Here is a 67,635-nt window from a genome sequence, read left to right on the forward strand (position 1 = left end):
GGGAGACCGTGCAGCACTACGTCACCGACTGCCCGACGGCGCAGCGGCTCTGGCGGACGGTGGCGGCAGTCCTCCGGTGGCCAGCCCTGAAGGAGCAGCACTGGGAGACCATTGTCTCGGGGCTGGAGCCGAGGCAGCAGCAGCGGCAGCAGCAGCAGAAAAGCAGACCAACGCGGCAGAGGCAGCGGAGACGGCGGAGACGGTGGCAGAGATGGCGACCAGGACAGCAGCAGCGACGACGGCGGGGCTGGCGGAACCAGCATGCAGCGGCCCGGCAGGCGTGCCCATGCCGTGGGCAGTGGTGAGGCTCACCAACCTATATGTGCTGCTCGCCCGAGGGCTGCACAGGGAGCGGGAGGCGCGGGACGTCCGCCGGAGAGCGCCCACCGCCCCGTGGGGGGACTTTGTCCTGCAGAGACTCCGGAACTGTGCTCTCTGGGAAAAGGACAATTGGAGGGATGCGGAGTGGTGGCGGTGGCGCTGGAGGTGGCTGAGTCGCTTCCCGAACCCCATTACCTGAGAGACTTGGTTGCTGGGCCCCAAACTGAGCAAATAGCCCAGCAACAGCAGCAGAGACTGGACTAGTGACTGAATGGAGAATGCATCAAGTCTCAACACCAGAGAAAGAAGAAGAAATGAAGATGGGGTTCTGGATTGTTTTGTAGGGGAGAGGGCAAAAAGGACTGGGGACGGTTTAGTTTCAAGTTTAGTATCAAGTTTAAAAGTGTATTTTAAAAGTGTAAAAATGTAAAAAGTTAAAAAGTTTTAAAAGTTGAAAAGTTTTAAAAGTTTTAAAAGTTGAAAGTATTAAGTTGAAAGTTGAAAGTATAAAGAGTTAAAGTTTTGAAATGTGGGGGGCTCTGTGTCTGTTCTGTGGGGGGGACGGGTTTTGTGTTCTCCGTAATTGAGTGCTGCATTTCAGTTTCTGTATTTGAAGTGTTATATTTTCGGCCATGCCGTGTCTGTACTTTGTTTTGTAGAAGGGTTTTCAAATAAACTGCCTAAACTGCCTAAAAAAAAAAAATTATATTTTCCTAACCCTAACCCTAAGGTGCTTCGCGTCCGGGGACAAGTAGCGGAGGAGGAGGTGGCTGTGAGGAGGCATGGCAGGTGGTGGGCAGCGGCCGGAAGGGTCGCCTGGGTCCCTGTGCCGGAGGAGGAGGAGCGGGTCCTAGCGTGTCAGGGCCTCCGGTCCTGACAGGCATGTCAGCGGCGGTGCAGTCCGGCTCCCGCTATGCCATGCTCCAGGAGACAGAGGGCAAGGGTTCCGCAGAGGAGGAGGGGTCCTCCTCTTCCTTGGACAAGGGGAGCAAGGGGAAGAGCGGCGGTGCAGGGGGTGCAGAGAATGAGCTGTCGCCGCGACCACAGCCGCAACGACGGGCACGGAAACGGCCGGCGGGGAAGCACTGGGGAGGCCCGGCATCTCCCGACTCTCCGGATGCTCCTCAGAGTCCGATGGGTGGCTCTGGCGGGAAGGGGAGTCCCAAGGGGAAGCGGCAGCGGAAGCGGCGCAAGGGGCCGCTGGAGGTCCACAGCGCCCAGCTACATACGGAGGAGCCGAGGGTGGTGACAGCGCGGCCAGAGGAGGGGGTAGACAGGTGGAGGAGGCGGATTCCACTGCAGAGGTGGAGATGCATTTGGAGGAGCAGGGGAGCGGCAGTATCCCACCCGGTCCGGAGGCGGCGAGGGAGGAGGACATCAGGGTGCCGGAGACGGAGGCTCGTGAGCCGCTCCGGTAGTGGATGGCCCCGTCCCCGGAGGGGGCAGCAGCAGATGGGGATGGAATGGCCACGCCGCAGGTGGGCGACCCGCTGCCATCACTGCCCCTCGGTGGCAAGGGCGTTCGTAGGGCTACACCTCTGGCATCGGAGGGGGTAGAGAAGATGGGGGCCGCAGGCGATGGGTTCGCATGTCAGGGTCCTCGGATTCCTGACACCCCTGATGGAGTCGGGGATGAGGTGATGGAGGTGCCCCCGCAGTAAGGGTGATCTGTGGGTACAGGGGTTTTCTTGTACATCTCCCTCCTGTGTTTCTATTTCCGTATGCCCTGTTGTAAATAGTTGTACATAGTTGTAAATAGTTGTGCACTTCTGATTCTGTATCTGTTGATGTAACTCTTTGTATACCTGGTTTGCATTCATTACGTATTGCTTATGTACTGCTTTTGTTTCCCAGGTCTGTCCTGGGTTTTGTACAGAGGGATGTACTTCTCCGAGGGGGGTTTGTTTTATTTGCTTCTGTGTTTTATGCTTTGTATGCCATTGCCTTGTACCTTGTCCTCCCTGTTGGCTGTGTTTGTATTCCTTGTAACATGTTTTTATGTGCTGTAGGACGGTGGCTAGTCCAATAAAAATCACTTATACCTAAAAAATAAAAAAAAATCATTTATACCTAACCCTAACCCCTAACCCCTAACCCCTAACCCCTAACCCCTAAACCCTAAACCCTAACCCTAAGGCAGTATCCTGCCCGGTCCGGAGGCGGCGAGGGAGGAGGCCGTCAGGGAGCCGGAGACGGGGGCTCGTGAGCCGCTCCAGTTGTGGATGGCCCCATCCCCGGAGGGGGCAGCAGCAGATGGGGATGGGATGGCCACGCCGCAGGTGGGCAACCTGCCGCCATCACTGCCCCTCGGTGGCGAGGGTGTTCGTAGGGCTACACCTCTGGCATCGGAGGGGGTAGAGAAGATGGGGGCTGCAGGGGATGGGTCTGCATGTCCGGGTCATCGGATTCCTGACCCCCCCTGACGGAGTCAGGGACGAGGTGGTGGAGGTACCCCCGCAGTAAGGGCGTTCTGTGGGTACGGGGGTTTTCTTGTACATCTCCCTCCTGTGTTTCTCTTTCTGTATGCCCTTTTGTAAATAGTTGTACATAGTTTGTAAATAGTTGTGCGCTTCTGATTCTGTATCTGTTGATGTAACTCTTTGTATACCTGTTTTGTATTCATTACGTATTGCTTATGTACTGCTTTTGGTTCCCAGGTCTGTCCTGGTTTTGTACAGAGGGATGTACTTCTCCGAGGGGGGTTTGTTTATTTGCTTCTGTGTTTTATGCTTTGTATGCCATTGCCTTGTACCTTGTCCTCCCTGTTGGCTGTGTTTGTATTCCTTGTAACATGTTTTTATGTGCTGTAGGACGGTGGCTAGTCCAATAAAAATCATTTATACCTAAAAAAAAAAAAAATCATTTATACCTAACCCTAACCCTAACCCTGTGGGCTCTGGGCCCGCTCTTCCTGGCCATCTTCCTGGCGGCCAACTGCAGGGGCGTGGTCCGGTGGCAGCGGCAGCTGCGGGCGGAGGAGGAGGCGGGCGGAGGAGGAGGCGGGCGTGCCCCTAGCAGTCACAAAAGGTGGCTCGGCCTGGGCCCGGCTGCGCGATGTTCTGGAGGGCACAGCCTGGGGGCGCTGCTGGTGGATGGGGGAGGAGACGGGCTTCCTCCTCTTGGCCACACTGCAGCTCGGCCTCCCGGAGTACTGGCAGGAGGCGGCGGGCTGGATCCGGGAGTTCGGTGTGAGCGCAGTGCAGTGCAAGGTGCCTGACGCCGGGGTGGAGGAGGCGGCTCTCTGGCATGCCATTTACAATGCCCTGACCGAGGGGCTGCTGGAGACGGCCCGGGCGCACCGGCACCTCAAGCGGGCCCGCCTCTCGGACTACCTGTTCCAGGCGGAGGCGGTCCGGGGCACCTTCGAGGACCGGCTGATCCCCCACAGCCTGTGGGAGCTGCGCTGGCAGGCCTTCCTCCAGGTGCTGCGGGTGGGGGCCACGAGCCCCTGGCTGGTGGAGTCCAGCAAGCTCTGCCGTCGGCCGGCCTGCGCGGAGCAGCCCCGCCCACGGGAGACGGTGGCGCACTTTGTCAGCGAGTGCGCCCTGGCCCGGCACCTGTGGGAAGGCGTCTCCATGGCCCTGGACTGGCCGGACCTGGCGAAACAGGTCTGGGAGACGGTGGTCTCCGGGGCAGAGCAAGCAGGTGCAGGAGCATGGAGCGGGCCCCGAGCCTTCGCCAGAGCCGTCCCGTGGGCCGTAGTCCAGCTGGTCAACCTGTATGTGCTGCTGGCCCTCTCCATCCAGCAGGGCAAGGAGCTGCAGGCCGGGAAGCCCACCGAGGCCCGGGCATGGACGGACTTCGTGCTGTCCCGGCTCCGTGACCAGGCCAGCTACGAGCGGGGCGTCCTGCCTCGGGACAAGTGGCGGCGGCGGTGGGGCTGGCTGCAGGGGGTGCACTTGTCCATCACTTAGAGGGTACACCTTGCAATGTAAATATGTATATATGTCACTCTTTGTAATTTGTAATTTGTATTTCAATGCCATTTAGTTGACGTACTTGAGCCAGGATGGAACTTTGTGTTGCTGTATTTGTGTTTTTTCTTCCCCTTGCTTGCACCAGGAGGGACTTTGTTGGGGGGGGGAGGGTGCTGTTTGGGGAATGTAACATTTTAACTCTGTTTATGTATTTGCTGTGTACCAGGGAGCTCTGCTCGCAGTTTATGTAGTGGGCACCTCCCCTCTCTGTATTTGTTTTTGTAGAATGGTGGTTTTAACCCAATAAAAATTATATTTTCCTAAAAAAAAAAAAATTATATTTTCCTAACCCTAACCCTAACCCTAACCCTAAGGCTTGGGAGCCCAGGGAGTGAGTCCAGGGAGCCCAGGGAGTGAGTCCCAGGGAGTGAGCCCCTGGCAAAATGAGTTGATCGCAGGCTTCTCTCCCATCCACGCATCCCTGGGAGTGAGCACCGTTGACTCTACTGGGGCTGACTTACCTTTCCCCTGTTTTTGCACTGGTATGTATGGAGATCTGCCCCCCCCCAACTTCCATCTGTTGGTTCTGTGTGCAAGGGGTTTTGCACTGGTCTTGCTGTGATGTCTATATAGAGATCTTCCCTCCCCCACACCTTTCCCCTGTTTTTGCACTGGTCTGTATAGAGATCTGCTCCCCCCCCCCCACACACACACACTTGTATTGGAAAAGAGGAAGATCTGGTGAAGAGGTAGATGTGGTGTCAGCAGTGGCCCCTTTAAGGGTAAGGCCTGGGTATCCAGCAGAGCGTGCTGCACAGCTGCAGCCACTTGAAGGCAATAGGGCCCTCAGGGATATAAGAGCACCTGAGGCAGGAAGGGCTCCACTTATTTATGTGAGTCAGCCTTTTCCTACATGAAGATCATTAAGTCCAAGTAACTTTCCATCATGACTGATGAACATTTGGAAGTGTGCTTGAGGCTGGCTGTCAGCAGCTACTGTCCGACTATGCATCCTTGGCTGATTCACTTCAGTGCAAGTCATCAAAGTAAACTCAAGTAATTACAAAAATGTTTATAGTTAATTATGTTGTGTTGTGCAATATTGGCTCATGCAACCGCATGCAAGGTACACCGACATACATTGTACACATAAATGTTATATGTTATGATGGCGTGAACATTGTAAAAAAACTCTGGTAGATCTCCGGGCCTTGCTGGGTTTCAAAGTAGCTCTCAAGCCAAAAAAAAGTGTGAGCACCCCTGCTCTAGAGACAGTGGGCGTTCTGGAGTAGAAAAAAGTAGGGTTTTTAAATTCTCTAAGGTTGAGAGGCTAGCGCTTGCTAGGAAACCCGAAAGATTCCAAATTGAGGAAAGCAAGTCTTTAAAATTGCTAGCATGTGCTACGAGCCTTGCAAATATGGAAAATTGTAATTTAAGGAGGGAATAATGCCGGAACCCAAAGAAGGGAAATTAAAATTTACTGTGCACGCAGGGGCGTCCCGGCCGCCGAAGGGCGGGTGTGGCTCGCTGGGCTCAGCCCGACAGGGCAGTCCTGGTGACTCCGCCGAAGTTCTTCCCAGCGCGGGCTCGGGGCGGCCCGGCCTCGCGTGAGGATAAGGGGAGCTCCCCAGCACCGCGCACCTTCGCCATCTCAATGCAACCATGGCCAGCGCAGTCCGGGTGTCTTCTGCTGCCCTGGTGGGGCGCCGCAGAGTCTCTGCCCCGAGGGGCCGCTGGAGAGCAGAAGTGGCTGGCTTTGTGCAAGCCCCGCAGCGCCTCCCACACAGTCCCGGAGTCTGCCTCGAGCGGGAGACTCCCGGATCTGAGCCCAGCAGGTGCCTCAAACCTGCACCTCCCCCGGGGGGGGCAGATCAGAGCAGGTCAGGAGGCCGTGATGCGAGTGGACACCGGGCGCGCTGTGCAAACAGGGAGGGGGGAGGGGGGAGTGTGCAGCACATGAGGCATCACATGAGGCATCAGAACAGGCCCGCCGCAGGCCCGCCTGCTCCAGCTTCCTGCATCTCCCAGTGGCCCACCAGTTGCTTCGGGGCACCCAAGACAACAGGCGCACGGCGGGGGAAGCACTACAGGGACTGGACAACTGGGCAGTCACTGATCAGCCACCACGCATGCACACCTCAGTTGCTGGGGACACACAGCTTGCTTGCATATGAGCCAATGAGCACAAGCACCTTGGGCGGTGTGTCCATGTGGCTCTCACAGGCATCTGGAAGACTCCTGGTTCCATGGTGGGCTTCGGTTGGTTTACGGGCTTTGAATGCCCATATCCCACACCCAGGATCATGTCCAGTACAGCATATCATGGACACTGCACTCCTGCAACACTGGTGCAGCAGTTGGAGAGGATTGGGCCGTAACTGGTGCACCAGACCTCAGGCACATGTGACACTTGGCTGCCTCTCAGCTAACGCGCCAAGATGTTACGTGTCATCTGTCAGATGTCTTTCTGTCTTTGACATGCTGCAAGGAAAGCTTTGCCCTGGTGACAGGGGTTCTGTCCTCCTGCCCTTGTGCCCTCAGGATGGGACTGTGTAGGGGAGGGAGGCTGAGTCGGACCTTGGATCTCTTGGGTTCTAGTGTGTGTGGTAGGCCCTTCTAGGTCACCTGTTCACTGCCTTGGTGCCTGAGGCAAGACAGTTGCAGGGGGAGTGGAACTGCAGCATAAGGACAGGCACAGGGTGCTTGTGGGCATGGCTAATTTGGCAGGCTGCTGTGGTGGGGGCACAGAAGGTGCGAGGCAGAAGGCAGGCCACTCCAACAGAGGCACACAAGTGCCTCGGCATTTGCACCCTCCCTCCCCACTCAACTGAGGCATCCAGCTCAGCTCCTTGCAGCTCAGGTGGCCTTCTGGCTGAGCAAAGCCCCTGGCTGGAGGAAGTACTTCCCCAAGGACTGATTTGGCCTCTTGCAGCAGGCCACCCTCTGGGCACATCCCTCATTGGGGCAGGGAAGCAGCAGCCAGGCCCCAGCAGAGCTCTCCAACAGCAAAGCCCAAGAGAGCTGCGCAAGGCTTCTGCGCTGGGAAGCTGCTTGCAAACCAGGTGCTCTCCCCTCTGCAACCAGGCTTCAGTGACCTGACAGACCGGGGAGGGGGGGAAGGCCGGACCTGGAGGGAGCCTGCCCCTCCCAGCACCAGCCTGCAGGTGCCCACAGCCACTCCCCCTTCAGCCAGGGCCCTTCCCTTTCCACTCCCCTCCCACCACGACTGGCAGGCACCATATGACCCCCTCCCATACCTCTATGACAACTGGAGGGGTCCACTCCTCGCTGCTGGCTGGCTGGAGCAAGGAGTGACTTGTGGAGGACAGGTCCCATCCAGGTGGACTGAGAGGCTGGCAGAGTTGATGCAGCCGGCCACAGGCCAAATGATGGGCAATACTGGCTCCCCCCCCCGCCTCCCTCCCTGAGCTGGTACCAAGGTGAATGCTAGTGCTCTGAGTAACCTGTGCCAGGAGCAGGTGCTGATCTTCCTCTTATCTGTGGTAGCTCAGAAAGGAGGCCCCATGTTCAGAGGCAGTCTACCTTGCAAATGCCACCTGCCAAGAGGTGAACTGCCCAGTAGGCCTATAGGCTTCCTGTATTGCTTATGGGGGAGGGGATCTATGTTGGGCAAGGCAGGGATCCCCCTCCTTTGATCTATCCAACAGGACTTTTCTTCTTGCAAGCCCCGTCAGTTAGGAATGAAGAGGTGGAGAGCTTGCAAGGGCCACTGCAAACAGTCACTGGCCAAAGGTTGCCTATTTGCTGAGCTACCCAGATATCCAGGGCAGGCTGCTTACACATCTGTCCAGAAGCGCTGCACTCCCTGTCTCCTCACCATTTCTTCCTGTGCCAGCCAGCACATTTCGCTATACAGGCATTGGCTTTTCAAGTAGAACGGCCCAACAATGCCTAGCTGGACAAGTTAGCAAGGGGCCGGAAGACGACAGGTACAAACCGCAGGGCCTGACACCTGCACAGCTTTGTGACTTTTATTTTAAAATCCCCAAATTGCGGGGGGGGGGGGGGAGTTCTCCCATTCTAGAGAACAGAGGACACCAGAGACAATGCAGTCAACAGGACCTGGCAATTCCTCAAGTGCTTTTCATCAGAAATGCAACTCCCTGGCTTCCATTTTTGGGTGCTGGGCTCAACCGAGCAAGAGTCCAGTGGAGGGAGAGTGTGCCACAAATTCTCAACAAACGAAGAAGCGCTGTCCTAAGGCCCAAGGCACCCAATTGTACAGCCTGCTGCCTGTAGCTCCAGCACTCTTGTTGGCGAAGCAGGAACCTACAGTCCACGCAAGCTCTGCAGACTCCTGACAGTTGGACCAGCAGTGGACTGCCCCACCCGACTATCACCGACTGCAGCAACAACGAATCTAGAACTGGGAGCAGCTGCTCAGGCTGGATGCTGGCCTGCAGAAAGGATGGTCACACCACTGTCTTGCTCTCTCCTTAATGACAGGGACAGGGAATCACAGTGTGGATTGTTTCATTGCCAGGTGGGTGGGTGTCCTCACCGAGAACCATTCCAGACTCCTGGATCTCCATGGAGGTGCCAGTCAGTCTTTGAACCCACACCAAGAGCAGGCTTCTCTGTCACCAGTGCTGGAGTCCTATGCTTGTTGCCATGGTTTCCAGCTAGAAAACAAAGCAGTAGGTTATAGTCAAACTCTTAACACTTTTGGGCCTGTCTGGATCATCTTATCATCATGAGCACCCATAAGGCACTGATGACTCCCTCTTCAAGAAAATACCACTACGTGTTGGTGAAGATTTGACGAGAACCAGCTCCAGAGACTGCACTTGCCCCAAAGCAAGACACATCCTTGGGGAGCACTTCAGTTGCCCTAAACCTCATGGCAAACAAGCAGTCAGTTTGTTGTGGAGAAGGTTGCCCGAAGACTGCAGCAGGTGAGGTCCAGATGCTCTCAGTGACTGCAGGCTGAAAGCGACAAGGGAGCAGTCATGCGCTGCTCCTTAAAAGCAAGCCCTGCAGAGGCTCTCCAGTGAAACAAACCACCAGCTTTACCCTTCAGTCTGAGCAAGACGCTAACCCTTACCCCGAGCAAGGTCCTCGGGAGAAAAGGGCGGCAGGATCCCCATTTCCTACCAGGGTGGGGGCAGCCTTCTCTCCCCCCGTGCCCCAAACTGAGGGGCGAATGCGCTCTCTGAAAGCATGGCTTCTGGCCTTCTCCAAAAGAAGACCCTCACCTAGGAAGAGTACTTCTTTTAGGTCTTCTGTCCCCAGAAAACAATTCCTCTGGGTTCAACAGTCCAACAAGGACGAGAAGAGAACTTACCCAGGACCGCTTCATATGCAATTCCATGCCGAGTTAATAAATCAGTGAGTTTCTGTATATCTTTGGAAAGTTGTTGGTACTCCTAGAAAAGAGGAGCAGAGATTCAGAGGGCTCTCTGGCTACACTTTCAAGCCAAGTTCTGCATCTACAGAGTACGGAGGCGAGGCAGTGACTCTTGCTGGGAGACCCACTCTGATTGCTTAGCTACTGGCCAACTCAGCATCAAAGAAATGACTGACTCTCTGCCCCCTCCTATGAATCTTGGGTTTTAACACATGGGCCCCATCTACAATTATTACAGCTGCTGGACAAGACACACTGAGGCCAGAGGACTGGCGGTCTGGCAGCAGAGAACACCCTCATCTCACCTGCCTGCCTCCATTTGCTCGTAAACTGCCTGTTCACAGCAGGGGAAGCAGCACAGGGCAAAGCCCAGCAGAGCAGCAGCCCAACTCACGGTACCTGGTTGCACTTTTCCACAGACTCGAATTTCAGGCGTGGCGCGTTGGCAGTTTTCTTCTTGCTCTCCCCCTCTCTTGTCAACTTTAAAAGCCCGGCTTCCTCAAATATCTCTCTCAACCTTTTGTTGTATCCCTGGAAAAGAAAAAGCTCAGCCTGATGCTGCCCAAGGTCCTTGCAGGTTGTTACGCACCTCACCTCCTGCTATCTTGCACAGGCAATTTTGATTGACATGGTCTGAATTGGTGTGATTCTAAAATAGCGCGATCTGCAAATTAATTCTGAAGGTCTGTTTTGCATTTGGCAATTTTTAAAAGAGGTGGTCAATTAGTTGCCAACAAGTAACTGTTAGATGGTGGTGGCTTTCCAGGAAAGGGGGAAGAGTCTCCTCTAATCCTGGAGGATAAGAGAGAAAAAGGAAATGCACCCACAGAGGCGCTCTCATCACCTTCTCAGTTTCCTTACCGGCCTCTCTTTGGTTTACTTGTCGCCTTCTCAGTCTCTGACTTCAATAGCTGTTCCTCCCTCCCAATAGCCTCTCAAGCCCCCCCCCCCCGCCCTCTTGGGCAAGTAGAAATCCCCACTCATTAGGGTTAGCATTAAATAACTTTCCTGGTTATTAAATAACTATCTGAGCCATTGACACTGCCAGCTTCACCACCCCATGCCCAGCAGCCTCCTTCTGCAACCATCAGCGCAAGAGCCTGCTGACTCTTCTCCTAACCCAGAGCAATGTCACTGTTCCCAATGGGAAAAACCTTTTTCATTTGTTTCTGATATGCGCAATAGTTTTCAGAAACATAACCCACCCGCCCTCCCATAAATCAAGAGCTGTCCATATTTACTTTCTTTTAAAAAAAGGTGTTTGCAATTGTTATGTCCATCTTCCTGGTGGGTGTGGGGCAGAGCTTGGGCAGCAGGTTCGGTGGATTACTTACCCCGAGTGGATAAATACATCTTCCTGGGCGAAGATGGAGCAGGTGTTGCGCAGGGACCAGTGAGGCTCGAGGCTGCCAGGATGGGGCAGCTGGAGGATCCCAACAGTGCACTAGCATGACTTCCCCCCCCCCCAATTCTGGTGGAACAGGGCCAATTACACCAAAGAGTGGACTAGGGACTGGGGACAGGCCAGTGGAAGGGTTCAGGGTCGCAGTTGCTTCCCCTCACTGCCTCCTCCCAGTTAGAGCCCCAGGAAGTGTGACCTCCTTTGCAGGTCGCGGGGTTCCTTATGAGCCTCCCAGCCAGCCAAGCTGGATCTCATGCCTTCGTCTGGCCCAGTTTTCTGCGGTGCCACCCACACTGTGGGGTGGAGCAGCCGGTTAGCAGCCTGTTGGGCCAGCACTACATCCCATGGGTGTGAATCTGGCGCTGGGGCTCAATGTTGCAGCTTCAGGGCGGCTGGTGCTCTCTGAAGCTCTCGCTCGCTGCTGTTCTGGGAGCTCCCAAGACAGTGAGCAGATGCTCTCTGGTCTGCCGGTCTCCCTGCCTTTTGAGGAGGCCCCTGGCGACATGGCCAGGTCCCCTCGCTGTTCCTCCCTTGCTCCCCATTCTCCAGCAGGGAGCGTCGCCATGGGCCCCATCCCAGCAATAGTGTCAGCAAAAAAAAGGCTTATTTGCAATAATAAAAAAATGAATTGATAGCATGCGATTAGCATGAGTGTCGTATTAACAGATTTTTTAAAATAAATCTTGCAACAAGCAAAATGATTTCCTATAACTGCCTTTCCCCATCTGAACCAACAAACTGCACATTCTTGTTTGTTCCTGTATCTCATGAAAAGGAATCAAACCATTATTGCAACGAACCTACCAAGGAAATAGGCTCACTCTAGCAAGACCCCCCCCCCCAGCTTCAGCAGCCGCTCTTGGCAAATCTTTAGCTTTCCAGTATTTTGCAGCAGTCACTCGCTGCTGCCACCTTGCAGAACAATGCAATTCTTGCGAGGTTTCACTCCTCTCAGGGGCACACTGCATTAAACATACAACAGCATGAAGGCCCAATCCTATTTTTGAGGTACAGCGAAGCAATGACAGCCCTGCTGGTGTAGAAACCAAACCACTGATAGACACACCACAGGTACAGGAGCAACGTTGGAAAAACATGGCACTGACATCGTTCAGATGCCACTTAGGCGCCAGAGGAACTCTGCTGGTACAAAGCCAGGAGGAGGAGATGAGGATGTGACACGTGAAAGATGGAGGAGGGGTGAAGAGTCAACCTATGCCCTATCCTAACACCTTTCAGGCAATAGTTGCACCCCCCCCCAGGCCAGAAAAACACTTTTCCAACAAAAGAACTGGTGTATGTAGGATAACCCCACAGGGAACAATGGGGAAACAGCAGAAAAGTACACCTCCTGCCACCCCACCCCCCAGTCTTAGACATGGTTCTGCTCTGAAAACTGAAAAGAGAAAATGTTCAACGTGGGCTGTGTCTGCATGTGCTTTGCAATGTGGGGGGGGGGCAAAGAGTGGATGGAGTGTGCCTTTGTCACAACAGCATCCTGGCACTTCATGGAGTCTTCGTAACTGCAGTGGGGCCCTTGGGCCAAGTGGCAAACCCATCCCACCTCTGCCTTACAGCAGCAGCACCCAAGTCGCAACCATGGTCCTGCAAAAATGAGGCCTCCGCCCGGACCACAGCTTTTTGTTCTGCCACTGTGTGGCTCGTCCTTCTGGTAGACTTGGGCACCTGGACACTCTGGGAAGTCGCATCTGTTGCCTGGCATCCCAGAAGGCTGTGCAACAGGACGTTCGGGAAGACGCAACTGCCCAGAGTGCTCGGAGCTACTCTGAAGAGGAGCTGCACGGAGGCGGAACAAAACGTTCTGGTCACTGGGTGGACTGATCTGTCTCAAACCGTGGATTCAGTCCCCAGGCCAGGGTTCGAGTGGCCCTGCCCTACAAAGATGGCCCACTGTGCCGGCACTACCGCCACCTTTACAGAAGCACAGCATAGCCAGATCAGGGCCGTGCCTGGATGGGGCGATCCCAGGTGAGCTCCCTGACGCAGAAGAGGCTGAGTAATAACACACTCACCTGTTCAGTGATCAGCTCATCGTAATGCGCCTGCGCTGCTTCGTCCCACTTCCTCCGGAGGGCCTCAGGTAGGGTCGGATACACTGTCAAGGAAAGCACAGCTGCCTTCAGCTCCCTCAAACACTGCCACAGTCGCCTGAAAGCCCAACTCTCTGCTAGAACCTACTCCCAGGATAGCGGTCATAGGACTGCACCCCTGGAGGCCTCTTGCTAACCCTCCCTGCACAGGCAGAATGCTATCTGCGCCTGCACAAGGTCAAAACCTAGGGGCTCCATCTTGTTCTGAAGAACTGAGATCACCCAGCAGCCATGGCAAAGGAACCCTGGGCACCAGTGTGCCCCTCCCAGGGTCACCCACAGAGCCGAAAGCTCTTCTCTTTCCCCTGCAGAGGCCCATGTCCAAAAGTCTGGCAGCCAAATCAAGAACGGCAGCACCCAGGCAGGATCCAGCTCTTCCCTCCCTTTGGCTCTCCCGGGGCTCTTGCACTCCACCCCCCGCCCAACCCTGACACTTTGCTTGGTGAGGGGGACTGTTCACAGGTTGCAGCTCTTTCAGCTGGGAGGGGGGCAGCCGAACTCTTGCTGAGGAGATGTGGCAATTGGGAGTGCAGGCGTCTGTGGCAACCTCTACTCTGCGGCACAGGGTGGCTGGCGGGGTGCAGTGGAACCTCCCTGGCAAAGCTGTGGGGGGAAGCGCAGTCCAACCACTGGTGTGTATTGAGTAACAGGGAGATGTGGCCAGTGCACTGCTGTAACGGGCAGCAGGCTGGTCGTCTGGCAGCACTACTGGATGCCTCCTATCAAGGCGCCTGAAAGCACAGCTCCCTCCGAGGGTTCATGGGGCAGAGGAGGCCGGGGGGCTGCTTGTCATCACTGCAATGCAGACTCGGAAGGAGCCTCCTCAGCAACTTCACAGCCAGCACTGCCTGCTTCCCTGAAGCAGTGTCAGCAGCCAGCACGCGTGGGCACTTTCTCTCCCTGACAAGATGGAACAGGGCATGCCACTGGCACAGTGAGACCCTCGCCTGCACAGCGAGGGCAGCCGAGCTCTGTTCTGGAGATGCCAGGATGTAAGGAACCCCCAGACCGTGCAGGAAGAGGCATTTTACCCCCACCCAATGTTGGCTGCTACAGGGGACATTTCAACGTCCAAGCTCACAACCCCACATGCAAAGGTTATTTACCAGACCTAAGAGAGAATGGGGGTGGCAAACGAGGGGTGTTTCAAACGTCAGCGAATACATGCACGTGCTCGGCTCAGTCACATGTGCCAACTTGTTGCTCCTTCCACAGACAAGAAGTACCTGAAAAGCAGAGGATGAAGAGATGGAGAAAGTAGCTCCACATTCCACTTCTGTGGCCTCCAAGCCCTGTTTCACCCACAAACACCAAGATTGGCCCAGTAAAAAGCAGCACAAGTTGCTCTTGTTTCCTTCCTTCTATCTTCTGCCTCCCTTTGCCCAAAGGCAGGCCCGTGCACACTGCAGGCACTTGCAGGGCTAGAATAAAGCTGGATGAGATCAATACTGTGCTCTTCCAACATGTTCTGAGTGCTGCGTAAGGAAGAATCACCCCCAAAACTACCCCTTGCAGCTTTGTGCAGCTGGCTACTGAAGAAACATGTCTTTTTCTGGGGTGGGGGTGGAGTTAACACTCAGTGCAGTAGCAGGGAACCTCAGAGAACTCCGGGGGGGGGGGGAACTGCCAAACAGATGTGTTCCCAGAGGACCTCAGCAATGAGGGACTCTTCATTGTCTAAGAAGAAGACATGAAGGCTGAGAGCTTGAACTCGGGGGATCTCTAAGGACGGCGGTCGCAGAGGAAACCCCCAGAAATTGCTCTATGCTGGATCACATCGTATACCGGACGCCATCTTCGGAGAAGACAGATTCGGATAGCTGAGCACCCCCCCCCCCCCACGGCCTAGATACAACATGACAGTGAAAAAGCTTTAAACTGTGAGTAACTAGTTCATTAAAAGGCTATAAAAAGAGCTGCAATCAAGAGGTTGGAAGGAGGGAAAGATAACTTTAAGATTATTTACGTTGGCTGATAGCCACCCAGAGGGGAAAAGAGCGAACCCTAAACCCTGGATTTAAAGAAACCCTTGCTGGAGTATCTTTTTCTTTTTTATAATAAGGGTGACTGGAAAAAAAGAAGAGAAATAAGATTAAAGATCACCCTGCTGAAATGGTACGCATGGAAAAGAAATAAATAACTAACCTTTAACGGCTGAAATAACTTTTACTCTCGCTTTCCTAGCAAGAAGGCTAGATTTGGGCCTGGTCATTTAAAGGCATACTAACTTAATTTGACAGTGTTATTGACCTGGATTACTGATCCACCCCTTTTGGATATTAAAAATTAAAGATTACCTTGGACAAGAAGGGATGCAAGATAATAAGACTTGGATGACTCTTTAATTGTTTGACTGATTTGACATTGTTATTGACTGGAAGTGGAATATTGACTTACCCCTTTTGGATATAAAAATTGGAAATTAGCCTTACAAGAAACTGAAAAAAGATAATGAGTTCGTTGATTTTTTTTTAATTGTTGGACCATTTTATCTGTTTTTTACAGTCAGAGGTATATTGGCTTCATTTGATATTGATAAGAATGGCATTCAAAAATTTAAAGGATGTTAGTAAAAGCCAGTCCTTATTAATGGATTTGTTGTGGGATTTCAGAAATGAAATGAAGCAGCAGGTCAGAAAATTATCTAAACAAATGAAGCAAATAAACTCCTCCCTGACAAGCATGCAGGAAGATTGAGATTGGGATTAAGAAATTTAAGAGTTAAGAAGAAAAAGAAGTAGAAGGAGCAGTGGGAGGAGCAAGAAGGAAAACACCAAGACAGAGAACAAAGAAAGTACTAAGACAGAAAATGAAAATGGCTGAACAACAAGTAGAATTTTTTTGTTTTGTAGATATTAATGGACCAAATTCTCTTTAGAAGTGAATAGTATTCCATTAATTATATCAAATCAAAGCAGATGTAAATGAAAACAAACTAGCAAAGAAATATTGGAAAATGATATATAAACTGTTACAAGAAATATTGAAGTGTGTATTATTCATATTGGAAGCATTCCTCTTAAATGCGACATCAGAAATTAAGAATCAGATAAGAAATATTTTATTCTAAGTATTAGGTTAGTGGCAAGAATAGTGTATAATTAAAATTTGAAGCCTTTTTATGATTGGATAATTTTAAATAAAAATATTGATTGTTTAGTTAAATTGTTAATCAGTAGATTAGCAAATATGGTAATCTTTGTATTGATGAATAATTTTGTTTTTAGACATTATAAATTCTTTTTTTTTTTGGACTAATGTATGTTGTAATCCCAGCCCTAAGTCTAACCTACTTTCCTTACCTGTATCTGTGATAAATAAATAAACTTTGTTGCAAAATAAATAAATATATCCAGTCATAGTAAAAAAAGAAAAAAGAAACATGTCATCTGATTTGGGGGGGGGCTTAGCCCCCGCTTTGCAAGAAGGAGGACCCAGCAGGTGCAATCTCTGCCAGCAGCACCACCAAGCAGGGTTGGGAAGAGGTCCTTCCTGGTCCGCAATCCTGAGCTTACTGGGCCAAGGGCTGACTCTTAGCTTCTGCTAAGACACAAACGATGAGGCAAACCCACCCACCAGCCCGCTTGGGGGAACGCATCGCAGTGAGAACCCCACCAAGGCCGACGGCTGTACCTTGGTCTCCCTGTTCCTGGTTTCACAGGAGTCTCCGTCTCTCATCCACATGCCCACAAAAGTGTTGTTCTCAATCTCCCACTCGTGCCAAATTCTGAGGGCAGAAAATGCTCCGGTTTTCTCGTTCCCCAAACGCGCCGTGCGGCATAGCAGGCGTTCAGCAGAAACCCTCAACGTTCTGCGTGCCGCCCAAGGTCAGAGGAGCAAGAACCAAAGGCCGTGTGGGTGACAGTTTCAGCCCACCCTTTTGGCCAAAGGAGGGCCAGGAAGGATCCGTGGCCCACGCGCTGCTTCCTCGGCCAGGCCCTGCTACAACCTTCCAGACAGGCATGCGCTGCAGGGGGTCACGCCCGGCGGGCTGCTCTCGGCCCGTCTCCTGCTGTGGCTGGAGGATTAGCACACAGAGTCGTGGCTGCCACGGGCTCCAGATCTTCTCTGCGCTCTTCGCCCCGCCCCAGGCGTTTCTGGACAGCGGTGCCCAAGGCAGGGGCCGGGCCGGGCCCCAACCCGTCTCCCAGCCTGCGTCTTTGCCCAGCGCAGCACCGCTCTGGCTGGGCACGGCTGAGACCTCCCGCAGGGGCTCCGGCCATCGCAAGCACTTGCCGCACAGGCCCCTCGCCAGGCAGCCCTTCCCTCCGGGTCTGGGCCTGGGCTGCTCCTGCAGAGCAGGGGGGGCGCAGCAAGCGATCGAGAACCCCCTGGCCCACGCCCTCCACCGGAGCCTCACCCCAGGATGCCGCTGTAGGCGTTCCAGCGGAAGGTCTGCTCGTGCTGCGTGGCGTTGCGGAACAGGCACAGCTCGTACTTGTACCTGCGGGGGGGGGGAGGGAGGTCAGGCCCGCTCGCCCCGCCCCGCCCCGCCCCCGCCCGGCCCGCACTCACATGGACTCCACGTAGTCGAAGCACCGGCCCGCCAGGCTGCGCAGCTGCTCGGGGCCTGCGGAGAAGCACAGCGCTGGGCGGGGGGGGTGGCGCCCGGCCCGCCCCTCCCGCGCAGAACCCCACCTCGCCCCGCCCCTCCCCGCCCCGAGACACTCACCCGAGGCCGCGGCCGGGGCCGCCTTGGGCTGCAGCCGGTGGGCGGGCGGCAGGAAGGGGTTGTTGAGCCTGCGGGCAAGAGGGCGGTGAGCGCGGAGCCCGGGACGCCCAGGCCCCGCCCCCTGTCCGAGGCCCCGCCCCTTACCCGAAGCTGTTGGGCTCCTCCACCACCTTCATCTTCCCCGCGGCCGCCGGCCCTGGAGGGGGAGGGGGAGGGGGAGGGGGAGAGGTCAGGAGGGGGCTCGCAGCTCCCCGCAGCCCTCCGCCCGCCCCGCCCGGCCCGGCCTGCCCGGCCCACCTGCCGCCAGCAGCAGCAGCAGCAGCGCCGCCGCCGCCATCCCGCTGGTCCCCGTCCGGAAGCGGAAGCGCCCGCAGGCCCCGCCCTTCCGCCTCCGGTTGCGGCGATGGGCTGGCGTCGCGCTCGGAGGGGCGCGCGGGGGGCGGGCGGGGCCGGCGCGGACGGGGAAGGCGGGGGCGCGGCGGCGGCGCCCCCCCTGCCGGCGCTGGCGCTGTGGGACCTGGGCCAGTGCGACCGGCGGCGCTGCACGGGGCGGCGGCTGGCGCGGCTGGGGCTGGCGCGGGAGCTGCGGCTCGGGCGGCGCTTCCCGGGCCTGGTGCTGAGCGCGGGCGCCGCGCGCCGCCTCTCGCCCGCCGACCGGCCCCTGCTGGCGCGCCGCGGCCTGGCGCTCATCGACGCGTCCTGGGCGCGGCTGGCCGAGGCGCCGCCCGGCCTGACCCCCGGCGCCCACCCGCGCCGCCTGCCGCTGCTGCTGGCCGCCAACCCCGTCAACTACGGCCGTCCCTGGCGGCTCTCCTGCGCCGAGGCCTGCGCAGCCGCGCTCGCCATCGCCGGTGAGGTGGGGCCGGGCGGGGCGGGGCGGGTGGGCTCCCCGCCGCTCGCCCCCGCTGACCGCCGCTCCCCGCAGGCTTCCCCGAGGCGGCCGCGCACGTGCTGGGCAAGTTCAAGTGGGGCGCCGCCTTCCTGGACCTGAACCGCGCGCTGCTGGACCGCTACGCGGCCTGCGCCGGCGAGGAGGACGTTCTGGCCGTCGAGCGGGACTTCCTGGCCGCGGAGCCCGCCGCGGACCAGCAGGACTTCGGTGAGCCTCCGCTGCCCTCCCGCAGGCGCTGCTGGGCTCCTGGGCGGGCTGCTCCCCCCTTCCCTGCGGGGATGGGGCGCGGCAGCACACAGCTTTGCTCTGGCTGGGCGGCTGGCGAGGCCTTGCCCGGGGCTCCCGGCGCTTGGTTGAGTCCCAAGGACGGAGGAGCTGCTGCGTCTGGCGCTCCACTTGCTCCTCTGGCGCAAACCCGCCCCAGCCCCTCAGGGTCAGCGCTTGTGGGCCTCCCTGCAGCCCCCTCCCCACCTTTCCTGGAGGGCAGGGGCCTCAGGGCTGTCTCTCTTCCAGACCCCTTCGACGTGGACGCCGGGAAGGAGTTCTTCAACCCCAACAGGCCTGCTGGAGTCGTGGGGTAAGCGCCTGCCGGTGCCCTCCCCCTCCCGGAACTGTCCCAGTACTCCAGTGACGCTCCTCTCTGTTCGCAGAAAAACTGTCAGTGGAGAAGCTTCTGGTGAGGACACATCTGAAGATGACGAGGACAGCCGCAGCAGCAGTTCCGAGGACCTGGACGAGGCGTGTGCTGCACACAGGGAGGCCGCTGCTTTGGAGGGCCTGTGAGAGGCCGAGGGGCAACCTGAGCATCCTCACAAAGCGGGACTTAGCAGGCCTTGAGCAGGAAAAAATAACTTTGGGCTCAGGCTGCCGGTGTGAGTGGGATCTGAGTGCCAGAGGACTTCCTCTGGTGAGCTGGCTGGGCTGCTCCCCCACTCAAGGCAGGTGTTAGTTCAGGGGGTGATGAAGAGGGAATTTAAAGGGAAACAGAAGCCCAGAATTTTTTTGCTTCATTGCTGTCTCAGTGACTTTATTGGGTATGTGAAGTAATAATAATGATAATAATAATTAGATATTTATATACTGCCTTTCTGGTCATCGGATTACTTCTCTGACTTTATTCAAGGCGGTTTACATAGACAGTAGTGGGATTTCAGGGGAGGGGAGGTGTACAGCTCCTTGAAAGCAAAGTGTTTGCATAGCTAATCCCCTCAGGTTCAGCTGCTTAGTTAAAACATGTGCTGTTTTATGGCTGAGGATTGGAAGGAATGCTGCATGAGAGACTTGAGGCAGGCCCTTTTTCTGTTTCCAGGAGTGAGTGGGAAACAAAAGTGGTAGCAGCACAGAGAACCACAAGGGAAGAAGCTGCTCTTCCTCATGGTTGTAGTACGTGTTTTTCCCTCACTGCATGGTAAAATCCCTGGGGGGGAAAAGGACCAGGAATGGTCTTGACTTTTGAGCATCAGGGAACTCCCTTTACCATCAGAGAAACCAGGGCCCATCATGGTTAAGGAAGGGGTAGATATCAAAAATGATGTTCCTAATGATGACCCCAAGGGTGTTGAGAGAAAGGTGCCTTGTGAAAGGCAGTGTGTAACAAGTGATCCAATAAACCCCCACTGACTGCACACACAAACATTCCCTTCTTTTTAATTGATTGCTGCAGAAGATAGTGAGAGAGAAGGGATTCCTAGAGAGGCTATGTAGAAATTTCCTGGAAGCAATTGGGCAAGAGGTTGAAATGTATTTCACAGCCAAGTTGCATGATAGAGAGGGAAAGAGCCAGGCCAGATTTGGAAATGAGAGAGACTGCATAGAGGTTAGCTCAGCAGTGCTGTAGCCTTACATGATTTCTGCTTAGATGTAGGAAAGCCCTATAGAATCCACTGGGACTTACTATTAAGAACTGGAAACAGAGTGAGGGGGTGGGGGTACAGCACCTCTTCAGGCTTCAATCCAAAGACCCGTCTTTTATATCAACCTGCCTAAGAACAGCCCTGCTAATGCCCTATTTGGTTTAACATAGTCGTGCATCAGCTACCTGTAGGAAGCCTCTGGCAGGAGGGAAAAGCCACTACTCTGTGCAATTGGTTTTTAGAGGCAGACTGACACGCAGCCTTCTCTGCCGCTATGAATTTGTCCAAGCCCCTCTTAAAGCCATCCATACTGATGGTTATCACGCCTTGTAGTAACAAGCTCCATCACACATAATTACTTAGATGTCCCCAAAAGCTTCTATCACCAGTGATTATCAAACTTTTGCCCACCACAGCCCATCTCATCCTCTGGCAATTCATGACCCCATATTCAATGCTTCATCCCACAGCCTTTCTGGGAGCCCTCAGAGGCTGTTTCTGGGTTTTGTTAGGCTTTCAGCTTACTCCATGGACCACTACGGGTTACTTCCACAAAGTATTTTGGGGCCTGGAGACCAATGCAATGCTTGTAGGCAAGTGACCCAGAAGTGGTCTCCAAGGGGTCCAAGGAATGCTTTGTGGCGTGACACTGAGCATTGGTACCCACAGTTGTGACCCAGTTTGGGTGCTGGTCTGTGCTGTCTCCACCCTAGGCAATGCTTTTCAGTCTCAAACAGTTCCAGATAGTCTCCCAGCAACCACCTCGTTGTTTGTTTTGCAACTCAGCTCGCCTCGTGAAGACAGGACAACCAGCTGGCCCACTTCCTTCTAAGCAAAGCTTGATTTGTCCAGTAGGACTGACTTCAGGCTGTAGTGACCATTGGATTTTGAGCAGAATTCAGCCAGGAAAGATCACTGGACAACCTTAAGGCTAATCCCAACCTAACCTTTCTCCAGAGGATCAGTGCTGTAAGAGCAATATGTATGCTGCAGCCTAGCTCTAAAGCAGGGGTGTCAGACGTAAGGGACAAGGGCCACATGTTGGCAACTATCTGGCTCATGATTTGGGCTCACCCAGCAACACCATTTCTGCAAAGGAGAGAGATATGGAAGGAGGCCTCAGAAGGCAAAGAATGCTGTGGGGGAAGGGGCTGTCCAAGAAGGGTGAGAGGGAAAAGCTCCCAAGGTGCTGGGACAGCCCTGTTATCACAGAGGTCACCCTTTCAGCAGCAGCATGTCTGCTGAGGCATCACTTCACAGTGCACCTCTCAGCTGCTGAGTCACAAAGTGAGGCTGGGGTAGGAGCAGTGCTGCTGAAAGGGCAGCCTGTGTGATAACTGGGCTCTCCTGTGTCTTCTGGATATGACAAATATGATAAAGATTCACAGTCTATCATTTGCAGCTAATGAGTTTCTACATGAGAACCAAGTACTGATTAGTGGCTTAAAGTCACTTCTGGCCCTCGGCAGGTACCGTAAAGCTATTCAATTGTATGAAGCCAGGAAAAGGTTTCTTCCCTGGGTCTTCCAGAGATTTTCCTGTGCAAGTTGGTAAAGCCCTTGCTAAAATGAAAGCTGGCCAGTTGTTGATCTGGTAAGCCCCTTCTCCCCCAAGTGGTAGATGCTTCCCTCACCCCTCCTACCTGGGAATGCTAGTTTGAACCCAACATACATAGAGCCATTCAATAAGCACTGGAGAGAGCTCAGCAAAATTCTTCTGACACTCAAGAAGTTTGTCTTTAAAATGAAAATAATTAACTGAAAGGAAGTGAGGCCAAGAGCTTTATAGAAACAGTTTATTTACTCTAAACAGCAACACAGACAAAAACGCCATAAACACAAAGGAAGTGACGCAGAATCGAGATGCTGGCTGACTTTGGATCAGAGGCTTTGAAGCAACAACAACCTAATTCATTCTTGGTAGAAAACAAATTAAGGGGAGGAAGGAAGAGGTGGGGGGTATGTTTTTTTCTCTTCATACAGCCAGGTAGAGGCAAAATATACTTCTAAACAGCTTAAAGCATGCCTGCATCAGAGCAAAGAAACTAGAGATACTAGTGGATTTATAGAAGTATAAAAGTTTATAGTTTTACAGCAGTTGAAATACTGACATCAATATTAAAATAAAAGCAAGTTTTACATAACAATCAAAAATACAAAAGACTGAAGGAAGAGACCCTGTATGAAAAAACTGGGGGGCAATTCAGCAAGTTTAGAACTGTATACAAGTGGCGAATATGGAAATGGCACACATACAACCCCCTCCCCTAAGTGACAATTAATTGTACATAGCGACATTAGATTTGCAAAAGTTTTGTAAACAAGTTCTTGCCAAATTAATCCCTTCCTTGAAGATGCTTCATGACAGGAGCTTATGATGGTGCAAACTTCTTAGCTTGTGCTCGAACCCTCTTTTCATATTCCACTCTGTTTTGGCTAAACAAAAAGAGAAGGACAAGACTTTCCAAGAGCAAGGGAGCACTGAACTTAGCATGCAACATGAGAAAGCAAGGGATGGGGTTCAAGGGAACTTCCAGGGGCCACTGACCTGAAGGTCTGACAACAGGCCATAGGCTAGAGTGGTGAAAGAATGGGAAAGAATGCCACAGCTAGGTAGAAAGTGCCTTGAATTTTTTAGTCCTTGCTCCCACCCCCCATCAATGGGCCCAGGTCAGTTTACAAAATAAAAACACGTTTTAGAAAACAAAACACAGTATAGGAGGATCCCTGTCATTCGCAGCCAACTGTTCCAGCAAGAGAGTTGGCTGTGCTTCCAGGGTCAGCAGCTCTAGCAGTAATGGCTTATGGAAGCCACATCACCAACCCGTTAGACATTGTGGACAAGAGGAGTGAGTTCTTAGGCAGGCAAAAGGAACATGGACTGCCAGAGATGGAGCAATCACCACTGAACCCAGGCTTCTATCCTGGGGCCTCCATCTGTGAGGCCCAGAAATCTTTTAAAAAGTGGGTCTCTGTGACACACCTGTGGCTCTGCAGCAACCTGGTCTCTGGGTTGGGAAGGGAGCAGAAAGAAAATGGGCTGGGCAACTTTACAGCCAGGTTGGAATGAAGCGGTTGTTTTTGTTGCCCAGTAGAAGAGCATGCAACCTGAACCAGAAAAGACTGAAATGTGCTTTGAAGGCTGAAAATGCCACAAGACGCTCATTATTCACTCACATGGTGGTTTAGGGGAGAAACAGGCAAGATCCTTTGTGGGGAAGCATCACACCCTCTGCTGCGGCTGCAAAGCCAAGGCAGCTCAGGATGGTTCCACCACTGAAAGCACATCACTCACCAGTAAATCGTGTAAGCCTCTGCTTGGGCTGGGTCTTGAATATTTGGCTCATTTAGGAGTTCTTGAATTCCTAACAAGATCTGTGAAATAAAGGAGACAACACAAAATTTTTACACAAATTTTGATATATGCATGAATTCCAGTCATGCCACTATGGTGGCAACATGGGAGATTTACCCAACAGTGGATAAAAAGGATTGCTAGCAGCACTAGGTTAGGTGAAGTTTTGTACTCGCCTTCCCACAAGGCATAGCAAATCCAGGCTGCCGCTGCTGCCCAGAACATGTTCCCGGTGCCTTGGGAGTGGATGCCTGGCTGCAGCAGAGCAGCAGGTGTGATTACAAAGCATGAAGGCTTCAGGAGGAAGTGGAAGACAGGAGAAGGAGCATGTTTTGGAAAGAGTTTCATACATGGGGTGGAAGGGGTGTCACAGAGTACATATCCCTCCTTTCCTCCCTCCAACAACATACCCCCAAGTGTGTGTGCATGCAGTGCCATTTCCTCCCATGCTGGGGGAAAAGGGGTGTGAGAAAAAGAAACCATTTATTTTTCAGCACAGGCCTACCAAATATAAGCCCTATGAATTTAATTGGTCTTACTTCCACAAGCGTCTAAGATTATTAGCCTGAGTACTAAGAACTTTAAATTACAAAACCAGATGCTCTTGATGGCAACCGTCAAGCCTTGTCTCACTGGTTTAAAAAAAGAAAGCTCAATTTCAGCGATATTACATATTCTTTCAGAGTCTACACAACCTCTTATAAGTGAGCGCAAGATCCTCTAACGCACTAAGGTTTAAACTCAGTTTTTCTACACAGAAGAACAAGGCAGAGACAAACATGTCTCCGCATCATAGAGAACGCCTGGTCTGCTCAGTAGCCAGCAGCTCTCATTTCTGGTCTTCCGGGAAATGATCTTGCTGAGGGACCTGATGTGGGAGGGGGAAGCAAACGCCAAACAGAAATTTTTCATTTCACAACCATGTACCAAAGCAGATATTAATTCTGATGAGCAAAAGGGTTACAAAGCCAGAGATTTTGAACATTGCTCCTGGGCAGCGCAGAGGCTCTTGCTTGCCAACAGAAGCAAATGATTAGCGGAGACATTTGTTCCAGAAATACAGGATAGGAAAATGGATCACTTGATGGAGTCTGCAGCGTGACTGGCTATTTAACTCAGTCTGCCCTGCAGGCTGCATGTCAGTCACCATCACAGCCTAACCAAGTCCACTATATTCTGTAATGGGAGCAGGGCAGTGAAGCCCCACACGTGGCAGACACAGACATACCTGTTTAATTGTGATTGCAGGCCTCCAATCTTTATCCTCTTCTAGGATGGACAGGCACACTGTGCCTGAAGGGTAGACGTTAGGATGGAATAAGGGTGGCTCAAATTTGCCTGCATAAGAGGAGATGCCATTCAGAACACTGCCTCAGTAATGAGGAAATTCATAGCGGCAACTGCAAGGCAGAGAGGAAGCCACTCCCAAGCAGCTGTGACTTTTGGTCCCCCATGAACCAGACAGAGCTCAAGGGGTGGACAACCATTTGGGCACCACACAACTCCAAATCCTCAGCAACCGTCGGCTGATTCAAAGGAATGAACGACAGTACAATGAACCCATCCCCCACGATGCACATGTGGCACTGCTTCTTACTCCGTTTGGGAGTTCCAACGGCATGTTACTCCCAGCGAAGTTCACTTGCAATGCTGCTACCAGTTCTGCAAATGGTCACTATCTGCCTCCTCCCAGGGAAATTTGCTGCTTAACTGTAGCAGCTGCTTGGGAGAAAGACTCAGCGAGGGCCTCTTATTGTGAATGATGGGAAGGGAGAAGTAAAAATTATTTCCCTGAAGACATTCACACGCAGACCAAGTTAGTAATTCAGTGGAACAAAAGAAGCAATCAGGCTTACTGGAGACTCCCAATAAGCAAGTTTCATTTTAGCTAACGTTGGGGCCAGAAAACAAACCCATCTAATTTTATTCACTTTGTCTCTGAACATCTCTCAAGAAGGACACCTTTCAGAGCTACTACATCACGGTGCTGTGTTAGCTATTTTAAATGAACCAGACAGGGCAGAGACAACACTGCAGCACTCAGTGAGACAGGCACTCTGGGGCCTCCCAGTATGGTAAAGAGGTGCCAAGCAACTCATCTTGTAGGATGTCCTCACTGCTGATCACCCTGGCGGCCAGATAGCCTCAACCTGCCCATGAAATCAGTTAATGCCCCCTGAAAGCAATTTGGTTGCTGGGGCCCCTGGCACCGAATGAACTTCACATGGAAACATTTCATTTCATCTCATGACTTACATTTGGGGGGTGAGGAGGGATAATCATCCTTGAAAAGCATTCGTAACTTAAATAGGCCGCCTTCCCACGGTGTCTGTCAGGAAGCACAGAGCAGGGTCAGACATCTCACATAGGCATTCCATTTGCAAAAGCTTAGCAGATGAGTCCTCCTTGGCTAGCTTGCTTCCCAGAGGAAAGCAAAATGAGCACACAGGTTGAATGCAGGCAGTCACACACAACGCAAGCTCCAATCCTCCCTTTCTTATCACAAGCAGAAGAATACAAAAGAGCATCTTCAACTGTTCAAGTCAATACCTAGCCCCCAAGAACACCTGTCTGACTTGAACCATGACCACCACAGCCTTGAAAGCTTAGACTAGCCAGGGCCCACCTCAGCTACATGCCAGCCGTTTCAGAACAGTCACTGAAAGGGGTGGCTGGTAAAGAACATCTAGCTAAGTGTTTCTCAACCAGTGGTACTTGAGGTGCTCGCCAGAGCCCTGGACACCTGCACCTGGCAGTGAGACCAGGAACACGACCCAACAAATAGTGGTAGGAAGCTCCAAAGCATCTTTTCCATGCTCCAAAACCCCTCGCCTCCACCTGAGCCTCCTGCTGGTGCTTGCCCTGTTGCATCTGGCCTCCCAGCTGAGAAACAACTGGCAATGATCTCATCAGCTAGTAGTACTTTGAGTGAGTTGCAGTAGTACTAGTAGTAGTAGCCCAGAACTCACCCCCTTCTTCCCCGGAATGGCGCACTCCCAGTTCATGAGGTTCATTGTGCCGTCCGGATTCTTGGTGGGCACAGCCACAAAGCCCTGGAACGACCAGAAGGCGACCTGAGCGGCCGGCAGACCAGCGCCAGAGGCGTGAGGCACACAGGACGCCAGCGCCAAGAGCCCCCCAGCACCCTGGACCCTGGGCCTGGCCGGGACCAGGCTGCAGCAGAGCCTCCGCAGGAGGAAGGCAGCCAGGCAGCCACACAGCTCAGGCGGACACAAGCAGGGCGAGGGGAGCAGACCCAAGAGGCGCAGGCGCGGAGGGGGACGCGCAGGGGAGGCCCAGAGACCGGGCGCTGCTGCGGGCGCCCCCTCCCGCAGGGACTCCACTCCCCGCACCGCCCGCTGCCTGGCGCTGCCCGCGGAGGCCGCTCCGATCGCGGCAGCCGTCCTACAGCCGCCACCCGAGGCCTGAGCGCAGGCCCACTGCTGCGCGCACCGCAGGCCCCCAGGAACGGCGGGCGAGGCGGAGCTCTCCGGGCCCAGCGCAGGCCTCGACCGCCCGCGCCCTGCCTGCGGGCCTGCAGCGCGCCCGGCGGCCACGGGGGGAGGCTGGCGCGCCGACCCCACGTCCCCGCAGGAGGGAGCCTCCGCCCGCCCCGGCCCGCCGCCACTCACGAAGGGGTGGTCCTTCCTCCAGGCCTTCCTCTCCTGGGCCAGTCTGCTCAGCGCGATGCCGGACATCCTCTCGGTCCTTCTGCAAGAGCGGAGCGAGCGGCGCGTCAGGGCGGCGGGCCGGGCCGGGCCGGGCGCGGCGGCGCCGGGGCCTCTGCGGCGCCTGCTCCCGCGGCCCCCCCCTGACCTTGGCCGGCCACGGGCCCCCTCACCGTCAGCGGCGCGGACCGCGCGCGTCTCCCAGAGCCAGGCGTCCTCGGCGGCAACGGCGGCGGCGTCCTCGGCGGCGAATGACCCGGATGTTCCCAGCCCGCCGCCTCCTCCCCCCTCTTTTGTCTCAGCCCAGACTTTCCCTCGCAGGGGCGCAGCGCGTCACGCGGCCTGGCCCTCGGCGCGACCCGTAGCCGCCGCGCCTGCGCCCCGCGGCTGAGCAGGGCACTGCGTGGGCGGGGCTTGCAGGCCCCGCCTCTGTCCCGGGGCGGGGCTCGGCGCCCGCCAATCCACTGCCCTCGCGGGACCAGGAGTGACAACACGCGAGCGAGGAGGAAGGGGCCTCCGGGTCCTTGAGCCTGAGGCAGGCTGGGGGAGGGGCCTCTCCGGCGCCTGCGCAGACCGCGGGCGGCCCTCAAGAGAAGTCCCTCGTCAGAAGGGGGCGGGAGTGCCGGCTGGAGGAGGAGGAGGGCGCAGGCCACGCTCTTCTCGGCCGCCTCGGAACGGGCGCGAGGCGCCTCCTGGCGGCAGCGGTTCTCTGGACGAGAGGCGGGCGCGGCCCCACCGCGGGAGTGCGAGCGGCCACCTGCGGGCGTCCCTCGGCGCCAGGACGGTCTGGCCGGGAGGGGCCCGGGACGGCGGGCGTCAGGGCCGCCCTCTGCTCGAGCCCCGGGAGGGCCGCTGCGTGCCGGGAGGGCGGCCGGCAGCCGCAGGGCGACGGCGAGGCTCTCCTTCCTCGGTGGGGTCACCTCGTGCGGGAACCGGCGGCGCCGGGCCGCAATCCCGCCGCGCAGTCCGCCTGCGGGAGCTGCCGGCCGGGCCCTCTTCTCCCCTCGGACGGCAGAGCAGCTCCGCGCCCGCCCAGGACTGTACGGCGCACGTGCTCGCAGCAGAAGCCCCAGGACTGCTTTCGCCCGGACTGCCTGGCTGACTGCGGGGAGCGGCGCCCAGCGCAGTCCTGGCACAGCGACAGCGGGCACCGGGAAGGGGGCGCCCCGCCCGCCCTCCAGTGAAAGAACAGCCGCCCCCGGGCCCAGCTGGGTCATTTGACACCGGCCGTACGTTTCTGTCACCGTATGACTTAATAATTTTCCCGTTTTATACCACCCCCCTCTAAGCAGCTGGAGTGGTGCAGTAAGGCTCCTCCCCTTACTTTGTCCTCACAACCACCCTGTGAGGCGGCCAGACAGATAGTAATAGTCATGACATGGAATGAATACTAAGAATGGCCAGAAAACACATGCAGTGAGTATTTCCCCACAAGCAGTGGATGAAATTCTGCCTCAAATGGCACATCACATGAGGGTATTCCTAAAAGCCACGATTTCCAGAATTTTGGACACTAGGGTGTGTCCCGTCCTCCTCATGTCTCATTGGCCAATTCTGTCAAGGCAGTGATTCTCAAACTTTTAAAAGTTTGGGACTTTTCAACCCACTGGGACCCACTTTTTAAGCATGACAATCTGTCCAGGACCCACCACAAGTGATGTCATTGCTGGAAGTGACATCAAGCAAAATAAAATAATTATAAAGAAAAACAGATAAATAAGGGGAAGCCAGCCCTGTTCCAAGTGAATTTCTTCTGTAGCCTTAGGCTGAGATTTTCAGCCATCCCCAGTACCCACCTTACCAGCCCAAGCCTCTGGTTTATTCTTTGGGGGGGGGTGGGCTGCCTTCTGGAGCATTTGTTGAGCTCCACTTTCATTAGATGCATACCATGCAGCTAGCCTTGCATTCCTCTTTGCCTGACTTGACCAGCAACCAAGGCACATTTGCTTACTCACGAGTAAACACACCATGTGGCTTACTTTTGCTTTCCATAGGGCTTAATACCTTCATCTGCTTGGAGGAACTTTCTTCTTGGGTGTTTTTGGGGGGCTGCTTTCATTGGATAGGAACCATTCTGGTGTCATTGGATTCCTCTCAGCCTGCCCTTTCCAATGGACTATGGCATGTTTGCCTACTCATGAGTAAATGCACAATATGGCTCAGTTTCATTTTCCATAGGATTTAATGCATTTTTTGTTTCCGGTTTTTGGCCAGAACTTTTGATGGAGATATTTCAATCTAGTTTTTTGCATTGCATTCCGCTGGAAATTCCGCATCCAACGGCCTATCGCATGATAGGGTTACTTCTAACCTTCGCAATGTTAGTGATGTTGGGGCATTTGTGGTGTTGCACGCCCCCAAGGGTGGTACCCGGGGCGCACCGCCCCCCTGCCACTGACCCCCTCGTGCTTCTCTGCCCTGCCTTGGCAAGCTGGCAATTGCCAAGGAGCAGAGGGAGGGTGAGGGAGGGCAGGGCATGCCTTTCAGAAAGGGGAACGGTGGGGCGGAAGCCCTTCAAGCCAGCAGTCCTGTGTCTGCTTCGGAAGACTAGGCACAAGAAACACTGAAAGGGCAACCAGGTCAGCAGGCACCTGCCCCCCAACAGTCTGCCCTTCCTGTCCTGTAAACAAGCCATTGCTCAGGGGAGGCTGAAACAAGCTTTAACGTAACCACGTGTGGACACCCAAACACAGTAGAAACACTTTTCCCCTTCAGAACGTTTTAGTAAAAGTCAGTTTAAAATGCGAACATCTTAAAAGATAAAATGTCCAGGGTGGCTACTGCAGATCAGTCTACAAGCTGGTGTTCTGCTGAGCAGAACCCATTTGCCAGGAACACGACCAAGAATTCTGGCAAGACTCCAGTTGCTTGGGATACCAGCCACGGCTCAGTGCACCTAAGGTCATGGAGAATGCACCCAACTTTGGTGAGCTGTTCAAAGCAGAATAAAAAATACACCAGGAACCACGCGCAAGAGCCTCCAAGTTCCTTGTGTGGAGCTCCATCAAGCAGAGCTCTGCAGCATGTACTTCCTTAAACCTATGTGAGAGACATGCTAATAGTTTCCTTCAAACACCATGCATACAAAAGCTCCAGTTGGGTTTCTTCAGTTACCACAAGCCTCTTGTAATGAAACAATAAGCATTTGCCAAGACAGCCAAAAGAACTGCATAGTAAGAGAACAGAGAAGTCGCTGTAAACATCTGCCAATGAGTCACCAGCAGTCCAGAAGCAGCCCAGGACCCTCACCCTCAGGACTCCATCCCAGGCCCATCTCAACTCTCTCACCAGTCGGAGAGGGCAGATGCTTGCCGATGGTGCTCAACACAGAGAATGCAACTTATGACAGGCGTGTGTGGGAGGGGAGGAGAGAGGCTTGTGTTTGAAAGGCAAAATGCTGTGGCATTTTTTATTTCCTTTAAAAAAATGGGCCCTTCCATCCTAAATTGTAGCTAAAACTGGAGGTTATATTTGCAAGATCCAGTTTGTTGTCTGAAGAGGAAGGCCACCCTTAGAGGCACAGGTAAAGAACACTTCTTCCTGGGAGTCCTCCCGCTGAGTGCTGAAGGAAGCGGGGGGCAGGAGAGAGGTGCACATCTTTCCAGGAGGGAACCCTTCCATCTGGGCTAGAGCTTCCAGCAGGCTGGCACCCTGCCTTTCCTTTGCCATTCTGATGTTAGAGCGCCAAGGAATGTACAGCGGCGGCAGCAGCAGCAAACAAGGGCTGCCAGCAACACACACTCGTGTATGGGCTGGAATTGATACATAGCACCAAGTAGATTGTCCTTGAACAGTCTGCAATGCAAGGATTCAGTGAGGCCTCATCTGGACAGCACTGGAGTGCTTCATATCTTCGGAAAAAACACACAGCAGGACAGATTCTGCACAGGAGATCAAGGTCACCCAGACCCACAAGGCAGCACGACTGACTCCCCCCAATCAACACAAGCCCTCTCATGGCAGGACAGGGTAGAGGCCTCCCCAACCAACACCAGCTTAGGAATGGTTCAAAATCCAGAACACGCATGTTCCTCTGGGCACCAGGCCTCTTCATGGGTCAGTTCCAAAGAACACTCTTCATACCATGCAATACTGAGTAGTCACATTCTTGAACCTCGCTCCTGCAAGATCTTGGGTGGGGAGGGGGAAGAGAAAGGATGAAAGGTTAGACATGGCAAGATTCTCCAGTGAGGTCCAGAAAACCAGAACTACTTGCTTTCTGCACAGACCAGGACAGTCTGGACAACAAAGCCTGCACAGCGGCAAAGGTTAGGGCCCCCCCATGCCAGAAGTCTTTTACAAGTGCCATACAGAGTGCCACTCCTGCACTAGGCTCAGATTGCCCAGAAGCACACCTTGCATAAGTGCAGGGACTAGACTCAACCCATCCTTAGGCAGCCATGGAACTTTGGCTGGCATAGCTCTATCCCCAAAGCCTGCAGACTTGGCAGAAACACACAAATCTGGTGGCTTGCAGTGGCCTGACCCAACAGCAGCCTCTCCCATGCAGGACCAGTCAACAAATTTGTATTCTGCAAGGAGAGATGCCCATGCCTGGGTGCTATTGGAAATCTCCCCCCTCCCCACCCACTCATGATTGAGAAGAAGCAACCAAAGTCCCACCTCACACTGTCCGATCTGTGCTGCAGGGAGGGAAGCTTCAGGCCCGGAAGTCTGTTAGATGCATCTCTGCCTCTGACAAACTTTTGCAGCTAGGTGGGTGCAACTGAGCTTTGTGTACACCGTGTCACAGTCATTGGCAAGACTAGTCACTTCGGGCACACCATGCCCTCTCCTCTCAAGGAAGAGAGACACAGAGAACCATTCCTAGTCATTAGGAAATCTTGGATGGTGTGTGATGATTTAGAAGGAGAGATTTACAAATACACACCTTTCAAGTTTCTCTCGTACTTTGGCTGTCTGTGTGGGTGTACGCTCCAAATATTGGTGTCAGCAAGAAGGAAGTACACCCAATTAACAACTAAGGATCCCACACACCAAAAATCAGGTCACAACCCATTGGTGGGGTCCTGGCCTCCAGTTTGGAAACCACTGCCCTAGACCCTACTAGCAAGTGGGGGTTTGGGCCCATATGTGTACCAAATTCCAAGGCCTGGCCCACCAGTCACACATGACGAACAACCTGTGTCCCCTTCCACTGGCAAGCTGGTTTTAACTTCCACCTCAGATGAGTAAAGCCTGAAGTCAGCCATTAGTAAAGTTGTGTTTATGGAAGATAAGGAAACCTCTGCTCTCACAAGACAGGCAGACACCTCTCTCCCTCAGGGACATTTAAAAGTCTGCTTTAAAAGGCAAAACAAAAAGGACCTCCTGCTCTCCCCTGGCCCCTTCTCACTCTCTCTTGCCACCAAAGAGCTTGACCCTTGGAGACACTCCTGCATACAAGGTGCTCAGTCCAACGGGGAGGGGGTGTGTGACCAGCCAGCCATCAGAACACCGAACAAAACCCTGTGCTGAGGACAGAGAAGGCAATGCTCCCAGCCGCTCTTGAGGATTTGGGGCAAAGTGACTGACTTGGTGAGGAGCTCCCCCTGGGAGAAGAGAGGCATGTCCCAGGCTTCCCAGAAGTCCCTCAGGCTCTGTCCACAGCCTCAGCCAGGGAGCTCCAAAGAGCAGGAGGCTGACCATCAACCTTGCCTATGGGCCCTGCTTTGGTCCCCAGTGGGGCATTTCCTGCCACGGGTCCCCTCATTTGGGTTAGTTACTTTTATTTTGGAGGCACCTTGCAATACGGCCAGCATGCACCAGCCCCTCAGAGCCACTGGAGCACTACAGTCTTCCTCTCCCTTGGTGCTTCAGCACATTCTGAATTTCCAGAGCCTCACAGGACCATCGACTCCCCACCTGTATCTTCAGCAGCTCCGTTTATTCAGAGTTAATTCAAAGCCATGTTAAGAGCCACAACTGCTATCTGAGAACTGAGGCCAAGGAGCCCAAGCCAGGCCAGCAAGTGATTCCCTAGCGGATGCCAAGGACTGCCAGGGCCCCGGGTCCAAGTCCAACATGGATGGAGTCCTTCCAACTTGACCACAATAAGAGGCTTGACATGTGGACGTGGGGCAGGATCTGGTCTAATCCCTGCAGCAAAGCACCACATCCAGCCCCTCCTGCTCTGTCAGGAGACCCTGAAGCCTCACTTCACTCGCTTCCATCATTCAGTGCTACTGCAATGAGGGGAGCAGCACCAGAGGCTGCTGTGCATCCCCCCCTGCACACACACTGTAGCCTGCTTAGCTGACCAAGTGCTATTGAGCCACTCACTCTGGCCTCATGGGGACACAGACAGTGTTCCTGGCTCCTTCAGAGAAGTGGGAGGAGGCTTCACATGGGGGCACAGTGGGGAGAATTAAGTCAGTGCCATGCATGGGCACAGGTGTCATTCGAGCAGCAACTCTCTCCTGGGATTCTCCTCCCTTCCCTCTTGTCCTGCCAAACTCAAAGCTGAATGCACCTGAGCCCCACTCCGCGCCTGGTGTGGCTACCACAGCAGCCATGGAAGCAGCTGCCTCCCTTCCCCAACCTGTGCCCCATCAGAACACACCTGTTCCCTCCCCCAAATGGCTGTCCAAGCAAAAGGAACTGCTGAGAAGCCAATGCACATTTCTTCCATGATCCCTGCCTGGGAATTGGCACAGCCCCAAACCTCACGGAGCAGGAAGGACTGGATGTGGTGTTCTGGAGCAGGGAATGCCTCTGCCCCCCTCCCCACCATCCACAGCTGAAGGGTGCATTTCACAGCTTGGGACCCAAAAGGCTGGCCAGTCATGCTTCAAAGTGCTGAAAGGAGGTTCTGAATGAAATAAGGGCACAGCCAAGGCGATGCCCAAGACAGCCTGGTAGTGGCTGCAAAAGGGTAGCTGCACCCTTGTACCTTTCACGTGATGCCCAGAGGACCAGCTCTCCATGCGTGGTCAGTGTGGCATCTCCCCACACCCCCACAAAAACAGCCCAAGAGTCTCCTGGTGACAACTGCTGCAGCAGCAGCAGCCAGCCTGCTCCAGGTGGGCAGTGAAGATGGTGACACACACAACGGGACTACTGGGTAGGGTCTAAGGGCAAGTCTACTATGAGGGTAGCTGGGCCTGGCACAAGGGAGCGAGGCAGCCACAGACACACACACAGCACAGGAGGCACCACTGAGGGAAGCCAGAAGGGAGTAGAGGGGGCACCCTGGTGCTCACCATTGCACGCACACTCAATCTGAGTCATTCATATCGTAATCCGTCTCCTCGTCTTCACTCTGAGTGTCATGCAGCAAGTGCAGAGAGAGGGGGAGAAGAAGAAAGTCCAGATTGAGTGAAGCCACAGCCAGATCAGGCCCCTTCGCCATGGGCTCCACAGGCAGCAGTGGGGGTACTCAAGCCCTCTGTGCAGTGGGCAGCTGCTGGCCCCTGTGTGTGACTTTTGCCCTGCACAACCCAAGTCTTCAGCATATTCCTGGGGCCTGGGCAGACTGGGATGGGCTTGGTGGTGGGGGGAGGCTCCGAGAGTCATGTCTGAAGGACCCAGAAGCACCCACTCGGGGGGGGGGGGAAGCAGGAAAATCAAGTGTGCTGCAGCAAGGCCCACAGAAGGGAGCATCACCTTGAGCAATCCAGCAACTCAGTCAGCCCAGTTCTCCCCCACCCCCACCCCGACAGCAGCTGCAATGAGCCAGCGGGTCACCAGAACCACAAGAATGACCGGCAGCCATTGGAAGCCATCTGAGAAGCTTCCAGGACATGAGCAGGTTGGCTGCCGAGAGACCCTGGAAGAGGTGAGTCAGGGGGCAGGAGGAACTATTAAGGGCCCCCGTGGTCAGGGAAACCACCTGCTAAGAGGACACTCTGTGCTGCTCTTCGCTCTACTTCAGGCAAGGACGACTCCAGGAGACACCAGAACCTTCCATCACCCTCCTTCCTGGTGGCCATGGCAGCCTCCCTCCAAATGCATGAAGCTGCATTTTCTGGGAGCAACTCCAGCTGGCTAGGCTTGCCTAGAGAGACTTGTGGAGACAGACCAAGGCACTGAAGAACGGGGCCTTTTCCATTTTTTAACAGCTGTTTTTAATAGCCATTTTTTAATTGCTGCAATTGACTTTTTGGGAATCAAGGTTAATTTGCAATTATGGGGTGGGGGGCCAAGCTGTCATTGGCTGTCAACCTCAAGGAACCTCAAGGTGTTTTGGTCACACCTGTGGCTGTAGGTGTTTTAAAAGCAACATTCAAAACAAGCCAAAGTGCCACCCCGTTCACTGCACCTGATGGCCTGCCTGTGCCCCTCACACCCACACCCTCCACATCGACACGGCTACTTCGTACTCTGCGTCTCCCCCAAGCCTGTCATGGCAAATTCACACTGTAGGCTGGACAGTCAGTGACTCCCTTGTTCCCAAGGTCATTAACGCCAACACAACTGGCTGGCCCCTCCGCAACCAAACTCTGTACCAAAGCTCTGTTGAGGCTCCTCCTTCCAGAGCACAAGGTGCACATACTCCAGAGTCGTCATCCCCCCGCCACCCTCTGCCTAGCTGCTTCAAGCCTAGTAATCTGTCACAGCTTCTTCTGAATTCAGCAGTCTGTGTAGCCTAGACAAATGCACAGGCAAGGCACCCAGGTGAGAACCCTGGAGTCTGTCATCACCCCAGGAAGACTCTAAATGCATCCTCCTAAGTGGTTGGTCTGCATTCTGACAACTGCATTTTGTCACCAGAGGCCCAGGAAAAGCAGGAGGCAGAGAAGGAGGCCCAGGGCTGCTTTCAAATCAGCCTATGGATGCATCTTCACCAATTTCTTGCAAGCCTCAGCAGAGCTTGAGATGACTAATGAACGAAAGCACCATCTTCTAGAGCATTGTTTCTCAAACTGGGTCAGGACCCACTAAGTGGGTCACAAGCCAATTTCAGATGGGTTCCCATTCATTTCAATATTTTATTTTTAATATATTAGACTTGATGCTACCGTGGCACATGACTGCATTTAGAAAAATGTTCCAGACCTGTACTTTTAACAAGCTACTACGTACAGTATATACCTTTTAACAATGACAGTAAATGGAACTTACTCCTGGGTAAGTTTGAGCAGGATTGCAGCCTAGGATTGTTAAAAATTTTCCTGCTTGATGATGTCACTTCTGGTCATGACATCACTTCCAGCGGGTCCTGACAGATAAAAAGTGGGTCCTGGTGCTAAACGTGGGAGAATCACTGTTCTAAAGGGCTTTGATATTTCACTGCCTGTGGCTTGATCTGGTGCACATGAAACACCTGCCAGTTTGTTCAGAAATTAACAGATCAGCAGTTTGGGGATCTACTGCTTGGCTAAGTTGCACTGCCCAACAGAGAGTTAGACATCAGCATCCTAAAGGCTGGCATCACTGGGCAGGGACAGGGCCAACCCTTGGGGATGTGGCTGTAGCTGGAGGGTGGAATCCCTGACTAGCATGCAGCTCCTCCAGGGAGGGCTGGAAAGCCCTTTCAGTTTCTCACAGTCTTAGACAATCTGCTCTCCTGCACAAGCACCCAGCAGTGGCAGGCACAGGGTCGGCTTTAGGAGCCCCTCCTCCAGTAGAGTCCTTTCTGGAGGACACTCCCAGCCCAGAGGCTGCAACCACTTCCCCGGTGCCTCAACAGCACCCACAGAACACATTTGCCACTGGAAATAGCCCAAGGTCAGGAACCCCACACAGCTTGCATTCTTAGCTAACCCCAGACTTGACCCAGAGAGGGATACGGCTGTGGCATGGAAGCTTTACTTGCAGCTGGAGGCAAGCTGGGGGCCCAAGAGGCTCCCCAAGGGCCAGCTCCTCCGAGGACCTTCAGGAAGAGTTGCGACTCACCTTGGCCTTCTCGCTGGGCTCGCTGGCCATGCCGTAGGGCATGTTGTGCAGCTCCTTGGAAACGACACACAGAAACTCAGCCTGGTCTTCGTTCCCATAGTTGTAGGAGGACCCGATGCTGACCAGCTGTGAGAGAACAGAAAGGCTCAGGCCATCACCCCCCCTTAGTTCAGGCCCCCCCGGCCCACCTGCAACAGGGCTGAAGGATCTCCAAAGAGCAGAGCGAGAGGAGCAGGGAAGGGAGAAAGGTCTTGACCCCTCGCCACTTTCTCTCTATGCCTTTAATTGGCTTTGCTGTAAGAACAGAAAACCTCAGGAAGCGTAGCTGTACTTCTCTACCAAGGAAACTGGTCAGACCACCCCCACAATGCTGGCCAGCCCAACCCCACAATTACTTAGCAACCTACAGCAATCCTTAAGGGGCTCCCAAATGCAAAAACTGCTAGACTCACAGACAGGCTCCATTCCCAAACTACAGTCATGAGTCCATCATCAGCAACTCCACATACAATTGTCATGTCATAGTCGTTGGGTCCCCCAGGCCAGCCCTCCACAGGCCACCTGACTCACAGCACAGCTGAAACACCCACCTGCTGCTCCTCCACCAGCCTCTCTTCTCTACTTGCCAAGCTGGGCCCACAGTGGCTGGAGGCATCATCCCAAGTCACTCTGGATGTACCTCCTCCTTCTGGTAGGCAACCTGGCACCCCTGGGCTGGCCGGCTGTTAGTTGAGCTAAACAAGGGTGGGTGTGGCTGTTTGGGCCCAGGAAGCGAGAGCAGTGGGAGGATATGGACGGGAAATGAGTCCCTAGCGCAGACGCTATTCTGCGATCTGCTCAGTCGCACCAGACCAGAAATCCAGCATTGGTTCCTATTTCTGACGAAGGTCTGTCTCCCTCTTTGCTCATCTCCTCCACCAAACTCTCGGCGGTGCTGGCTAAACAACCATGCGTGCCCCCCCTGCTTGCTGCTGACTCACTGCCACCCAGCACAGCCATGGAGAAAGTATGCAAAGCCACACACCCCAGAAGGTGAGTGAGGAGGGCGAAGTCTGTCAACCCCGCCAAGAAAACTCTGTAAGAAACCCTTTCCAAACACCAGTTGAGGGGTAGGAAAAAAACCAGCTCTGGATAATGCAGCAAGAGAGATGTAAAGTCTCATCCCTACAAACCAGCTAATCTGCAACGCCCAACTGTGCCAGCACCCTCAGGCGAAGGCTCTGCAGTTTGCCCCAAGGCCCCTTAACTGTACCTCCAAAACAGGAACAGAGATAGTAGGTGGGCTTCCCTTGGAAGGGCTCCCTCAACTTGCGGAATGAGCCTAGCCCAGGAAGCCACCCAGCTGCAGCCATTCCAGCCACCTCCACATGCGGCATTTTGAACAAGAATATTTGACCAAGAGAAATTGGTGCACTGTCCTGGTTAAGGGCACAAACTCCAAACCAGTGCAAGTGTCACTGCAGGGACCAACTTGCTACTGATGACTCCCTCTCCCCGAGCCTCCGTCCCTCAGGCTGCAGGAAGAACAAGAGCTGGACCTCCCTGACAGAGACATGGCAAGGATAACTGAAGCAGTGATTCAAAGCACCCCTGAGACCTCCACAGAAAAAGACATGGACTCTTTCCAGTCACCCCTGCAGCATCCAACAGCCCAAGCCGGTCACCTGGACCAGCTGTCTTCCTACCTGCTCAAACTTCCAGCCGTCAGACATGGTGGAGACCATCTGGGTCAACTCCTCTTCCTGGCACTGCAGCACCCTGTAGACATGCTTGACTGGAACCTTTGGGTGAGAAACATAGGTGGAGCAACAGGCAGAAAACCCACCTTCCCAGCCCCAGCAGACAGCTCACCTCCCCAGCTCTCTTGGGCTACAGAATGTATGGAAGCCCCCCACCAGCCTCCAACACCCTCCACATTCTAAGGATGCCATTCCCCTGCCTACGGTTGCCACGTACTTCCTGCATCAGAACAAGCGGCTTTCACAACCCCATGGGCATGGGGGCACAACGACAATGACTAGTGGGCTTGACCCGGATGTAGAGGGAAGGACTCTTCTCTCTCTCTCTCCCCCTCCCTCCCTCCCAGAAGCCTGTGGCTAACTGCAGTCACACTCACTCACAACCAAGATAACAATGCAAGGAGGCCCCACCTGTGCAATTCTGCCATCTCTTTCCCTAATTTTGTCCTTTACTAGCTTTATTAAGGATGTGATGTTGTAGAATTCAGCTTCTTCAAGCACACCTAATGGGAAGGGAGAACAAAGTTCAGGGTACAGACCTCAGCAGACTTGCTCCAAATGGAGAGCATCAGTAACTGGCTGTGGCAGCCCCAAACTCCCCCCAGGGTCATGTAGTTTAGGCCCAAAGGTCATCACAGGCTGCAGAGCGATACTGAGGACTGGCCAGACTGCCTTGAAATGCTGGCAGACATGGAGGCTCCAGGCCAGCACTCCACAACAGCTACAATACTGAATTTGGCTTGCAGTCGGCCCCAAGCCATGAAACAGGAACCTGGCCTGGTCCAGCAGCGAGCAGCTACGTACCTTCCTCAGCCAGGTCTTTGTTGATCACCAGCTTCCCATGTCGAAGATAGTTCAGCACTGGCCCAAAGTAAGTGGGGTCTCGGTCGATCAGGTAGGCGCCTGTTTCGTCCTGCAAAAGTGTCTTCTTTGAACAGAACGTCCCTCTGGGTCTTGCAAAGCCTTCTTGCACTGACAACCCGCGGATCAGCAGGCCGCACAGGGCCCAGTTCCATCCCCCCTGCAGGGCGAGCCGTGGCCTGCAGATCAGGCAGCAACTGCACTTGTGCTGTGGGAGTCCCTGCTCCAGGCCAGAGACGAAGCAGGAACAGGGTCCCCAGGAAGCTCCCCTGGAAGACTGGCTGGAAGGACAAGCGCCTGGGGTGGGAGAGCCCAGCTGAGGACCCCCAGGCTGCTGCAAGGAGCCACACTCCCCTTCCTGAGCGCGCCTTGCAGGTCCGAATCCCCACTCGGCCGGGAGCCTTCCAAAGGGGCCTTGGCCAGCCTCGCTGACTGCTGAGGCAGGAGGGGGCCAGGCAGCCATAGAGCCCCCTGGAGGAGGCGGAGAAAGCCGGAGACTCCACAGGGACTGCGTGGATCCCGCAGGGTCGGGCCAGCAGCAGAGCTCTGTCCAGGGTCCCAGACCCGCCAGGCGCCAAACGGGGGCGGCAGAGGAAGGAGCCCAAGACTCCCGGGTCCAGACAGGCCGCCTCCAGGCGCGGGTCTCCCGGGGCACCTGCTGGGCCGCGAGAGACCCGGAAGCCGGAGCGGCGGCCCGGCCCGCAGGGAACCAAGACCCGCTGCTCGCGCCTGTCTGGGACAGCGCCCGCCCTCCGACCACCGCAGCTGCGCCGCCGCCTCCCCCGAGTCTCGGCGGCTGCTCCTCCGGCCGTGCGCGCGGGGAACCGCCCTCCTCGCCGGCAGGCCGCGGCGAGCCCCCTGAGGCGCGCCAGCAAGCCCGGCAGGCCGCGCGGCCCTGTCGCTGCGGGGCGGGGGCCCACCTTGTCGGAGTCGAGGTCGGGGTCGGCCTGGCAGAGGCGGAAGAGGAAGCTGCGCGGGTCCCGGCAGAGCGTCTGGCGGGTGGTGAGGAAGCAGGTGCCGCCCACGTTCAGCCGCACCCACTTGCCGGGGACGCCGCCCGCCGAGCACGACGAGGACGAGGACGAGGTGCTGCCGCGCCGCGGGGGCTGCGCCGGCCCCGCCCCGCCCAGGCCCGGCTCGCTCGGCCGCGGGCGCTGCTGCTGCTGCTCCGCCGCCATCCCCGCCGCCCGCCCCGCGCACGCGCCTTCCGGCCTCCGGGGACCGCCCGCGAAGGCCGCTTCCGGCCGCGCAGGCGCGCGGCTCTCCGCGACACGTGACGCCCAGGCCCCGGGGACTGCTGTGGGAGGGGAGGGCGGGGCCAGGCTCCGCGGCGCGCCTGGCCCGCCCCCGCCTCTCTGCTGGAAGCTGTTGCCATGACGACCCCTGGCAGCAGAGAGCCTCGGAGGCCCAACAGGGCTGGGGCCGCGCTGGCAGCACCCCCAGGCGAGCCGGTCTTCTGGGCCGCTCCCCTCAGGTAGCAGCACGGCCCCAAGCCAGCGTGCCCCACAGGCCCCTGGGGGAGGAACAGGCCTGGCCCCCAGCCCCCCCCCCCCGCCCGCACCGCACCGCAGAACAACAGGCAGCAGTGGAGGGGCTTAAATATATTTAAATCATGTAAAACATCTTCAGTCGCTAAAAGGGCCGTGCTCGGCCGGGGACCAGACAGAATATTTGTACACCTCATTATACAAAGACAAGACCCAGTCAGCGCCTGCACAAGGGCCCCCCCCACCGTCCACGCCCCGCAAGCGCCTGCTGCCGCCCGGCCTCCTCTGCACTCCACAGCTGGCACAGCGCTCCTGAGGGCCCGCACAAGTCATTAAAACCACAGGACAGCAGCAGGCAGGCCCCTCCCACGTCCTCAAGGCCACCTCGCCTCTTCCACACTTCGCAAGGTGTGGTACTCCAAGTTCCGCCATCCACTGAGAATCCTGAAACGAACTCGGCACCTGGAGTCTCTTCACAGGGAGAGGCCCGCTGGCTGGGGCCAGAAGCCGACTGGGGGGGAGGGGAGGCGGCGGCAACAGCTGTGTCCTCTTGTTTACCTGGAGACGCTTTGAGGCTCCCTGATGAACACAGTGAGCTGCACAATGACTGGAGAGTCACAGTCAGGATCTGGGCCGTGCGTGTGGACTGGGGCGGCTTAGCCTATAGCAAAGCCCACGATGCAGAGTCCACGAGCCTGCGGCAGAAACCAAGCAGAAGTGCACAAAAGGAGGGTGGTGTCACTCACGGCAGAGTGTGTGGGTGTGTGGAAGCCTCAAAAGAAGCACAAAAGCAAGCAAAGCGACCCTGAATATTCCGCTGTTGGGCTTTCCTCCAAAAACAGACTTGCAGTGGCCGCGTCGTCCCCCGGAGCTGGGAGGGGAGAGAGTCCTCTGGCTGGCAGCAGGTGGCGCTCTAGCAGCAAGGAGGGAGATGGGGTGTGCCGGGGGACGGTGCTACTTCATGGCACTCTGGTGGTATCTGTGCCGCCAAACCTCATGGATCTTTTTGCACCATTTATGAGCATTTCCACTCGGGTCCATCAGGTAGTACGTCCTGTTGGGCTACAAAGTACACACAAGGCTTTAGTGCCCACTCATTCGCTCAGCCAGCCATTAATCCAGCAAGAAGATTCTGCCAGCAGCATCACCATTATGCTCACCAAGACCCGTGGACCCTGGATAGGCTGCAACTTGCTAGGAAGGCAGGACCCTCCCAGGATGGAGAGGAGAAACACCTCTGGCCTGCCTTCTCCAGAATACACCAAGCCTGCACCATAGCCAAGACCACATAGAGGCAGCTGCAGGAGCTGCCAGGGCTCAAAGGAGGAAGAGGCTGGCTGGCCTTCTGCCGGAAGAGCAGCTGTGCCACCTCCACCTGTCTCCAAGAGGCTCCCAGTCTCAAGCTGCCTTCAGCCTCTCTGGTGCCTAGAAATCCCAGCAACCTAATCCAAATGGGTAGGAACTGCAAAGGGGCCAGCTAGTCCAACTCAAACCCTGCCTCACAAATACCCCAACTTCATTCCCGGCCACCCTGAGATGCCACCACTCACTGTGTGAACAAAAAAGGTCTTGAAGTTCTTGGCTTCTGGCCGCAGCTCCAAGGACCATGGAATCTCCCCTTTCAGGACTTTGTTGACAGGGTCCACGTAGTAGAGGTGGGGCCCTTCTGTGAGCAGCAGCTGGCGCCGGCGAGCGAAGAGCCCCTGCAGGGAAGCAAGCTGCCCTTAGAGTGGAGGCCAGGCACCTCCACCTGGGCCTGCATGGCAGCCAGCACCACTGCACAGCTTTAGTCAGGACTCAACCGTCTCGCCACAGAACACGAGATCCCCAACAAAAGCTGCAACAGCTGCTCTCTGGCAGAGCCAGGACCCCTTCAAGGAGGAGGGAAGCAAAGCCTCCTCCCACCTTTCTTTGGAAGGGACAGTGCCAGAGGATGAACTCAGTGCCCAGGCCTTTCCTATCATTCCTCAAACCAAACTTTTGACACGCAATTAATGCCTCCTGGCTCCTTTGCACTCCCTGCTGAGTGATGCCAGAGCCTGGAAGGAAGCTGCCCTCGCTTGCTGTGGCACCCAAGGGCTCAACACAGGGGCTTGGGCCAGGCTCACTTCATCACCAGCAGGAGCCATTTGCCAGAGGGTCGACATGCACGGCCCAAGTGCAGTGACAAGACGGAGCACAAAGCAAGTTGGCGTAATGCACAAAGGAGAGGTGGGGACAGTGCTGTCCATGTGCTGCATCAGGCCACAAAGGATGCATTAAACCAAGACCCAGCCAGCCTTTCTTGGGGAGACAAAGGCAGAACAAGATCACGTGGACAGCACCTAAAGAGGGCCCATGAAGTCTTGCAGGGACAACTGCTTGTACTCTCTACAGTCAGCAGGGGCTTGGGACCCCTGACTGGGTGGTTATTTGCCCCCAGGTGCCACCAGCTGTGGGGGAATCTGGGTCCTCCAACCTGCTGGGCTATAGGAACACTGCTGCAGCAAGCCCTTCCTCCCACTGTGGCTTCCAGACTCTTCCTTGCACTTCACCTGTAATTCCTGCTTTTGAACGGGAAGCCGTTCAGTCTTCTACAGTGGTAGATAATCTTAATGTACACTTTAAAAAAGAACATTGTTTCATTATCATTTATTTTGTGTACCAAGCACTGAACTGTCTTCATGCTGCAAAGAGGTGAGAGCCATGATTCTCCCCCCCCCCACACACACACACACACAACATGTAGCACAGGTGTCAAGTACAATACAACTTACCTTCCTCTTGTCTACTGGCCCCATTTTCAGTATTAAATTATTTTCTACAAACTGGTGCCTGAAAAGAAAACAGCACCGTGTGTTATTTCCATCCAGCGGCAATGCTGTAGCTGGGCTGCTTACAGCTTCTCTGGGAGTAGAGAGAGCGAGAAACCGCAGCAGTCAACCCCATGCCTCTTTCATTCTGCAACGGAGACCCATCCTTCGACCACCCTGGAGTGCCAGCTCCACCAACCAAGCAGAGAAGAATTCTTGGGAGCCCAGAACACATGCCCAGGCCAGGCTTCACAACAGATGTTGGCCAGGCTTTTAACCTTTGGTCAGCTTAACTCACCCCGTCTTTGGTCAAGCCTCCCCCCTTCCAGCAGTAGTCACCTGTTGGCTTGCATGAGATCGCAACTTCCTTGTTCCTGGGGATCCCTCCCCAACCCACTCCCACCCCGCCCACTCAGTGCAGTGCCCAAAAGGCATACCAACCAGCTGGCTGCTTCCACAAACGGACCCGAGATGGTGTGGAAGGCTGGTCTTGGAATAAGAGCAAAGTTAAGGAGGAGCAGTTGAGAGACTCCAAGCCCAATGCCCAGCTCTAAGGACCCAAGACTTCTGAGAGCCCTGCTCTCCAGTGCTTCATCCAAGCCCTCAATGCTGTGGCCACATCTCCCTGCGCAAGCAAATCCTCTGTGAGGAAGCACCCCCTGGTGGGCCACCTGGGCTTTCCATTTTGAGAAGAGCTTCTGCCCTGTGTCTCTGGCCAACACACACACACACACCCACCTGCCCACCAGCCTCTGCCCCTAAAGAGGGACTGTTCCAGCCTCATGCTCACCAGGGGTTCCCGCCCGCCTGCTTGGCCAGCAGCAGCCTTTTTTCCTCCTCGGAGAACTGGAGGTCCAGCTCAAAGGAGTTGTTGTCAAGGTCGTGGATGTATTGCTCTATGTTGTTGCCCGGGGTGTGTGGGGGACACGGTTCTGGGGAAGACAGCGACTGGGAGGAGGCTGAGCCGGAGACCTGCATGCAGCCAAACTGGCTCAGGAGGTTGTCATACTGCAAGAGAGAGAGGCGCGTGCGCACACACACTTAGATGGAAAGCAGGACCTTGCACCAGGCCTCTCGGTGTCCTCCTGGCAATTGGAGAGAATGGCTCACTGGGTTGCTCAGGGAAAACTAGGCTTTCACTTCTTTCCCCCGGTCCCCAGTCCCATTAACCTAGCAGGGAAAAGCTACCCTGCACTGCCTGGGGGGACAGCAGCTGAAGAATGGGGGTCTGGATCAAGGCCCACAAGACTACTTCCCTCATAAGGAATGCCAAGAGACAGTAGAGCATCACACTGGACCTACTCAGGAGGTAGCCAGGGACTGCAGGCCAGGCAAAGATGGCTCCACCACCCAGCGCTGAGCCCAGCACTCACGTTTCCATAGCAGTCTTCATCGTCTTCTGACATGGCTGGCAAATACGCGGTGAGCTTTGGTGGCGTCTGATTGTGCAAGTCTTCCCAGGTGACTGTGTCAAAAAAGGAGTGAGCCTTCAAGGGCCCGTAGCTCCCCATTTCTTCACAGCCTAATCGCTTAGTTGCATCCAGAACCTGGACAGGACAAGAGGCAGTTACCGATCTGAGGCATTTTCATCCAGCCCTTCTGCCCCCCACAGCAGCTGCCACACACGATCACAGAACCACCCACAGCTGAATTAGAACTGTCCCTTTTCACCCCAGCACAAGATCTGGTGGCTGTTTGCTGATGTTCCTTCTGTATCCTTTTAGTTTGCAAACCCTTTGGTCATTTGATTTGTTCTGTAAACTGCTTTGTGAACTTTTCTGTTGAAAAGCAGTATATACTAGTATATAGCAGTAAAATATTACTACTGTTACTCAGCCAGAGTTACTCAGCCTGCAATCAAGGCAGTTTTCCACACCTCCTTGCTCCAGACAAGCCAGTTTCATTCTCTTCTGAAAATGAGGCCTGTCTCCAGCAAGCATGAGAGAGGCCTAACCAGCTCCTATTCAGAATTCCATCCTGTTCCCTACCGTCCCGGTGGCCTGCAGATGGTCAGTCTGGCTGGAGCTCAACTTCAATATAGGAGCATCAGCCTGGTGGGGACTGAAGAGAGGCTGCAGGAAGGGGCAGGCCCTTGTGTCTTTTGCTGATCATAATTTCTGCTGTGTTTTCTATGCTTAGAGCAGCCATTTTCAACCACTGTGCTGTGGCACACTGGTGTGCCATGAGTGGTCCACAGGTGTGCCACAGGAATTTGGAGGAAGGCCATTTATTAATAGGGCCAATGGGAGATGTGAGCCCCCACTGGCAGCATGGTGTGCCTTGTCAATTATCAAAAACCAGGTGGTGTGCCTTGACCATTTTAGAGCCTTGTCAGTGTGCCATGAGATAAAAAAAGGTTGAAAATCACTGGCTTAGAGATTGTTCTCAAATTAATCTTCTTCAGAACGCCATCTATGCAGTCTGTTATATTCTTTATGTATGGAAGGAAGACTTTTATCCCTGACACAAATAGTTCCATTGCCTGCCACCAGGGATGCACTGATCTCCTGATCTCTCAGTCAGCATATCCATTTTTCTGGACAGGCTGAGTTGCACAGTCCAATTCAGCCCATATTCCTTTAAGCCCACTCAGAAAATACAGCAGAAATTACAATCCGCAAAAGACACAAGGGCCCCCTCTCCTTGGCAGGGGTTTATAGAATTCCATGTAGTTGTGGTCAAGTGTACACAAGCACCAGGAGAAGGAGCACGAACACCAGGGTAAAAGAACATGAGAGGCACTGTCAGTTACTGCAGGTTGTCAAATCAGCTGTGGCTGAACACATGGCAAAGCAGGCCATAGGATGGCTTTCCAACACGCACAAGTATTGTCTTTGACTACCCAATACCACACTCAGATCTACAGGGAAGCAACAAACACACCGTAACAATTTGAACAGAAAGGAGGAGACTCTGAAGATCAGCAGTGCTTTGCTACCAGCCCTTATAAATGCTCAGATCCAGGAACAGGAAAAGAACTGGGTTACAGAAAGAAAGTGCATAGCCCTTTAAGGAACACACAGTGAACAAGATCAGTGAACAGTTATTGCCAGTTGCTCTGAGGTGAGATGAACAGCCTGTGGTTCCCACCTCTAGTCCTTTGAAAATGTCCCCCACAGTTGTGGGCGAAACTTTCGGAAATGAAAATCTTCGTAAATCATGGCCAATAAGTCCAAACAACTCTTACTGCAACACTAAACTGGAGGTGTCTCACATACATTTAATTCCTTTGACAACACATAAAATCCATTTACCAAGAGCTTTTCTACAAGATCCTTTGCCTTGGGAAAGAACTTCTCTGGAAATTCATACTCCAACTTGATTATCTTTTGAAATATAAGGTATTCATTTCTGCAAACAGAAGAGAGGCATGTCACAACCACACAACACAGTTCCCAGCAAGAACAGTGAGAGCCTTCCGCACCAAGCCTTTCCCAGTGGGGGGAAGACACCAGGGCAGTCACAGCTCCCCTGAACTGTCCAAGCCGAGACCAGAGGCAGAGAGCCACAACATGGAACCAGGTGGCCACACTGGACCAAGGGGTTTTTTGGAGTCTTACCCAGCTCTAAACGGCGGCAAGCCTGCGACAAGCTGGTAGATGATGCAGCCAAGCGCCCACAGGTCAGAGCTTCGCCAAGACAGGCAGAGGAGAGAAAGCACACACACACGTCAGGGGCCAACTCCCCACATTTCTCCATCCATGAAAGCCACACAACAACGAGGACTCTCCTGCCTCACTAACTGCAAGAAAGGCAAATTCTCCCCACCATGTAAAAGGCATGTTTACTGGGCGGTGAAGGAGAGCTGAGAGCTGCCACAACAGCATATGCTTCCCAAGTCAGATTTCTGGCACCCAGAAGCTCTTTTGCAACTGAGGTTGGGCAGAAGAGGGGCTCCAGCAATAAGACTCCAATAAGATCCATCCCAGGAATTCAAGGACCGGCCTTTATCTGAAGGTACTGCAGACAAGGGTAGTGATGGGTAGGTGGGTGATTTATAAGCCAGTGTATATCGAACTGTGGGTCAAGACCCACTAGGTGGATTGTGAGTCAATTTCAGGTGGGTTCCCACTCATTTCAATAAGTATTTTATTTTTAATATATTCAACTTAATGCTACCATGGTATGCATTTGGGGAAAGGTGATAGATCTGTACTTTATATATACTAGACATAACAATGACACTCAATGGGGCTTACTCCTGAGTAAGTGTTGATAGGATTGCAACCTTTGCAGTTTTGGGAATTTGATTTTGTCGTACTAGAGGTGTTCAAAATTTTCCTGATTCATGTCACTTCTGGTCATGACATCACTTCCAGGTTAATGACATCACTTCCAGTAGGTCCCAACAGACTGCCATTCTAAAAAGTGGGACCAGATGCTAAAACATTTGAGAACCACGGTTCTAAGCCAGGGTCATCCAAACCCCGCCCCAGTGGCCGGATCCAGGGTTGGGATAAACCTATCTGTCTGGTGTGTGAACCTTACCGTTCTGCCAGGTCGGTGTCGGTGCGTGTAGTCCTCCTTGATCGGGGGCAGGGATGCTCTGGGCAGAAGCGTCTTCCCCGACACCCTGTTGCACAGCCTTCTGGGATACCAGGCAGCAGATGAGATTGCCCAGGGCGTCCCTGTCCCCCCAAGCAAGGAAGCCTACATGCAGTGACTCAGCAGAACAGTAAGATGCGGTGCCAACAGGGACCATATTTCTGTTGCATGACGGTGGCGAGTTCGGCCACCACTGTTCTAAGTAATCAAAAGAGAGTGCAGTGAGCTTTGCAAACCACTCATGGCCACTTCTTTTCAGCAGCTTGCACAACCAAGCTGACAAGAGACAGAAACAAGAGCACTAGCCTGTAGAAGGGCCTAGGGTCATCTAGACAAGCGTTTTTTAACATCTGTTCTTCACTGTACAACTCTGCATGGTCCACCTACTGGAAGTACCACCAGAAGTAACTAGCGATGATGTCATAGCCAGTTACTTCAGATTGGGAGGCCAGACAACGCAACAAACATCAGTAAGAGGCTCAAAGCAAATAGGAGGGCATTTTGAACATGCAACAAGTGCATACTAGAGCTCTGCTGGCCGAGTCTCCTAATGCTGCTTGTCGCATTGCAGGCAGCGGGGGTCTTGGGTTCCTGCAAGTGCCACCTGACACCACCTCAAGGACCACCCATGGTACGAGTACTACTGGTTGAAAAATACTGGTCTAGACCAGGGGTAGCCAACCTGTCAACTTTAGGGCTCCTGGATCTTACAAGCTGCACCTGCTGAAATTTCCTCCTCCACAATTGTTAAAGGTCCAGGAGCTTTAAAGTTAAAGGTTGGTCTGCTCTACAAAGATATGATGATGGGCAGGGGAGGGCCAAGTTCTCTCTAATAGAACTAGAACTTAAGAATCCTTCAGCAATCGTCCTGAGTCCTCTGGGAGACTCAGGATACAGGGAGTACTCATGACTCCTCTTGCTGCCACATAGGATATCATGGTGCCGACTGGTGGAGATGGCTTGAAAGGGGGACGGGCCAAATTCCTGGTAGAGAAGAAACCTGGTCACTGGCTGACATTCAGGGGCACCACCCCTCTGAGGATGAGGTGCTGCTGGGGAGGGCTGTTACCCCCTTCAGTTTCTGCCTGGGGGCTTTGGCCACTGTGTGAAGCAGCAGCAGGGCACAAGGTTAGAGGGGCACTCCCCCTGGTGACCTGAGACTCCCACTGATCCTGCAGGGCACTCCTTAGGCTCAGGAGTAGCACCAGTGCTCACACAGCTGGTATCCAAGCTCCACATGTAGACAAAACTCCATTAAATCTCCCAAAGACAAGAGCTGAAACCACAGCATGAGAGACACGAGAAAGACACTGATAGCGGAACAGCAGCTTCAGTTTCCCATTTCAGACCCACTCCAGCGCACATGCCGTGTCAGTGAAGTGGGGGGCAGAATCGCCTGCACTATTTAACTGCTGCTTTTTTCCCGTCTTTCTTTTTTTTTGACCAAGCTCGTATGGCTGGATTCAAGTTACAAAGGCGCAGGAGATGCAGGCCGACTCTACAGCAGCTTGCTGGTATACGGCAGACAGGCCATCGTTCATGTTTAGATTTATTTCAGAAAAACTAGAGGGGAAAATCATTTCCAAGACATGCGAGAGGACCAATATTTCAGTGGTGTGTGTGCAGGAGGCTCAGCAAAGAGCTCTGGGGAGGAGCTGTTCACCTCAGAGCACAGCTGCACCTGCTGAACTGAACCCAGATCTCCCTCCCCCACCACTCGTGAGCCACCCACAGCTTACCTTTTGCAAGCAGACTTCTCTGTCAAGAGCTCAGGAGACACGTACTGGGCTGTCCCGACAAAGGAATTTGCCCGTGCTGTGGGGAGAAGCCAACAGGGAGCCAAGCCTTCAGGTCACTTGGAATAATATTTCAAACAAGGCTCTTCTGAAGGCTGGCACAGTTGCTTGAAACACAATTTGCACCTTTCAAATGCCATTGAGTTCCATTAGCTTTTATCAGTGGACACTGGATGAGATGAAGGGGCATCGCTCCCATTTCACCCCCCTGCACTCCCCAACCATGGTTTCAGGTGCCCTGTTTCAGTGAAAGCCACAGCTCTGGGGGAAGCCCAGTATTCCCCATCTCCAAACACAGCACAGCAGTTTTACCTTGGCTCTGCAGAGATTCAGAAGACAGACAACATCTGCTATGGCCGGAAGGCTGCTCCCACCTGACACCTCCAGTGAAAGACAGTTTCCAGTCGTCTGCCTCCGTCATCCCCAGAAACAGTAAGAAAGCAGCACTCACCTTGCTTACTATCTGCCGATAAGACTTTTGCTGTTCCAAAGTCTGTGATCTGGATATGCATGTCTCCGTTGAGCAAGATGTTCTCTGGCTTCAGGTCCCTGGAAGAGGTACAGACAGTGTCAGCTACACATACACACTGTCTAGACCACCCTCACAGCCCTGACGGAGGAGTTTCCCCCAAGCACAGCCTCCAGCAGTGAGCCAGCTTGACACAGCATGGTCTCTGAGGAGGAGGAGCTCACAGTTTCGCTGTTCCCTCGACCAGGAGCCTGAAACTGCTTCTCTCTGGGACCCTTTTGGGCTCGCTCACATCAGGCCACTTTGCACATGCCAGGGCAACAAGTGGCTTCCAGACCAACCCATTACCTGTGAATTATTCCCTTCCCGTGCAAGTACTCAAGCGCAGACACCAGTTCAGCTGTATAGAACCGAGTGCAGGTCTCGTCAAAAGATCCAATCTTGCGGATGTACTTAAGAAGCTCTCCGTTTTTGGCATAGCTCAGGCCAAAGTCTGAAGGCTACGGTTAAGAATTATGAACACCGGAAATCCTGAAGCAACAAAGGCATGCAATTGAGGGAAAACAATGCCATTGGCAGGAGGGGCAGCCAGTACAGAGGCTCAAGTCAACTGGTCTGACTCCTGGTGGCAAAACGCAGAGCCCACCATTCCGCCCTTGTCAGGAATTCTGGCTGCAAGTCCAACAGCAAGGAAAACATCTCTGGATGTGCACAGCAAAGAACAGGCTGTTCTGTCCTGCCCAAACATCTTCTCCCAGCAAATGCTCCACTCACACTAGCCCTTGTACACCTCTTTGTTCCAAGGATACAGAGCTTCTCATCATCTTGAAATGTGAAGTAGAGTTTGACAAAGAAAGGGTGATCCAGGCGGGACATGACGTCCTTCTCTCGGGTCACGCAGGGCACCTTGTTCTCCTTGATGATGTGACGCTTCTCCAGAATTTTAACTTTTAAAAGACAAAGTCATGTACAAGACAAAGGAAGTGTCAGTCCATCTTTGCATGAGACCAGCCATTGCATGGCAGCAGGTCTTCAGCTGGGGCTTCCTCTGGCTTCATCCAGAGGAAACCCACCCACCCCCACGCCCCCATCCCCAGAGGGATGTTTACTCACTGGCATATTCTCTGGAGGTTGACAATTCTTTGGCCAAGACAACCTGTTCAAAGGAGACAAAGAGAGCACAAGACAGTCACCCAGACCCCCAAGAGGACTCTCCAGGCAGGATAGGCAACACCCTTTTCATCCCCAACCTCTGCAGGAAGCAAAGATAGGCCTACACTGCAGACTTGTTAGCAACACCAGTGCAGAAGAACTTCCAGGATGACAAGGGAACCAAGAGGGCCAAATGTAGCCAACTCCTTTGAACTAGAACTAGCTGATGCCCCATGAAAGAGAGCAGCTGCAGACGTATATCCAGAGAAGCTGTTGCTCCAACCAGGTCAGCAGATCGGTCAGCCCACTGCAGGGGCTGGGGCTCAGTTTGCACAAAGAAGGTCCCAGGTCCAGTCCCCAGCAGCACTTCGAAGCAGGACAGAAGAGAGTCCCTGCTAAAGCCCTGGGCCGCTGTCAACCATGGGCCAGGCAGACCAAAGGCTCTGACTCCATGGCAGGCAGCTTCTTGTCCTTCCCATCTCTCCCCCAGAGATGGGCAAAGCACAGTTCTAAACTCCAGTGGCGAAGGGAGATAACCCAGGAATCTTACAGGGCACTCTGAGCATCAGGGGCCCAGAGGGACCCAAGACTTAGCCTTGACCTGAGGCGAAAAGCCCTGTGGGGAGTTGCCCCATGGCCTGCTAGGATTGCAAAAATCACTGGAAGAGGGAGCAGCGCTGCAAGGCCGGACCTGCATCCCAACCATAGCCTCTTCCAGGGAGCCAAGAGGGAGCCTTCGTGTTGGGAAGTCAAGTCCTCCACTTTAAGCATTTCCACGGTAGGATAGCTGTCTCTGTCAACAGGACCAACTCACCATGGCCCCCTGGCTGGCTTGCAGTCCCGGCAGTTACTGCAGAGACTCACCGTTGAGAAAGATCCTTCTCCCAGAATCTTCCCAAACTTGAAGTCCTCAGGGCGCTTCTTCCGAGGCTGCTGCAAAGAGTTGGCACCTGCCCTCGGCTCTGCAGCAGCACTCTCCATGTTCAGGCCCTGCCTGCTGCCACAGGTGGCCGCACCAGGGGGAGGGCTGGAGTCTGCCTGGTTCCTCACCATTGATGGAGATGGGCAGGAACATATGACCACACTGGACTGGAGCGGAACAGCATCATACTGCAGGGAAGAGAAGGAAGGGGACTTTCAGCCTGTAGGCCCTGCTCAGGCTGGAGCAAGAGCCTGCAACACCCACATGCCCCTGCCAACAGTCTAAGTACTGCTGGCCAATTCCTGAATGGTGCTGCAATGAGAGGCTTGCAAGATGCTTGATCCACCAAGTCCAGCAGGGGAAGCCGCTTGAACTCTGCAGCCCCAATACAGGCACAACCCCAGGGACAGATCGTAGTCAACAGCCAGGCAGAGTAGGAGGGAGGGAGGAGGTGGCCAAATGGCCCAGTGACCCGAAGTTATTCAGGTCAATGAAAATCCAAATGGTGAGCAAAGGAGGCCAAGAGACTCTCCAGGCTTAACGAAAACAGCAAAATCAAGACACCAGAACAGCAAAATCAATTCTACACAATGCGGAATTGGGGCCAACCTCCCCTCTCCAACATTATATATATGCTGAAGGTGCCTGAAGGGGCTGGCAACCAACCAGGAGGAAGATCTTTGTGAATTGTACTATCCCCTGCAGCCCCATCTTTGGCAGCACACCATGTACTTATTAACCACCCTCAGCACTACAAGCATCCTGAGGCGGTGGACTTCTCTGGCCACCCATCCTGAAAACAGTCTCACAGAGCTAGGAAAGCTGCAGAGTAAAATGTATCTGTAGCTCCAGGCACTGCAAACAGCAAGAGAAGTGTAGTGAGAACCTGCAAGGTACTGCCCTGGCATGACAAGGAGTGGGACCTTCTCTGTGGCAGCCCCACGGCTACCATCCCTGGTAACTTTTTTTTGCCTTAATTTTTCATCTTAAATATGTTTTGGATGTTTGGATTTTTTTCTCTGCTATTTAGATTTTTTTGTACTTTCTTAGTTTTATGTATTTCTGTGTCACTCTGAAGGGGTGTATTGCAGGGCTGGAGGCCACAGGGCTCCACCCTGGGTCCTGTGCTGTCCACGTCTTTACAGTGACCTGAACAAGGGGGTACATATAAAACTTGAAGCTGACACAAAGCCAAGGCAGGGATAGCTGATATCCCAGAACATGAATTCAAGACTCCAGATGCCCAAGGGGACCACAAGTTGAGTATGAGCCAGACGTGTGATGCAGCTGTAGAGGAAGCCACTGCTGGGAGCCACCAGCAGACGCATCGAGTCCAGGGCACAAGAAGCAAGAGCTCTGCTTGTTCCATGCCCGTCGGCTCTTCCTCAGAATTCTGTGTCTGGTTCTGGGCACCATACTTTAAGAGCACTGACAAGCTGGAGCAGGTTTGGGGAAGAATGGAAGTGGTCTGGAAGCCAAGCCCCATGAGATATGGCCACATTTACTTAAGTCAGTGGACAAGTTAGTTGCGACTCTTTTCAGTCCCACTTATTTTCACGTGAAGCAGCCCTGACTTTATTTGGCTATAATCCACAACAGGCATTATAGGTGACTCTGCACACAGCATTGTGCTGTGCAATGCACAACTGTGACACTTCAAGGAGCGATGACAAGTGTGCCTTGTAGGGCAGTGGGAGCAGCCGGACACTACAGCGACAGGGACTTACGCAGTACAGGGTCTGACTGTTGCACCAGCAGAGAAAGATGAAACCTGAACACAGAACCAGCCACACAGCAGAAGACAGGAGGTCTTCCCTGCCAGGACCTCAACAGTCTTCTCCTCGGACTAGATAATGGCAGGAACAGGGGCAGTCTGACCAAGCTAGGGGCAATATTCCCACTCTTAAACAGCTTCTGTGGCAAAACAGGGGCTGCTTACAGGGGTGCCCAAACCCTGGCCCAGGGACCATTTGAGGCCCTCAGGGACTCTCAATCTAGCTCACAGGGAGCCCCCAGTCTCCAATGAGCCTCTGGCCTTCCAGCCTCTGGCCTTCCAGAGACTCACTGGAGCCCACGCTGGTCCAACACAACTGCTTTCAGCGTGAGGGCCAACTGTTTGACCACTTGCATGAGCTGTGGGCCAAGGGCTCCCTCCACTGTGTACTGTTTCATGTCTATGATGCAGCAGCGGCAACAAAGGAAAGGCCAGCCTTGCTTTGTGTAACACCTTTTATAGGCCTTGAGCTATTGCAAGACCTTCATTCATTCATATAAGTTCCAATTCTAATATATTCATGTATTTAAATTTATTCAAATTTTAAATGTAAATTCTTTTTTTCCCAGCCCAACACAGTGTCGGAGAGATGACGTGGCCATCCTGCCAGAAAGTTTGGACACCCCTGATCAAGCAGCTCACACAACACTGAAAGCTGCCTTGAGTGCATTTGGCTATGGAGCTCAATACTAAAAGGCAGGGGTCTCTAAACTTTTCGGCCGAAGGGCCACATCAAATATATAGCACAGTGTCAAGGACCAGGAAAAAAATTAAATATAAAATTTAAATAAATGCATTAGAGATGGAACTTAGTTGAACGAATAAATTGGGCTCAAATGTCCAGGATTTCTCCAAGCACCAACACAGCCCAAGAAATAAAGCACACACTTAAATGGACCCCCATTCCCTCACCCCACAAGCACAACGCTGGTTGTGTTTGGTCAACTGGGCCAGAGGCTCTCAGGGTATCAGAGGCTGGCCGTGGGTCGCATCCGGCCCCCGGGTCGAGGTTTGGAGACCCCTGCTATAAAGTGTTGAACTCTTCAGCAGTCAAGCATTGTCATTCATAATAAACTGCACCATAGTCCCTCCAAGCGAAATCAAGCCACGTGAAACCCCTTAAACAGTAGTATAACCCAAGCGTAGGCCTGTCTCCAGTTTCTCTTTCTAAGCAGAAAATCACCTTCTGATTCTGAGTCTTCTTATCTAGCTCCAAGACCTTGAGACACCTGAATGAAATGGAACCAGCTTCTCAACCACTTTGCACTTCAGCTCTGTGTCTGAGGGTACCTGGTGGGACGGAGGGGAGGGGAAGGGCACTAGGAAATCTCCCCTCAGCTCTGGCACAGGAACAAGCTGTGACCACAAGTCAGGAGGCACCAAACCACCCCTGGAGAAGCCAGGCTCTCAGCACAACCAGGACTGGACCAGAGAGAGAGAGAGATGGCTGTGCTCCCTCACAACTATAGGTTTGCCATCACCAGGCCTCCTCTCCAACCACTCAAAACCCTGCTACCTGGGGACGGACAGGCGCTCCCCCCTCCAAACCACCCAGGACAATCCTCAAACATATGAGCATGAATACCTGCCAGGCTGCCACCAGCTCTTTTGAGACCTCAAGGTAGAAGCAGGCTGGCCAGCGAGGACTCTTTGTCAGGAAAGGCCACTGGCAGCCTTGCCCTGTGTATGCCCACCCCAGAACCCCAGTTCACATTGGCCTGGAAAGCAACTATAATAGGCCTTTCAACGTCCCCCAGGAAATGCAAAGCTCAACGGAGCTCAAGAGTCATTCTGCACATGAATGTAGGCTCTGGGAAATAAGTCCCATACGCCTAGGGCAGAAATCAAACACAAGGCAGTTCAAAGATGCATCCACCTGAGGTGGACACTTCTGAAGGCAGCTCTGCTACACACATGCACAGCAGAGGAGCTTCTGCTATAGACTTGTGACGAAACCTACAGGCCTTGCACATGGGTGAGGACAAGGCCCACTCCAGCAACGGTCAGCCCAAAGACACACAGCAGATCAACCGGAGTCCCTCCTACCCTCTGCCCACACAAAAGCCATCACTTCACCTTCTCTTTCCTGCAGCCATCATCTGAATGGCAGAGAAGTGGAAGAGAGGCAACTTCTGAGAGTCTCCCAGAAGATGCTCTATGCCAAGGGTTCCCAAACTTTTCAGAGGCCTCAGACTGAGGCTGCTGCCTAATTTATCAATGCCAAGGGGTGTGGCTATAATGATGATTGGGCAGCAGTGCTACCCCCACAAGTAGCAGCTTGTTTAAGCCTTGATGCACATAGCCTAATCTGCCCTGACAGTTTCACAATTATTATTACTAACAGTATTTATATACTGCTTTTCAACACAAACCACAAAAATTTGGGGTGAGACCCACCGATGGATCCCAGACCTACAATTTGAGAACCACCGATTCTAGGCTACCATTTCATCTTTCACTCCCTCTGCCTTTTTCAAATGGCAGTTGTGAGTATAAGAACATCAGAAAAGCCCTGCTGGATCAGGCTAAAGGGCCACCTAGTCCAGTTTCCTGTATCTCTCAGTATCTCCTATTTCCTGTATCCCTCAACAGATGCCTCCAGGAGCACGCAATACAAGACACCCGTATCCAGTGGCCACTCCCTTTCATCTGGCATTCAGAGAGAGGTTCTCAAACTCAGAACCTGCATTCAGTCATGATGGCTTAGTAACCTGCGAGGGACTTTTCCTCCATCAGTATCTATCCAGTTCCCTTTTCTAGACCAGGTGCCATCACAATTTCCCATGGTAAGGAGTTCCACAGTTTATTTCCACACTGTACCTTGTTATTTTGCTTGCTCCCCGAGGCATCTGCCTGCCTGCCGCTCCAGTCTGCCTGCCAGTGCTGTCAATGATGCCTCCCCACTCCCCAGAACCAAGGGTCCTCTGCTCCTCTATGCCATGCCCAAGGCCAAACCCTTGGCATTTGCACAGTTCAAGGATTGTGTCCAGACTGCAATCACTTCCCAATGCCTGGACACTGGCACCTGCGTGCACTTGCCACATCTTCTCAATGCTCTGGGGTTGGAACAGGTTGAGAAGCAATATATAAGTATTTGTGACAAGCAGCACAGTGACTGCTGCAAATGGCACCAAAGAAGAGCAGCACAGAACCAACAAAAAACAGTGGAAGGATCCACAAGAAAATTTTTGTCATGACAAAGAAGTCCCACTGAAATTAATGGCACTTGAGTCAGTCACAACAGACTCGTCTCAACAATTTTAATGCAACTTTGCGATCAACTTCATGAACCAGGCCTGTGAGGAAAGGCTGCAGGAAATTGGTCTGTTTAGCCTGGAGATAAGAGGCCTGAGAGAGAAGCGAACACGCTCTTCAAATATGTGAAGGACTGTGCTACAGAAGAAGGAACAGATCTGTTCTCAACTGCCTGAGAGTTGAACCAGATCCAGTCTGGACAAACTGCAGGAGAGGAGATTCTGGCCAGGCAACAGGAAGAAATTACTGCGGTCGGGGCAGTGGAACAGATGCCGAGGGAAGGGGTGGATTCTCCCTCACTAAAGCTGAGACTCGACAGGCACTTGGTGGAGCTGTTCTAGGAGGAATTCCTGCCACAGGCAGGGGGCAGGACTAGATGACCCTGTGGGTCCCTCCCAACTCTAGGGTTCTGTGAACTTCCTCTGGATACAAACCGTGTTGAGCACAAGCACAAGTGTTTCTGGAGCAGTATGAAAAATGACTGCTGGAGGCACATCAGAACAGGGCTGCTTTCCAGGAGCAGCGGCACAGGCACAGAAGCACAGCCTTTTCATCCATCACATCCTTGCTTACCCAGAACTAGGAATTCTAGATCTTGTTTCAGCTTCCACCCACCCACCCCTTTCATGAAGTCGTCAGCCCACCTGGAGTCAACCTCTGCGAAAGCAGAACCTACTACTCGCTCAGGAGTCGCCACAGACGAGATGAAGGTGGCCAGGTCATCCCAGGCCTCACCAGGCACAGCAGCAGAAGCGCAAGTCTGTTTTGCGGCCTTCTGGCGCAGCGTGTGGTGATGAGTCCAGCACTGGACGCTTGTGGCTCAAGCAAACACGGAGAAAGCCAGGCCAGCAATGCAGACGAGGACCTTCCCGGCAGGCCTGATGCAGTCCCTGCCCTGCTCTGCAGAAGACACTCTCTGCCTGCACTGCCACCCGGCCAGTCCAGGAGAGGCGTCTGAGACCCACCACCGCGCAGCGACAGGGGGCAGGATCTGAGCAGGGCTCCTGCCACTTCAAGGTAAAGAGGCGCAAGCGGCTCACAGCGCAAGGCCAAAGTGCAGGAGCCGCAGAGGGCGGTGCAGGCACAGCAAGCTGAAGACCCTTTCCCTGCTCCTCCAGGGAGCAGCGAGGAGCCTGAGGGCGAGTGCTGGCTGGCACTGAGGGTCTGCCAGGGGCTCCCTGCACGCGGCTGGATATGCAGCAGGGGTGGGAGGCCCTGGAGAGCCGGCCTCGCTCAGCCCGGCGGCGGCGGCACCTCTCCGCCTGCAGGCGGGCGCGAAGGAGGCTCTCCAGGAAGCCCGTCGGCGAGGACGGCAGAGCGGCCGGCCGAGAGGCCCTGCAGGGAGGGCGAGGATCTGCCGGCCGGTGCTCCGCCCCGCTCCCTTCAGCTACGAGGCTCTGCCTGGGCTCGGGGCCGAGGGCGTTGGGTCCGCGGAGCATCGCAGGGAGGCCGGCCTGTCCGTGAGCCCACGAGCGCGCGGAGGCTTCGGAGCCGGCGGTGCGGCGGGAGAAGACGAGTCTGTCCCGGGCCGCCTCCTCGCAGCAGCGCCGCCGCGGCCGGAGGCGGAAGCGCGGCCCGCCCTGCGCCGGAGAAGCGCGTGCTCGGAGCGCCCCGGCTCTGCCCACGCACAGGGCTGCGGGGAGGCCGGAGCGCAGGCGGCGCCCTGCGGGGAAGGCGCAGCTGCTGCCGCCCGCCCGCCCGCCCGCCCGCCCGCGGCCTGGGCCGGGAACGTCGTCGCCGGCGGCGGCCGCGAGAGAGACCAGACCGGCCCGGCCCTGCCGCCCCCGCCCTGCGCCTACCAGGGGGCTGCCGGTGCTGGCCATGGGCTCGCTCGCCGCCGCCGCCCGGCCAGGAGACTCGACCCAATGGGACGCCCGCGTCCTCCGCGGGTGACGTCAGCCACAACAATGCTCGCTTCCGCCGGGAGGGCGGAACTTCCGCCGGGCGCGCCCCGCTACTGGGCCCCGCTCGGCCGGCTCCGCTCTCGCGACACCTCTCGGCCGCGCGTGCGCCCTGAAGGCGCGAGAGGCCAGGAGGCGGCCTGCGCCTGCGCCTTCCCGCCCCGCAGCAGCAGCAGCAGCAGCAGCAGCAGGCGGTCTCCAGAGCCTCCGGGAGCCGCGCAGAGCCCGGTCTCGGGGGAAGCGCCCTGGGCCAGGCCGGGGCTGCCTGCCTCGCGGTGCCCCAGGCCGGCCCCGGCTCGGCTGCTCTGGCCTGCCTCGCGTGCCCGCCGGCCCCGTGCCTCCCAGGCGGTGGGGCTGCCGGCCTGCCTCGCTGCGCGGAGCTCCAGGGGGAGGCGGCAGCTGCGCCAGCACCGTGCGGCCCCCAGGCCCAGGCAGGGGGCTCGTGGACGCGGAGGGGTCCCGGGACCGCCCTGGCCGCTCGGCAGGAGGGTGCTGGGCCCGCACACTGCGGAGCCAGCAGCAGCGCTGGCAGTGCCGCGGAGGAAGCGGACGGGAGGAGGCGCTGCCGCCTGGCGGAGGTCTGGCAGTGGCCTCCAGCCCTGCTGCTGTGACCCGCTGGGAGCAGGTCCGGGAGGACGGAGGGCTGCAGGCGCCAGGCCCGTCACCCCGTTAAGGCCCAGACGGTGGCTGGGGAGGGGCGGACCCGTGAGAGACTCTCCGCGCCCACCTCTGAGTTGAGCCGGGTGGCAGCCGCTCATCCAGGCTCCGCTCCGCAGCGGTTTGGCTGGAGTCCACCCTCCAGAAGCAGAGCGGGGCCTGTGTTGGGGGGAGATGCTGCCCTGATTGTCTCTTCAGTGGTAAAACTGAAGCAGCTGAACAGCCCCTTCCCCTCAACACTGTCCTGAGGCCCCCAGCAGGCGTCGCTTGTCCAGTGAGGACCTTCCTTCCTCAGCGCCTTGGTGTGCAGCAGCCCCCACCAGCCCCTGCGTGCACTCTTCAGAGTCACCAGGACGCCTCTGTGCCGTAGCCCACTGGACGGGGCTCTGCAGCACTGGGAGGCATCTCAAAAACACCAAATGTTGGGAGCAGCCTATTCCTCCCCCCCAAAGAAGGTGGGATAGGGCACAATGGAGCTGGATGACCTGGGAGCATCTTAGGGTTAGGTTAACCGTAAGGCTGCTGCTTGGAAGACTTGACCCTGGCACTGGTGTTGCTCCACACAGCAGGGGTGTTGTGGGGGAGGCTGCATGTGGGGTTCAGTCTCCTCAACAGATGAGCCTGAGCAAGCCAGCAGGCTCCTGCCTCTGACTTCCCCCTTTGCAGTGCGGTGACATGAAAGTGCAGGAGCCTGTCCTAACAGCCTCCATGCTGTAGTCTCTCTCCTCGCGAAAATCAGCTTAGCAGGTCCTTAGTCGCGGGTTTTCTTCTGCTGTGGATTCCTCCTTTGGAACATCATTGAAAGAGTTCACACACACACACACACACCCAATTTCTTGGGCGTGGGTTGCAGTCACTTTAAAACAAATGTGTATCCATTGCAAAATGGAATTTTAAAAATCCCAGCTGCATAGAAAGTGGGTGATGCACTATAAGCCTCAGCATAGCTGCTCCAAAGCAGGTCCTCTTGGTGTAAAGTGGAGAGTTGCCCCACTGTGCATTTTGGCACAGAGGGAGCACTTCGTGGGCCAGTCTCAGCTATCCTCACCCAGGTGCATCCCATGCCCTTTGTTGGCAGCTGCTGCGCAGCAGCCCCAACACAACTATTGTTTTGCTGCCCCCTCTGTCTTGTGCGCTGGAGATGAGGGGCTCATGCCTACTGGGGAACAACCCCACCGCTGGAGCCCAAGGCAACAGAGTCAGGATGCTGCAGATCTTGGAACCAAAGAGGCCCCCCTCCCTGAGTCCTGCAGAGCAGAGGAAGAAGGGATCCATGCCTGCTCACAGCACTGATTGTCAGCCTGTGTGTCGTGGCACATTGGTGTGCTGCCAGTGGTCTGTAGGTGTGCCGTGGGAGTTTGGAGCACAGCATTGGAAATTACTGAAAAGCTTGTCTGGGTTCTGTGTCTCTGTTTTTAGGGAAACTAGTAACAAATTGTCTATCCCTCTTTCTCCACCGGCTCTGCGGGACAGACAGTTACCCTAGAAACAGAGCCGAGAACTCAGAAGAGTCTCCTGGAAGCCAGAAGTGACATTACGAGAGGTGAAGACCATAAACGCCAGTGCCGTGAGAAGAAAAACATTGAAAATTGCTTTAACGCAGTGACCTCAGGTGCGATCAGGTCAATGTTTTTATGGCAGTCTCATAGACCGCTGCAACTGGAAGAGAAGTACACGCATGGGGTGCCAACTATGCCCTCCCAGCAAGGCTGTTGTACCATTGCAAGTTAACCAAGAGACAACTGAGTAACAAACTGGAGAAGTTTAAGAACATAAGAACAGCCCCACTGGATCAGGCCATAGGCCTATCTAGTCCAGCTTCCTGTATCTCACAATGGCCCGCCAAATGCCCCAGGAAGCACACAAGGCAACAAGAGACCTGCATCCTGGTGCCCTCCCTTGCATCTGGCATTCTGACAGCCCATTTCTAAAATCAGGACGTTGCACATACACATAATGGCTTGTAACCCATAATGAATTTTTCTTCCAGAAATTTGTCCAATCCCCTTTTAAAGGCATCCAGGCCATATGCCATTACCACATCCTGTGACAAGGAGTTCCACAGACTAACTACACACTGAGTAAAGAAATATTTCCTTTCATTTGCCCTAACTCTCCCAACACTCAATTTTAGTGGCTATCTCATGGTTCTGGTGTTGTGCGAGAGGAAAAAGAGCATCTCTCTAAACACTCTGTCCTTCCTGTGCGTAATTTTGTATGTCTAATCATGTCCCCCCTCAGGCGCCTCTTTTCTAGACTGAAGAGCCCGAAACGCTGTAGCCTTTCCTCATAAGAAAGGTGCCCCAACCCAGTAATCATTTTAGGGCACAATCCTAACTGTGCCTTATGCTGGCCCAAGTCCCTTGGGCCGGCATAGGAGGGTCGCAAACATGCAATAAACACACCAGCCCCAACACAAGTCACAACGGTAGGTGGGGAGGAGGCAGGAGGGGGCGTTTCTGGGTGGGGGGAGGGCGGGCGATGGGTGGCCTTTGGGACGGCGCGTGTGGAGTCAGGGCGGAGCTGGGACCCAGCAGTTATACCGGATCCCAACCCCCGTCTCCGCGGAGAATGGAGCAGTTTCAAATCACTCTATTGTCCTTGAACTTGCGCTACCTCCAGAGGTGGTGCATGTCCGAGGAGACCCTTAGGGGCAGGCAGCCCTTACCCAGGGGTAAGGGGAAGAGCTTCCCCTTGTCCCTGGCTGAGCCACTGCAGCCAACAAACCTGCGTTGCATGCAGCGCAAGCCTCCTGGCTTGCCTGCTCCAGCGCAGGTTTGAATTGCGCCCTTTGTCGTTCACTTTTGCACTTTTTCCATTTCCACTATGTCCTTTCTTAGATGTGACGTCCAGAACGGAATACTCCAGGTTTGGCCTTACCATCGATTTGTACAAAGGCATTATAATATTAACTGTCTTATTCTCAATTCCTTATTAATAATCCCAAGCGTGGAATTAGCCTTCTTCACTGCTGCCACACTTTGGGTTGAAACTTACATCGACCTGTCCACCACCACCCCAAGATCTCTCCTGATCTGTCTCAGACAGCTCGGAACCCATCAGCCTATATGTGAAGTTTTGATTTTTTGCCCCAATGTGCATGACTTTACACTTACTTACATTGAAACGCATCTGCCATTTTGCTGCCCATTCTGCCAGTTTGGAGAGATCATTCTGGAGCTCCTCACAATCGTTTCTGGTCTTCACCACTCCGAAAAGTTTGCCATTGTTTATGTTCCTTTTTATTCTCATTACGGCAAGACTTCCATTTACAGAAGGAAGTTTCCTTGCCCTTTACAGCCTCTCTAACTTGGCTCGTTAGCCATGCGGGCACCCTCCTGAACTTAGCCGAGCCCTTCTTCCGTTGTGGTATACACTTCTGCTGGACCTCTATTACTGTTGTTTTAAGCAGCCTCCTTGCACCCTGGAAAGATTGGACTCTTTTTACCTTTCCTTTCAACCTCCTTCTAACCAGCCTCCTCGTTTGAGGGAAGTCCGCTAGTCGGAAGTCAAGGGTTTTTGTGACAGATTTGCCTGGTACTCTTCCCCCGATGTACATGTCGAAAAGGACTGCAGCATGGTCACTGTTCTCCAATGGCTCAGCAACATTTATTCCTCTAACCAAGTCACGAGTATCACACAATTTTAAATCCAGAGTCAGCTGTCCTCTGGTAGGCTCCATGACTAGCTGCTCTAAGGAACTCTAGGGCAGTGGTTCCCAAACTGAGTTGGGACCCACTTGTGGGGTCATGACCTGACTTTTGGTGTGTCACCAATGGGTGATGGAAAGATCAGATAGTTGCTCAAGCCCTGAGGTTATTGAAAAATCAAATACTGTAGCTGATAATTATCCTGCAATTACCTCTGCTCCTGCAGTTTGCAAGATAGCTACTAACTGCCCTACAAGGGGCTGATCTGCAAGCATGTGTAAATACAGAGCGATAAAGTTTGAGGATATTTTTCTGGTTATTATTAATAAAATATTTCTTTCTAGTACTCCTTTTTTCAGTCTGGTAAACCTAGGTGGGTCCCAATAGGGTGTCGTTTTAAAATGTGGCTCCCGGTGCCAAAAAGTTTGGGAACCACTGCTCTAGGAGGATTTCCTGCTATAGGCAGTAGGGTGAACTAGATGGCTTTGTGGGTCCCTTCCGTTTCTAAGTTCCAGTGCTGTCTGGCTGCACCAGTTGGTTCATGGTCTGTCACAAAGTTTGCACAGCCCTAGCAGCCTGACTGGGATGAGTTGGTCAGCACCCCCACTGAGCGGCAGATGGGCCAACACTAATCACTGCAGGCAGGCAGGCTGGCTGTGGTCTTCCTTTGGGGTCTGCAGAGAGGAGAGGGGTGCCTTCCGAGTGCACACACAGTGGTGCCCTGTCCCAGGTGGGGCGTCGTGGCTCAGAGCATTACCTCCTTCCCATGCAAGTTCCACTAGAACTCTATGAGTAATGACTGTTCAGCCCCCTGTGGCAATGCTGCAGACCTGAAGAACAGAAGGGGTTCTGGTGGCTGTTTGGCCAGCAGCAGCAATGGTCAGATTCCCTGGCATTCTCTGAAAGGGAGCAGACACTCCCTGCTCTCAGCCGCTGCAAAAGGAAGGGGAGAGGTGAGGCAACCCAGCTGATGGCAGAGACACATGATAATCCTGTGGCGTCCTCCTGGGGAGAGTCCCTGCATTGAGAAGTTTGAGGAGACAGATGTTGACATCACATCTTGCCAAGCATGTTGTGAGGGACAAGAGGCTGTTTGTGCAAAGCGCTCCCTTTCTGTGCCAAGTGCCCTTTTGCCAGAGTTCCCAGCACCAAGTTCCCCTTTGCTGTAAATGGGGATGGTCAGAGGTATAGCCCTCTGCTGCACACCCTGTCACCTGAGGCACAGTCTCCCAGGTAGAAGCATCTAGTCCTGGGGTGGACATGCGGTGATTGGCTGCCAAGTGCATCTGTCATCTGTGGTCTGTCAGTGGAGAGGGGGCAGAATTGATGCCAAGAGCTCTCGCTAAACTCTGGCCAAAGTAATGCCATTTTAACATCAGTTCTTCTGACTCTGACCTTGAAGGTGCTTGTTTGCAAGCAGCTGCAAGCCACCCCTCACCCAGTGTCTTGTCCTCGAGATAGCAGGGCCTCAAGAGTCCATCTGTAACAACAATTCCAGAGCCAGGGCAACCTAGTCAAAGCGCCTGTGGTCTCTTACCTCTCCAGTACGGTCCAGCTCACTATGGCAAAGGGTGTAGGGGCAGGCCAGCGGGTGGGGGCCTGGGCAGTGAAAGCTACTGGACTCTTGTCCCCTTAACTTTGGTAGCCATGCCTATGAGTTGAACTGAGTATAAAAAGTTGGCTGTGTCTAGCTACATTTTTTCTCTGTAAACTGCTTTGTTGAGCTTTCTGTTGAAAAGCGGTATATGAATACTGTTAATAATACTACTACTAATAATAATACAATTGTGCATGATCTGAGGCAACTGGCCTCCTTACCGCCTTGCTTTGGTACCAGCAATATACAAGCAGATTTCTGCTATCCCTTCCCTCAGTGTGTTCAGTTGTCTCCGCTGGCTCTTTTGCTTCTCCGTCTGCTCTGCTGCTGGTGTGGCTTTCTGCTAATACTGGGGGCACGTCCATCATCCAAAGCGGTTTTGGATATGACAAGCCTGGACTGTTCCTTATCCTACCCATGCCCTCCTCTATCTCTTTCCCATTGGAAGGGCTTGTTATCCAGTGGTTGCCCTGGCATCAGGGGCCTATCGACCCAGAGTTGCACCAGTGTTTGGGGCACATCTGCCAGCAGGCCTGGGACTGCCTGATGGCAAAGTTGTCATTGCCCCAACCTTTGAGGGCAGACACCATATCTGATGCTACTCAGACTGGCTTTCCTGAAGCCTAGAGTGGCACCCTGAGAGTTCTAGACTCCCAAACCCACAGGGAACTCACACAAACAGGGGCACTATAGAGGCACTAAATGTGCTGTCCATCTGGCTGCACAAAAGACAAGAAGGCAGAGCCCTCTGGGTCAATGGCCAGGCATTGCCAAAGGGTAGGGGTCCCTCTCTGCCTCTGTTGACTCAAATGCACATTGTTGCAGGGATTGTGGGGTTAGGGTGCCCAAACCAAGGGATGCTGGGTAGGCTACAAAAGTGAAAGGGACTTGAAAGCCAACCCAGAGGCTAGGCGGTGGCCACAGCTAGTTCCCAGAAGGGAAGTATGGCTTCCAAGGAGATAATAACCGTCTTGGCTTTCTGTGCCGGATTTGAGAGTATCTCTGTCTGATCTGAGTTCCGGTTCAGAGAAACAGAGCGAAGATTGGAAGTGACTGATATTGGCTGTTGCATCACTCAGGGCTGAGTGAGCGAGGAAGGAGCAGGCCCCCATAGCAGCAAGTGCCGGGGGGGGGGGAGGATGGACGAGACAGTCAGGCATCCACTGCTGGGCATGGGCAGAAAGGGGGCCTGGCTGGGCTGCAGAGGCCCACCTGCAGGGGCTTCCAAGCAGGATGACCCAAGTCCCCAATATGGATGGAGCCTCGTCACCAAAGGCAGTCTGTTTGTAGCTCGGAGGAGCCCCCTGCAAAAGGGCTTGCTGCCCAGCTTGGTGCGAGGCAGGATGTGACCCTGTTCCTTCTGCTCCTGCTGCAGATAGTGATCTGCTGATTGCTACCTCCTGCTTGCAGATGCCTCCACGCTTCCTTCCTCCCTCCCTCCCTCCCTTCTGTGCTGGAGAGATAAGCAGCAGGGCAAGGCACTCCCCCCCCCCCCGGCCATCTTCTGCACTGGAGGTTGCAAGCAAGCAGCTCCAGAGGCTGCTGGGCAGGGCAGAGGGACCACCAACTTCTGCAGTCACACACGGCAATCTTTCAGACAAAAGTCTGTCCCCGGGACCAGCTGCATATTCTATTCAGGGCCC

The 67,635-nt window shown here is 54.3% G+C and overlaps 5 protein-coding genes across 5 annotated transcripts; 1 reads left to right on the forward strand and 4 right to left on the reverse strand.

The window, feature by feature from the left end:
* Positions 1-8,216: 8,216 nt before the first annotated feature.
* On the reverse strand, positions 8,217-18,176 carry GNPTG (N-acetylglucosamine-1-phosphate transferase subunit gamma). The gene is made up of 11 exons (XM_066640497.1): positions 18,089-18,176; positions 17,936-17,987; positions 17,792-17,859; positions 17,635-17,689; positions 17,480-17,563; positions 16,753-16,846; positions 14,231-14,345; positions 13,042-13,124; positions 10,006-10,137; positions 9,544-9,625; positions 8,217-8,881 (listed from the first exon to the last, which is right to left on the reverse strand). Exons 1-11 carry the CDS (start codon positions 18,126-18,128, stop codon positions 8,757-8,759), a joined length of 930 nt encoding a protein of 309 aa, XP_066496594.1. The 5' UTR covers positions 18,129-18,176; the 3' UTR covers positions 8,217-8,756.
* A 3-nt stretch (positions 18,177-18,179) lies between these two features.
* Positions 18,180-19,768, forward strand: TSR3 (TSR3 ribosome maturation factor). Its single transcript, XM_066640498.1, has 4 exons — positions 18,180-18,642; positions 18,717-18,890; positions 19,197-19,260; positions 19,334-19,768. The coding sequence occupies exons 1-4, from the start codon at positions 18,195-18,197 to the stop codon at positions 19,464-19,466; spliced, it is 819 nt and encodes a 272-aa protein (XP_066496595.1). The 5' UTR covers positions 18,180-18,194; the 3' UTR covers positions 19,467-19,768.
* A 2,549-nt stretch (positions 19,769-22,317) lies between these two features.
* UBE2I (ubiquitin conjugating enzyme E2 I) lies at positions 22,318-27,961 on the reverse strand. The gene is made up of 7 exons (XM_066640506.1): positions 27,732-27,961; positions 27,523-27,601; positions 26,860-26,943; positions 26,147-26,219; positions 25,119-25,228; positions 23,831-23,910; positions 22,318-22,971 (listed from the first exon to the last, which is right to left on the reverse strand). The coding sequence occupies exons 2-7, from the start codon at positions 27,586-27,588 to the stop codon at positions 22,908-22,910; spliced, it is 477 nt and encodes a 158-aa protein (XP_066496603.1). The 5' UTR covers positions 27,589-27,601; positions 27,732-27,961; the 3' UTR covers positions 22,318-22,907.
* Positions 27,962-29,721: 1,760 nt separating this feature from the next.
* Positions 29,722-41,914, reverse strand: LOC136663822 (BTB/POZ domain-containing protein KCTD5-like). Its single transcript, XM_066640777.1, has 7 exons — positions 41,728-41,914; positions 40,916-41,508; positions 39,939-40,047; positions 39,546-39,637; positions 39,081-39,176; positions 37,396-37,521; positions 29,722-31,688 (listed from the first exon to the last, which is right to left on the reverse strand). The coding sequence occupies exons 1-7, from the start codon at positions 41,912-41,914 to the stop codon at positions 31,659-31,661; spliced, it is 1,233 nt and encodes a 410-aa protein (XP_066496874.1). The 3' UTR covers positions 29,722-31,658.
* Positions 41,582-60,087, reverse strand: PDPK1 (3-phosphoinositide dependent protein kinase 1). Its single transcript, XM_066640567.1, has 14 exons — positions 59,987-60,087; positions 53,101-53,346; positions 52,198-52,240; positions 51,894-52,031; positions 51,433-51,577; positions 51,067-51,164; positions 50,559-50,634; positions 47,835-47,903; positions 47,529-47,625; positions 45,648-45,821; positions 45,065-45,282; positions 44,239-44,296; positions 43,033-43,185; positions 41,582-42,544 (listed from the first exon to the last, which is right to left on the reverse strand). Exons 1-14 carry the CDS (start codon positions 60,008-60,010, stop codon positions 42,437-42,439), a joined length of 1,647 nt encoding a protein of 548 aa, XP_066496664.1. The 5' UTR covers positions 60,011-60,087; the 3' UTR covers positions 41,582-42,436.
* Positions 60,088-67,635: the final 7,548 nt, after the last annotated feature.

Source organism: Tiliqua scincoides, chromosome 13, assembly GCF_035046505.1.
Source record: "Tiliqua scincoides isolate rTilSci1 chromosome 13, rTilSci1.hap2, whole genome shotgun sequence".
NCBI classification, from domain to species: Eukaryota; Metazoa; Chordata; class Lepidosauria; order Squamata; family Scincidae; genus Tiliqua; species Tiliqua scincoides.

Excerpts from the sequence above, each read along its gene's own strand:
- PDPK1 (XM_066640567.1), bottom strand. The coding sequence starts at position 60,010 with ATGGCCAGCACCGGCAGCCCCCTG. Across the intron at positions 52,241-53,100 it reads GAGAAGGATCTTTCTCAACG|GTTGTCTTGGCCAAAGAATT; the intron begins GTGAGTCTCTGC and ends TCCTTTGAACAG. Across the intron at positions 45,822-47,528 it reads ATCTTGTAGAAAAGCTCTTG|GTTCTGGATGCAACTAAGCG; the intron begins GTAAATGGATTT and ends TGTCCTGTCCAG.
- TSR3 (XM_066640498.1), top strand. The coding sequence starts at position 18,195 with ATGGGCTGGCGTCGCGCTCGGAGGGGCGCGCGGGGGGCGGGCGGGGCC. Across the intron at positions 18,643-18,716 it reads AGCCGCGCTCGCCATCGCCG|GCTTCCCCGAGGCGGCCGCG; the intron begins GTGAGGTGGGGC and ends CGCTCCCCGCAG. Across the intron at positions 19,261-19,333 it reads AGGCCTGCTGGAGTCGTGGG|AAAAACTGTCAGTGGAGAAG; the intron begins GTAAGCGCCTGC and ends CTCTGTTCGCAG.
- GNPTG (XM_066640497.1), bottom strand. The coding sequence starts at position 18,128 with ATGGCGGCGGCGGCGCTGCTGCTGCTGCTGCTGGCGGCAG. Across the intron at positions 17,860-17,935 it reads GAGGAGCCCAACAGCTTCGG|GCTCAACAACCCCTTCCTGC; the intron begins GTAAGGGGCGGG and ends TCTTGCCCGCAG. Across the intron at positions 17,564-17,634 it reads TTCGACTACGTGGAGTCCAT|GTACAAGTACGAGCTGTGCC; the intron begins GTGAGTGCGGGC and ends CCCCCCCCGCAG.
- LOC136663822 (XM_066640777.1), bottom strand. The coding sequence starts at position 41,914 with ATGGCGGAACTTGGAGTACCACACCTTGCGAAGTGTGGAAGAGGCGAG. Across the intron at positions 40,048-40,915 it reads CCGACCTCGACTCCGACAAG|GACGAAACAGGCGCCTACCT; the intron begins GTGGGCCCCCGC and ends ACACTTTTGCAG. Across the intron at positions 31,689-37,395 it reads AGCCCAGCGAGAAGGCCAAG|ATCTTGCAGGAGCGAGGTTC; the intron begins GTGAGTCGCAAC and ends TCCCCACCCAAG.
- UBE2I (XM_066640506.1), bottom strand. The coding sequence starts at position 27,588 with ATGTCCGGCATCGCGCTGAGCAGACTGGCCCAGGAGAGGAAGGCCTGG. Across the intron at positions 25,229-26,146 it reads TCCCTCCTCACCCCCCAAAT|GCAAATTTGAGCCACCCTTA; the intron begins GTAAGTCATGAG and ends CCTCTTATGCAG. Across the intron at positions 23,911-25,118 it reads CTGCAATCACAATTAAACAG|ATCTTGTTAGGAATTCAAGA; the intron begins GTATGTCTGTGT and ends TTTATTTCACAG.